The 61,932-nt window shown below is 35.6% G+C and overlaps 1 protein-coding gene across 2 annotated transcripts; it reads left to right on the forward strand.

The window, feature by feature from the left end:
- The first annotated feature begins 15,330 nt into the window (after positions 1 to 15,330).
- On the forward strand, positions 15,331 to 60,453 carry LOC138693725 (uncharacterized). 2 transcript variants are annotated; one of them, XM_069817549.1, is made up of 3 exons: positions 15,331 to 15,695; positions 17,929 to 18,108; positions 59,692 to 60,453. In XM_069817549.1, the coding sequence occupies exons 1-3, from the start codon at positions 15,449 to 15,451 to the stop codon at positions 59,826 to 59,828; spliced, it is 564 nt and encodes a 187-aa protein (XP_069673650.1). In that variant the 5' UTR covers positions 15,331 to 15,448; the 3' UTR covers positions 59,829 to 60,453. The 2 variants fall into 2 exon arrangements, with proteins under 2 accessions (XP_069673650.1, XP_069673651.1); XM_069817550.1 differs by lacking the exon at positions 59,692 to 60,453 and adding an exon at positions 31,789 to 33,376 and having other exon boundaries at positions 15,333 to 15,695.
- The last annotated feature ends 1,479 nt before the right edge of the window (positions 60,454 to 61,932 follow it).

Below are 61,932 nucleotides of genomic sequence, written 5' to 3' on the forward strand. Positions count from 1 at the left end.
ATTATGATTTCGCAGGGTTTTAAATATACAAGTAAGTGATTTGTTGTATTTTGTAATGGTTTTAGTGTAGAATTTTAAGATCTCCTCCTTTTTGTATCTGCCAGATGAGACTACCCTCGTCTTTTGGATATTTTTATAATTCAATTGTCTTATCTGCAGAAATGTACAGTATTTGTGTTATTGTGTGTAAAACTTTGAGATATGTTCCTACTGTAAAAATATTTAGACACTTTCTTATTTTGTGTCAAATCTATAAATATTAGGCCTATCTTATTTTGTAACTGATCATTAGGCCTACGTGTCTTATTTTATGTCAAAGCTTCATACGTATGTGTTATATTACCCTACGGCTTGTTAGATCTTTAGATATTTGTGTTTATTGTGTGTCAGATCTTTATATATTTTCCTACTGTGTGTAAAATATTTAGATGTTGTTCTATCTTATTTTTGTGTCAAATGTACAAATATTGTTTTATTTTATGTCCGAATCTTTAGGATGTCTTATTATGTGTGAAATGTTTAGATATTTTCTAATTTTGTGTCAAATTTAACATACAGTATCATTGTGTATCAGATCTTTTGTTTATATTTAGCTTATACATGTATAAAGGATAGAAGAAAAATCGAAGTCCTGCCGTGACATAAAAACTGAAAGATGCGTATTCCTAATGGGTACTTTTAAGATAATACACTTTTTTTTTTTTTAAGTACAAACTATCAAATTGTTTTAGTAAAAGGAAATGTTTATTGTAGAAACAAATAGTAAAACCAAGAAAGATATTAAATGCTTTTACTTTGACAATTTTAGATATGAACTTGAATTTTAATCTTCATATTAATTAAGCTTATTGTTTAAATTTAGTTTCAGACCTTGTCAAAATGAATTTCTCTTCCAGTGCCTATTTAAAAATATTTGTCTTATAGTATTGGCAATTAAAGACACATAAGAAAAGGACAACATTTAATCAGTAGTCTCTTTTGTTATCCATATACTATTGTAAACCCCGAATTTAATAATTCACGAGCCGCCACTGTATTATTATTAATCATATTGGTGTCATATCCTATTTTTTCTAGTCAATTAGCTTAAGTGATTTGTGTATTCTAAAAATACAACTTACTCAATAAATAAAATTCACTATTTCAGATTATTGTGTATGTCTTTTACACTTGCGTAGTAAAACAATGTAATAAGGACCGAAGTCCATCACTTATCATCCTATTTATTACCCACACTATTAAATTCAGACGTGAGTGTTCATTATCAGTCAGAGTGGTGCATTATGACCTGCAACTATGCAAATTTTTGTTAGTGTTGGTGTAATGGTTTAGGAGATGTGATGTTTTTTTCGTCTCCTGAAAAATTTACTTCTCTGGACTTCAGTCCTTATTCCACTGACTGATTCAATTATAACATTTTAAGTCTTTTCCTGTGTATAGCATGCTTTGTTAATGGTTACTAACAATCCGCTACTGATGTCCTAGCAATTAAGATAAGCGGACGAGTCCACACCTGTGGAGTAATAGTTAGTGCGTCTGGCCGCAAAACCAGGTGGCACAGGTTCGATTCCTGATCAGGGCAAGTTATCTGGTTGAGGTTTTTTCCGGGATTTCCCCTCAACCCAATATGGGCAAGTGCTGGGTAACTTTTGGTGCTGGACCCGGACTCATTTCACTGGCATTATCACCTTCACCCCATTCAGATGCTAGATAACCTAAGATGATGATAAAGCATCGTAAAATAACCTACTGAAAAAAAAAGATAAGTGGACGCTGGTCGCAGTTTGAATCTTCCTTCCTACTCTGCCCTCCTAGTAAACAAAGTATTGCGTAATATTGTGCCTCACGCAACTGAGAATTCTGCCCATGTATGATTTATTTGTTTCGTGATTGTTCTGTCATCAGTAGATATTAACCCAGCAGATTATTGATTGTTTGGCTATCTGAAGGAAAGGGTGTTCTTGAGGAAACCTACGACAATTGATGAGTTGGATTTCATCGCACACACCGTGGCAGATATTTCAGAACACGAACTCAGCCTGCTGTGTAAAACATTGAAGAGGGGCTGTTACTTGTACAAGAACAACATAGTGAACACACAGCAACTATGATTAAGTTATTACAATGGGTGGTGATGCGAAAAATCCTATTTCTTGTGTAATATGCCAATGCCAGAATTTTTATTCTTGATTAGATATTACTCTTTTCATTCATTCATAGTGTTCTGCCCAAGGGCAGGTCTTTCACTGCAAGACCAGCATTCTCCATTCTTTTCTATTATCCACTCTTTTAACTTTATATATTACTGAAGAACTGTTAAGTTCTTTTTTAAATAAAGAACTACTTAACTGTGTTGATATTAAACTATGTATTTTTGCCTTAATTGATTAGTTACAATGCGACCTATGCAGAATCCCCAACTACAACTACAACAATACAGAAACAAAAAGGGACTGAAATATTGTTATGGACGGCCTCCCAACTTTTGTATCACAACTTGAAATGATTAGTTAACCGCTCATTTAGGAATGAGTTTCTCTCAGATCTTCAAATAAAGAATGATGGCAAGAAATGGGCTGGTCTTGTTGACAAGTCAGAGATACTAGAGAGACTGTAGCTGCCACAGGACACAACTGCCTGGCAGAATATTTATATAAACTGAGTATTTTACCATCATCTCAGTGTGTCATTTGTAATGAGGAAAATTCTATTATGAATTGGGAACATTGAAATGTTTGTAAAAAACTTGTACATTTTAAATCCTCTATGGGAATTTTGTACTGGTCTGCCAGAAACCAAATGATGTTGAATCAATCTGGTTGAGCATTACATACATACATACATACATACATACATACATACATACAATATAGAAACCGACATTCAACCAAAACTCTACAACAGGGATGGGCACTGTTTTCCCATACGCACACTGTGTACATTCATTTCTCTCTCCACAAATATTTTACCTGTCTGTGTGTATACAGTATACTGGGTGTTTCAGACCACCTGTATCAGCCTTTCTTCTCGAAAACTATATGATACTATTTGTTCATATAACAATATTTTGATAACCAAAAGCTATGTAAAGAATCGATTTGTGGTAGTAACTGTAACAAACGGAAGTAGGGGTACCTGCAGTCAGCTTCAAAATTTCAAATGAGAACATGGTTCATTGAAGGTACTATTGGAAATTACTTTTAAAAAGAAACAGCTTTTACTCAAACTTTTTATTGTTTACTCACAAAGCAACAAAAATGGTATCTTCTGAGTAAGGCTGTACTATGTAGGTACATTCGTCATAGTAAGTGTTCAAAATGACCGCCAGCCTGTCTAAACAAGTTCTGATCTCCTCCTAACATCCACGATTGCACTGAGCATTTCAGCACACCTGACGTGAGAGACCCACAGGCTTCTCTAATTCTTTGTTTCATGTCTTCTCTAGTTGTTGGACGCACCTTGTAGATCATGTCTTTAATTCTCTCTCACAAGACGAAGTCATTTGGAGCAAAGTCAGGAGATTGGGCTGGTCCTCAACTGTAGGGGAAATAACCAGTTAATAACTCACTGAGCCCTATGTGAAGAGTGAGCTGGACAGCCATCCTGCTGAAACTGGTGCAAAATGTTTTAGAGGAAGCGTGCGTACATTCTACCATTCGAATTCTCAAAAAAGTATGGTCCTATGACTCAGTGTCTGAGGAGGCCACACGATGTGTTGAGGCTCCACACGTGCTAATAATCCATTTCCCCTTAGCCAGTGTGGATTAACCTGAGACCAATAATGGACATTGTGAAGATTCACCTGACCATTACTTTTGAAAGTTGCCTCACCAGTCAACAGAATTTTGAGCTCGAAATCATAGTCCATTTTTAGAAACTAGTTGCAGAAATCAACACGAGTTTGGAAGTCATGTCCCCCAAGTTCCTGATGGAGATGAATATGGTATGGATGGAATTTGTCTTGGAGAATTCTAAATACTGTACTATGTGTAATTCCTTCTTGTGGAGTCATGCAGATAACTATCACTGCAGTGAGGACATCGGCAGCTTACAGGTCGTCTGATACGCTCACCTTAATTGCACCATGCCGTTTATATGCAAAACATTGTACGAATGATGGGCTCACAATGGATATTTCTCTGCATAAACATGTGCTGATTCTCTGCAATTCCAATGGCATTCTTCCAAGTATCATGAATATGTTCAGTAATTCATACAGTTATGGTATGATATTACTTTATGTAGAATCAATAATTGCTCTAACTTCTGATTGTAACCCTGTTATTCTTATCTTGCACTATTCTTCAGCCTCAACAGCAATAAAAGTTAACAGTGGTGCTGACAATGATTGTAAAACTTACAGTCATTTCTATTCCTGGAATTATAAATCCTACGTGAAATGAAGATTTGGATATTGCAATGGATATGTACTTATATATCAACTATTAAATTTGCAGTCAAAATAGCAACAAAATGATACGACTATTCATTCTAAACAAATCCAGGAATCAAAAGCCAGAAATAGTGGCAAAGGACTAGATCTGAGGCTGACAGAAATGTAGGCTATATGGTAATCTCAAAAACAGACTATGGGAAAACAAATGAGATAAAAATAAACAAATTTGAGGCTCATATTCGATATGCCGGACCCTCTAGTAATATTTGGTGTATCACAAAACATCTTATTAAACCAACTATAAAATAATATATCTTCAGAATTCATTGGAATATCTACTGTCAACTTATGAACAAAACTGAAGCTCTTGGAAAGTACTTAAGGGACTATTTAGAGAACCCTCTATTCATTAATTGAACATTAATGAATAAATTAGTTCATAGAAAATATTAGTATAGGCCTACCTTACGCTACTCCTTCAGAAAAAAGAAGATACTGGTAATTAAAACTCTAAAATTGTTCAAAGCTCTGGGATTTGACAAAATAAATAATCTTGCTTTGAAAATAATGTCCCGTAAGACAGTACCTATACCACATCACTAAGCTGTTTAACACAGTACTCAGGTTGGAATATTGTCAAAAAATGGAAACATACAAAAATAATTACAACTAAAGCCAACAGAATAGAAGACGTATCATTCCACTAGAGCACCTATGACAAATTTTTGGATAAAAAATTATTATGAAAGGAATTGATCAAATAATAGACTTAGGGCTTATTTAATAGAATACTAGTTACTTAGAATATAATGTATTTAATTACTAAGCAAATAACATACTACTAATTCAGTCAGTAATGCATAACACACTAGAATAGTTACTTGTAAATAAGATGTTGAATTTATTTTAAGAGATACATAATTAATTATTTTGTAATCACACTCTAGCTCACTAGATTTTCTTTCTTCTGAGTCTTGATGCTGCCTCTCTTCCAGTAGGGTCTCCAGGCACAAGAGAAAACAGAAGGGCAGTACTCACAAGAATAAATGGTTAAGATTTAAAACTTTATATTTAAATATTCCTTTGTGCACATTGGCATGTGTGTCAGTAATATATTTTTAACAGATTTCTTAAACATACTATTGTTATGTGCCTTGACATGTGGGGGAAATTTATTATATAAATTACTGCCAGTATGTGTCAGAGGCGTATACTGGTTAAAGGGTTTGGGCTACCGCTGACCCTATTATTACACAAAATATATCTAACAATTACTTTAATTTTAATTACTATGGTAAAACTAATAATACAAAATTATTACATTATATTATAAACTTTTTCTTTTGTAATTTCCTTGGGCTACCGCCAGTAGCCCCGGTAGCCCGCAAAATACGCCCCTGGCATGTGTAGGGGTATTGAGAGTTTGGCAAGTCTGTGATAATTCAAATGTATATTATTGATGTCCTAGTGTTGTGCTCGTGATATTCTGAATTTGTTTTAAAAGAATTAAAATTTTTATGAATAAAGCATACCATTTCTAGGATATAAACACAGGGTACCGGTAAAATTTTAAGTTCCTTGAAAAGTCCTTTACTTTCTGTGCGAATGGATACTTGCTTCATAATTTTAACTATTCGTTTTTGTAGTTTAAGTATAAGAGAAGATTTTGATGATTATCCCCAGAATATGATACCATATGATATGACTGAATGTACATACCCAAAATAAACTGACAATAGTAGCTCAATGGGTGATATTTTTTAAAGGACTCGGAATACATAGCATAGTCGAGATATTTTTTCTGTTAAGAACTGAATGTGGCTTTCCCATGTCAGGTCTGTATCAACCCAGATATCTAGAAATTTTGTGTTTTTAACTTCTTTAATTATGGTGCCATTAAGTGTAATCTGTACAGGGTCTTGAACCAGATCAAAAACTTAAGGGACCCAGTAAGCCAAAAAATCTTGAATTTTTCATTTTTTCGTGTTTTATTGATCTATGAAGCTTAATCTTTCAGATGAGCCTTGATTTAAGTGTGTATGTGGTTCCTAAGTATGTTTTTTTTTTTTTAGGTTTAAATGGACAGCGACATTTAAAGTGGGCGTATCTCCTGTTCGTCTGGCATTCTACTATGTTCAAATTTTGCGCCTTATATGCGAAATTTTTTTATTGTAGGGAATTTATATGTATTGGCACACCTGGTTTAGCGTCCTGTGCTTGTTTCGTAGCAACGGTTTGTTTACAATGGTTGTGACGTTATACACGTGCTGTAGGATACAGTTGAGTTGAATTATAGATGTGCATTTTGTGATATTTTCTTACAATATGAGTTATAGAAATAGTTTGAAAGTATTTAAATTAATTGTGAAGCTTGGGCACGCCATTTCGTATTTAAGAAGAGAAGAAATGTTGGTAAACGTAAGAACACTGTTAGTAATGTGAATTCTAACTTACAACCCTCTAGCATGTGGTCATAGTGAATCTGTAAAAGTGGCTGTGCATCAGGAAAGAAACTTGAAGATTCTAAAATGAAACTCTGAAACAAGAACACAGTGTTAGTGATACCAATGAGGTTATAAATGTTCGCATATTATCTAATGTACTGCAAAATAATGTACTCTGTAAAGGCTGTGGCAAAGGTGGGATATCTCTTAAGGTAAAAAAGCACATTTTATTTTGAAATAATTATTCTAACAGCTAGTAAAATAGTTGCAAAAAGATTTGGCTTGTTATGAGACTTAGCAGGACACTTCAGAAGATTCAGAGTGCATTTAGAGGGTCCGGCGTAGAAATTGGTTATCACGATTTTACACTGAAACTTGTTTTGAAATTAAGACTAGTATTGTCTGACAAGAAATCAACCAAAAAAATTGCGGATTATCCAGTAACAAGGAAATTTATAAAGAAACAAAATTGCAATATTTCTCATTGCACTGGAATGGGTCGTAGGTCTTGTGTATAATTCGACTTACCGTTTGTGTGTTCTATGATGCTATCTTATTTCACTGAAGAGCTGGAAAAAAAGTGGTTTAATTGAAAGTGAAAACAAGAAATGTGTTTTACTTACTTTTGTGTTTCTTTGTGACAAAACTGACAGAACGATTTCAATTGAAGACCAACACTGTCTCATAACAAATCAACAAAACAATTGCGAATTATACAGCAAGAAGGAAATTTATAGATCTAGGATAATTCAATCGACTGCTTGTTTGTTCTATGATGCAATCTTCTTTTATTGAAGAGCTGAAAAAAAAAAAGTAGTTTAATTGAAAGTGAGGTAAAGATTATTTAGTCTATGTTCCGGCCACTATAGGAACTTGCTAAAAAATACCTTGAGAATGCATTGAATTTACAGTATTGAATATTATAAATTGACGTGATCACTGGGAGAGCTGTAAGCCCACCCAATCAGCCCTAAATACGGCCATATTTCGTTAATGTAACAGTGGGTTTCAGTGTCGCCAACACCTCTCACTTAATACTACACACCTAATCAAATCTAACCTAACCACTCACATAATAATACACACCTCACCAAACCTAACCTAATGTGCCGCATAATACTACGGACCTAATCAAACCTAACCTAACCTGTAACATAATACACACCTAATCTAACCTAACCTGTCACCTCATCTAACCTAACCTCTCATATAATAATACACACCTAATCAAACCTAACCTAACCTCTCACATAATAATACACACCTAATCTAACCTCTCACATAATACACACCTAACCTAACCTCACCTCTCACATAATACTACACACCTAATCAAACCTAACCTAACCTGTCACATAATACTACACACCTGATCAAACCTAACCTAACCTCTCACATAATACACACCTAATCAAACCTAACCTAACCCCTCACATAATACATACCTAATCTAACCTAACCCCTCACATAATACACACCTAATCTAACCTAACCTCTCACATAGTAACTTAACCTCTCACATAATACTACACACCTGATCGAATCTAACCCAACCTCTCACATAATACTACACACCTGATCAAACCTAACCTAACCTGTCACATAATAATACACACCTAATCAAACCTAACCTAACCTCGCACATAATACACACCTGATCAAACCTAACCTAACCTGTCACATAATACTATACACCTAATCAAACCTAACCTAACCTGTCACATAATACTACACACCTGATCAAACCTAACCTAAACTCTCACATAATACTACACACCTAACCAAACCTAACCTAACCTGTCACATAATACTACACACCTGATCAAACCTAACCTAATCTGTCACATAATAATACACACCTAATCAAACCTAACCTAACCTCTCACATAATACTACACACCTAATCAAACCTAACCTAACCTCTTACTTAATACTACACACCTGATCAAATCTAACCTAACCTCTCACATAATAATACACACCTAATCAAACCTAACCTAACCCCTCACATAATACATACCTAATCTAACCTAACCCCTCACATAATACACATCTAATCTAACCTAACCTCTCACATAGTAACTTAACCTCTCACATAATACTACACACCTGATCAAACCTAACCTAACCTCTCACATAATACTACACATATGATCAACCCTAACCTAACCTGTCACATAATAATACACACCTAATCAAACCTAACCTAACCTCTCACATAATACACACCTGATCAAACCTAACCTAACCTGTCACATAATACTACACACCTAATCAAACTTAACCTAACCTGTCACATAATACTACACACCTGATCAAACCTAACCTAAACTCTCACATAATACTACACACCTAATCAAACCTAACCTAACCTGTCACATAATACTACACATCTGATCAAACCTAACCTAACCTGTCACATAATAATACACACCTAATCAAACCTAACCTAACCTCTCACATAATAATACACACCTAATCAAACCTAACCTAACCTCTCACGTAATACTACACACCTAATTAAACCTAACCTAACCTGTCACATAATACTACACACCTGATCAAACCTAACCTAACCTGTCACATAACACACACCTAATCAAACCTAACCTAACCTTTCACATAATATTACACACCTAATCAAACCTAACCTAACCTCTCACTTAATACTACACATCTGATCAAACCTAACCTAACCTCTCACATAATACACACCAAATCAAACCTAACCTAACCTGTCACATAATACTACACACCTGATCAAACCTAACCTAAACTCTCACATAATACTACACACCTAATCAAACCTAACCTAACCTGTCACATAATACTACACACCTGATCAAACCTAACCTAACCTGTCACATAATAATATACACATAATCTAACCTAATCTGCCACATAATACACACCTAATCAAACTGTCACACAATACTACACCCCTGTAGTAACATTCCTCAAGTTTAGTATCATTTTGTTTGCAAATGTTGCCCGCCTTGGTGTACGTGTCCACAACCATCCAGAAATATAGAAATTCTTATACATTCAGGTGTTCAGACCACTACTTGGAGATGATGAATAACATACTGCACAACAATGCAGAAAAAAGAAGTGTGATCCCGGTATAATGTTTAAACTTAAATACGAGATTAAAGAAAATAATTAGAGTTTACATTTCATATGATATCTTCAGGAAGGTATAAATTTTATCAGGTTGACATGTCACATCATTTCTGGAAAATAGTTAATTACAATATCTCGAAGTTCATCAACAAAGCCTTCCTTCAAGAACAAAGTCAGTCTGCCTCTGAATCTTTTTCCCAGACCTTCCAGCAAGAGTTCTACCAACATGCAGAATTTAATGAAACATTACTTAGCGTAAATTTCCAGAATTCTTCAGAATAAATTATTTTTAGTGCTTTAAATTTAAAAATGAAGTGTTCATGTAAATGACATCTGCATTGGTCACATGGTATATCCTTCAATAAGAGGACATTTTTGAGTTTCAAACTGCAAAACTTTGAAAAGCCTGAACTGTTCCTCTCGAAATATGGCATAAGCCTCTTTCAAAAACATTGTAATGTAATGTTTTTGTAGTGTCACCTTTTTGGCATTTTCCCATGTAACAGTTGAATCTTTCCTGGGCATGTGTATACAATGTCAGGATGAGGTAGGCGAGACCTCATATATAATGAATATGTGATGTATTAACTGTTAGCAGTTGTCACAAACTGATGTTGAATATGGCCATAAAGTCATTTAAATATGCGCTACTGCATGTATGACTTACATTGTCTAAAGTGCAGGTAGTAAGGCCGTAAAACATTACGAGAGGAGTTCGGCCGGCACTGTGGATCGTGTCCCGGCATAGCTCAGTTGGAAAGAGCACTCAGCGCGTAGAGCTGAGAGGTCCCAGGTTCGATTCCCAGTGCCGGAACGAATTTTTCTCGAATTAAATGGTGATAACACACATTGGCTATTTCATAGTAGTTGTGTAATTTTTTTTAGTAATGTAAGCTAGTCTTCAATGACGAAGTAAAATTTCCCAATATAGGAAAACTCGCGAAATTAGTACTGACACTTACTTACTTACTTACTTACTTACTTACTTACTTACTTACTTACTTACTTACTGGCTTTTAAGGAACCCGGAGGTTCATTGCCGCCCTCACATAAGCCCGCCATTGGTCCCTATCCTGAGCAAGATTAATCCAGTCTCTATCATCATATCCCACCTCCCTCAAATCCATTTTAATATTATCCTCCCATCTACGTCTCGGCCTTCCCAAAGGTCTTTTTCCCTCCGGCCTCCCAACTAACACTCTATATGCATTTCTGGATTCGCCCATACATGCTACATGTCCTGCCCATCTCAAACGTCTGGATTTAATGTTCCTAATTATGTCAGGTGAAAAATACAATGCGTGCAGTTCTGTGTTGTGTAACTTTCTCCATTCTCCTGTAACTTCATCCCTCTTAGCCCCAAATATTTTCCTAAGCACCTTATTCTCAAACACCCTTAACCTATGTTCCTCTCTCAAAGTGAGAGTCCAAGTTTCACAACCATAAAGAACAACCGGTAATATAACTGTTTTATAAATTCTAACTTTCAGATTTTTTGACAGCAGACTGGATGATAAAAGCTTCTCAACCGAATAATAACAGGCATTTCCCATATTTATTCTGTGTTTAATTTCCTCCCGAATATCGTTTATATTTGTTACTGTTGCTCCAAGATATTTGAACTTCTCCACCTCTTCAAAAGATAAATTTCCAATTTTTATATTTCCATTTCGTACAATATTCTGGTCACGAGACATAATCATATGCTTTGTCTTTTCAGGATTTACTTCCAAACCTATCTCTTTACTTGCTTCCAGTAAAATTCCCGTGTTTTCCCTAATTGTTTGTGGATTTTCTCCTAACATATTCACGTAATCCGCATAGACAAGCAGCTGATGTAACCCGTTCAATTCCAAGCCCTCTCTGTTATCCTGGACTTTCCTAATGGCATACTCTAGAGCAAAGTTAAAAAGTAAAGGTGATAGTGATCTCCTTGCTTTAGCCCGCAGTGAATTGGAAACACATCTGACAGAAACTGACCTATACGAACTCTGCTGTAAGTTTCACTGAGACACATTTTAATTAATCGAACTAGTTTCTTGGGAATACCAAATTCAATAAGAATATCATATAAAACTTCTCTCTTAACCGAGTCGTATGCCTTTTTGAAATCTATGAATAACTGATGCACTGTACCCTTATATTCCCATTTTTTCTCCATTATCTGTCGAATACAAAATATCTGGTCAATAGTTGATCTATTACGCCTAAAACCACACTGATGATCCCCAATAATTTCATCTACATATGGAGTTAATCTTCTTAAAAGAATATTGGACAAAATTTTGTACGACGTTAACAAAAGTGATATTCCTCGAAAGTTACTACAGTTAGTCTTGTCCCCCTTCTTAAAGATAGGTACGATTATGGACTCCTTCCATTTAGTACTGACACTACCTCATTCAAATGCAGAACTTGGAAGGATTTTTTCGATAGTCATGTCAAAAGGGAGAAGAGACTAGAATAGCACATGAAGCTCTCAGCTAAGTTGTACGCTTTGCTTCCAAATAAAAGAATTGAACTAGAGTACCTTTGAAGTCACCAGCATCCATTTTAGTTTCCACTATTGGGATACACTGTGCTAGATGTGGAGGAGATTTGGTAGCTCAACGTTTAATTATGACCTAATTAATTATTTTATTGTAGCTCACACTGTAGGTTGTGGGAAAATTTATGTTCGTGTGGGAAATTTTTATACTTTTGTATGGGAATACCATAGTAGACAGTCTGAAGAGCTGTTAATTTAAGGTAGTATTTTGACTACTTATGTATAGGATTGTTTGTTTTTAGGTCTGTTTTTTCAGCATTTTAGGTCATTATTAGAGCCCAGAATTTTATGTGCTAAAAGTTAAGAATGTCACTGAGTGTAGATGAATAGAAGTAGGCCTAGTGCCCGTGAGGAGAGTTTTAAGCTTAGCTCACAAGAGTCCGATATGTAATAATAGACAACAGAGTCAGAAGGACTGAGCAATGGACCTTGTAAACCGTGTGCTAACTTGTAAGTGAGGTTAAGAGGATTAAAGACCTTTAATGATACCAAAGGGGAAATACTGAATGACAAGAATGGCATTTCAATGAAGTGGAGGTATGGCAATGATCTTGTAAATCGTGCGCTAGTTTGTAAGTGATGGTTAAGAGGATTAGAGACCTTTAGCAGACCGAAGGGAAAATACTGAATGACAAGAATGGCATCTCAAAGAAGTGGGGGCATGGCTTTTATATTAAACTATAGTGAGGAACAATATTAACTTTTAGCACCTAAAATTCCGGGTTCTAGTCATTATAATATAACTTTTTGGGTCTTTTATAGATAATTTTTTAAGTAATCAAAATCCTCACCCTGGCTGGGGATCGTCCCATACATCAGGGGCGTTGTGGTAGCTGTACAGGCTGGTCAGAGAGAAGCTGTGTCATATGACGCCTATCCCCCACAACACACGTGATAGACGTGAGCTTACACTCACCTTTGGCACGGAGTACGTGTGTGCAATGCCCAGACTGAAGACTGACACAATCCCCATGACCCTGCAATCGGGAAAACTTGTAAAACTTCCTATAGCTTTGCCAGTTTTCAATTCCATTACAGCAGTTTCTTGATTTCATCAATTTATCTTATTTATCGAAATAGAAACATCAATTTTGAGGCATACTTATGACATTTCACTAGTTTCTGTGGCATCTCACAAACATTTCAAGACATATTCCAACATTAATAAGGAAAATTTTAATATTTCTGCTGATGCCCTGTTCACTCTCTCGTTGTACAATTTAAGGTCTCTGCATTGATTAATGATTCAGTAATATAACTGTATAAAATGTAGATATAAACAAATTATATTATTAATTAAAGTTTTACAATTTAGAATATTATGCATTTATTGTTTACAATAAATTATATTGTTTGAATGTAACTTAAACATCCTTCAAGAGCTTACTTGTATATTTTTGTGAATGTAAACACATATCCCTTGAAAATGATCTGATGAAGAGAATTGAGAAAATGCATTGGGTTGTAACAAAGGGCCACAGACAGTCCATGGCTTTATAGTGTAGGGAGAAAAGACTGATGTCCACGATTTTGAATGAAGTCGGACAGAAATCTGGAAAAATGCAGTAATTTGTAAGATAGTGTTCAAATGATACTCAAATGGGTGCAAGATAATACATCTTACGAACTCAGTAAGAGCCTTCTGTCTGACTAGGTGATAAAATTTAATTTTTTCCTACTGCACAACAAAGAGGAAATTTCTAAAAATATGATTTCACACGAAATCTCGGTAAATTTTTGTCGCAGTTGTATTTCCATGGTGCAGTAGCCTACTTAGAACTGCTGCAAATGGTAGAATTGTTATTTCTGTCTGCGTGGATATAATACCAACGTTCAAAGATCATTTTCTTTGATGAATGGCCAGTGGATACAAGAAAGAAACAAATTATCACTTAAGTTAGTAAACGCATCTGCAGATAGAGTATAATGTGAACTGCAGTTAGCTTCACAACTCATCCTTCCTTCTCTTCACAGTTCTGAGAAGTATGAAAGGTTCTGTGACTGTGATCTACAGACATGAATGGTGTGGTGCTAAAATAAATGGTAATAATGTAAATTGCATGCCAAATAGTGTGCTAGATAAGGTAAAGTGTATCACTGAAGTGGCCAGTCTCATCCACATTAAGTAAACAAGTGATATTAATGTGAAAAATAAATTATATATACAAGTTTCTTATAAATTCCTGCGTTTTTTCCTGTCGATCAAATTGACTTTTGAATCATGTACTGATTTCTTTGTTTCTTCATTATGGCAACCCTAGTTTTAACAAGTTTCTATTGTTATGACATTCGTAATGAGAAATAAGATCAATTAGTATTATTTTCATTTAAAACGCCCCTGTATTCGACTGCATGATATTTAGAGTGCAAGTTCCCTATGAGCTTGAAATTTCCAAGATAGTAATTTATCTTCCGTGACTGTACCATATTATTATTCTGTGAGCCCAACTTGAGTGGTAATATTGAATTTCTTTAATCTCTTCTTGACACAAAGTCGGACATTATCTAGTGAGATTACTGTCGATAAAAATCAAGTAACCTAACAATAATGTAATACATAACTGCTTCATAAAATGTACGTTATATCAATTTCTTTAGAAAAATTAAAAATACGTTTTAAATATAAAATATGAAAACGACAATATTTAAATTTCCTTGCGGTCGGTTGACTACATTTTAAAATAAGAAGACCAGCTTTCTTGGTGTCATGCTCGATAAGTATCTTAGTTATCTTTTCACATTGATAACCTTTGTAATGTTTTAGACTCAATAAGGGGGGCAAAGACTAATTGGGATTTCCCAGTCTCTGATTGGGTTAAAAACCCTGATGGAACTGATATTTAACCCTAGTGGTAAATTTCGGTGAAGTCCGGAGGGCCTAATTAGTCAAATCCACTCTCCTCACCTCCACGCTGGGGCCCCCTGGGATCTTTCAAGATGCGAAAGAGAGAGTGGTGTGCGGAAAGCAATGGGAAGCTACCGCATTTATATATCCCAAGAAGATATGTTGAAAATGCCATGATGAGTCTTTCCCTGGTAAAAAACGCCGGACGTAAACTATCCCCCCAATCAGATGTCCGGGTGGGGGATACTGGGGAAGGACATGTCATGACACAAGACACAGAAGAGAAGAAAAGAAGATCAACGACTGCAACGAGGGATGAGAAGACACCAGTTCTACCGGGTGAGTTGGAAAACATGAAGGAAGCAATGAGAAGAAACAGAGTGGATGTGATGGGAATGTCAGAAGTGAGGTGGGAAAAAGTGATGAGTTGATGAGTGATGAATAGGGCTCGGAAGTTGATGAAATATCATATTTTTTCTTATACTTCAGAGACAATGCAGGATACAATATAAACTCTTTACACTTCAATAGAGACCAATATAGCCTACTTTTATTTTGCATTTATTTGCACTATTTGGTATTTTATTGTTTTTAGGAAATGTTCTACTTTCTGTTGCATTATTGCCCTATTGTTTAGAAAGGACCTTTTTTACGGTGTAATCATAGTCTACATTCCAGAACCTACTGCAGATAGCGTCATGCAGGAATTTGCCTTATGGTTGCAACAACCTTAACTTCTGATCACGTGTGTGATGTGATTGTCCCCCATTCAATGCAACAGAACAAATACTGCAGCCGCAGTGCTCGCAGTTAGCATATTGTATTGCACAAGTAAAGACAGAGAAAGTGCTGCTTCTATAGCAGTTTCTCAAGGCTTGCTGGCTGATCCTCAAATTAAGGAATGTCAATGTTGAGGTTTTCTCTGCAGTTTTCCCTTAACCCATATAGAGCAAATGTGTCTTTATCACGCTTGTTTTTGCACTTAATTATTTTATTCAGATGCTAGATAATAATAGCATTTGATAAAGAGTCGTAAATTAACGCATGAGAAAAGATTACTAGCACACGGGTTCAAAAAAGTGAAAAATTACTTCATTATTATTGATTTACTGCATTTGTTAAAAGATTTCAGTATTATATTAGCGTATAAAATGGACAGTTTCTAATAACATTGCAGGAGGAAGATGACTGTTTGTACAACAAAGATGCACTTATAATACATCACATAAGTATTTTGGCATTATATTTAATGTGTTTGAAATTTGTTCCAATAAACATAATACTTCGAATACTTCCTACAATAAAGCATTATACTTAAGTAAACATACAAACGTGGCCAACATGCTGTCGTGTTAACACTAAACATCATTACACCGTAATAATTATTATAATTTACGTACTTCAGAAGAATGCTCTCCAATTGAGACCACATTTCTAATTTCATGTGTGCACTTACCAACTCTGTGATGCAATGAATATCATTTTGATTATTTACACACAATTGCACTGATAAATTGTCATATATTTTAATACATCAATATATTTGTGACACACCCTCAAAATTAACCAACAAAAAGTACAGAAACACTGGATTGAGATTAATGATCCACCTGCTATCTTTTTTAAAGTATCTATGTTACATAGGTCATCAAACGAATTAATTTTGTCCATTTGCAAGCACTTAATTTGTTGCTGCTCAAATCTCTGAATGCACTTGTTAGCAGGGTCCATTCTTGTTGAGGAATAAGATTATCTATTTGTTCCCGTAAACCTGGAAATAGTTATAAGAGATCTGCTTTAGGACTATTCTTGCACATTTCCTTCTCTGTCTCTAGAAACATGTACTAGATACAAATCGTTTACTTCAAAGTGTTTAATACACACAACTGAATGCTTTGTTGGCGTGAAAATATTTCATAGTATACGAGTAGCTTCCAGCCACATAACTTATCTTTTCAGTTGGAAATTTGAGAACTGTAATGTAACACACTCACTTAAAGCACTCTAGTAATTTTTGGTACACACAGAAACATAACATTTAGGAGCCATCTGTAAATAAAAGAATATGGATGATTTAATTTCATTTTTTAATAAAAGTCTAAACTTCTTCATTTCAGTTCTCTGAATTTATTTTTCTTAGAGGTTATGCCATTACTACTTGCTTCATCTTTTGATTCCTTTTCAGATTTTACTTTTATGATTCACTTATAGTTAATAGTTTAATTTGGTGATGTACATGTTGTCATGCTACTCTCCGTCCAAGTGGTTATGTCACACAGTCGTCAAAACAGGGGAAATGATATGACAATTACTTACTTAATGGGGCCCTTTTCTTTAAATTATTTTAAACAGTTGTATAATATTATGTAAACTTCCAATTCCGTACAGCAAATATTTGCAGAGAAGAACTTAACAGCTCAGCCACTAGCCCTTACAGAGAGGACAGGAGAAACGAGTGGGACGAACTGGGATGAGACATAACCTTTCAGCTGGACAGTACCTATTTATTCTCTTCATAGTTAGCAATCAGTGTATTACGAAGATTTCAGTTCAGAATTACACTGCCTTTTAGCTCGACATGATACAACTGGCAAGCTGATGATGCTAGACACTGCCACCCAGACCTCGAGCAGCGACCACTTCGAGGAATCCAGCAGACGGTACGCCGAGTGGGAGGAGGAAGTCAGGCTGGAGGAGCTGCAGCATCTGCAGAGAGTGGCGATTCGTCTTTTCGACTTCTCTATGTACTCAGGTACAGTAACTGTTTACATCCTGAAGTAGATGCTCTTTCAGCTATGCACAAGCAGAATCCCAGAGCAGTGCAATCAACTAGTCGGCCACTATTGTTATTCCATTTCAACATGCTTGGGATGGGAACATTTAAAGTAAAACTCAATTTAGGCCATGGCCCTTAAAATTAAAAATATTTGATTCTGATTTAGGCTACATTCATTCCCTTTACAAATGTGTACGGCAAATAGCAAGCGCTGTAATAAAAATGGCTGATTTGTCGGCATTTCCAGCGCAAAGGATTGCGGTACTCTGGATATCCACATACTCTGTGAACAAGTTCAGGAGACTTGGATTCTTACTGGTAGGGAATAGGGCATTTATCCAGTGGATTCACTTGTTCAATTTGCCTTAGTTCATAGAACCTGTTCTTAAATGTTTGTAGTTAAAACAAATTAGGTTCTTGACATAAAAGGAAGAATATTAATTTAACATTTTAACACGAAATTATCTAGTTTTTTAATTTGACATTAAATATAATCGTGTCATATTATTAAATTATTGTTCCTTATCCAAGTGTGCAGGCAGTCAAAACAGAAATACAAAATCGACGGCCCAGCTTGAAAGGGAAACAACTCAAAATTTAAAGTTTAAAGAAAGCTGCATTTTGAAGCTTTATGTTGCTGTGAAGAATCAGAGGATCGTTTAACTTAATCCAAATTCAATTAATCATGTTTTATGTATGGTTGAAGCTTTAAACTTCATTTTTCTCACAACTTTAAATTTTGAGTTGTTTCTCTTTAGAACTGGCCTGTCGATATTACTAAGCTTGCAGGCTTGAGACTGATCTGCAATTACTTTGGCAGCCGTCTACCAATATCCCTTTCTCTTTGAGTGCTAATATCGCATACACAATTATGAACCATAATTCATTATTCAAAAACATAATTTAAATAAATAAATATATTTTCAGCTACAAAATACATTATTAAGCACATTAATAAGATAGGGTAAAGGTTGGTAAAATCGTGATATGAGTAATATCGTAATAGTTGGTATGAGAATTTATTACAATTTTACTTATCGAGACAAAAATCTGTTTTTTTTTGACAATGTATTAAGGACAAGTTCATGGACAAGTTGCTGCATCAAATCGGTCCTTCTCTCGCTCTGTAAAAGCATGATAAGCTATCAAACACAGTAGCACGATATTACTCCTATCACAATATTAACAAGATTTACCCTACTTCGTTTTCCTCTCTCCTACAATTTGTTATTCCATTTGAATGAAATATATTATTTCCTTCTTTTAAAGTATTGACAATTCATAGGGAATGGAATATTTCTCGAATTTTGGAAAAAAATATTTCTCAACATCTAATTACAGTAAATATACATTATTCAATTCATTTATGCCTGATTTGAATTCGTGAAACATCGCGAAATCCGTATCAAGTCGGGAATGCGATTTTTTAAGCAATTAGCGAATTATGTGCGCGAATTTTCAATTTTTAATTTTTTTTACTACAATCGATAATCGATAGCTGTCGCACAGATAAGGTCGATATTTATGGTCGCTAGTATTGCACATTCGATACTGAATCTGTTTTAGTCAACGGTCAACGAGCTAGAAGGTTTTAATTCAAATACCTGGTCTAAACACACTCCTGACATCATATCTGATATATGTAGCGATGTGCGAGAATCGTATTGTGAGCATTGTGAGCCTGCTGAATGCCATATTATTTTGGACGTGTTGAGTGTGTTTGTTTTATTTGTTTATAGTGTCACACATAGGCGAAATAACATTATTGTGTTCCCGTGCAAGTGAGGCTACAAGAATGCTTAATAATAAAATAGCTCCAATAGAGCTTTCCAGTATATAAGGCATAGGTTTTATTGCACAGACAAAAGTACAGTCATGTGTAAATTTTGTAATTGTGAGGTCTCGTGGGAAAGAAGAGATACTGTTGAGAAAGATTTGAAGTTGGTAAAACATGCATCGGCAATTAATTTTCGCAAGGAAGACAAACAATCTCTTGTGCTGACTTCTATTGCCACTTGTTTTTGCAGTGTGCAAAACAAAAAGAAAAATTGCGAATATCTGGGAAAAAGTGTTGGAAAGACTTTATAAAAACGAACATACCAATTTCCAAGCTCGAAAACGAACAATGTGAAAATACTGAAAAATTTAATTGAAAGCACCGATTTTCCCATTTGAAAATCCCACATTTTGCACTTTGAACTCAACAAAAAATTCCAGTCTCTAACGATTCAGAATGCTTTATGGTTGCTGGGTCGTTAGTAGTCAATAACATTTAAGCTGTGCTCATGTTTGAATCTAAATCCACACAGCAATCAAGTCTTCAAAAGGCTTGTTTTTTAAGATCTGATGCATGCGAGGTGAGAGACCACACTATACGAGCAATAGTGAGTGGTTTGTAAAGCTAAGAGGTGCGCGGTCAGAAGTGCGTTCCACCATGATTGTCTCAAATTCGGCAATCCTGAGTATGAGGCTTTTACATGAGGTGGGTCCTTCATCTTTCCATGCAAGAAATGTTTATCATCAGAAAGATTGTCAAGGGGTGACAGTACAAAAGTTCATGTCAGTTCACATCATGTTTCAACCAAGCTATCACTGGTGAGAGAACAACAGGATGGAGTCTGCAATAGATCGCCTACCAAGAAAATTTTATCTTCTGAGAGAACACTAAGTCTGCCAGAGATACGTACATGATACCGAATCTCTTACAGTCCAACTAGAAACAGTAAGATTAAACATGCAAAATACATTTGATACTCTCAGTCAAGTACTTAGTTATGTCAATATTCTAGAATCTGACATAAGAGATCTAAAAGAGAACTCTTCACTTAAAAATTACATGTGTTTGCTAGTAGCTAACAGAAATTCCTCCAGTGTCTTGACATGGTAGTGTGATCCAAAAAACCGAACTTTCAAAAATTCAAATTCCCACAAGGCTAATATTATGCATTAATGTGTAAAGCAAGCACAAAAAATTTCATTAAAATATTACCATTTACAAGTTGCTCCAGAGGTGAGAAGTTTATAATGTGTAACATAGTGAAAGAAAAAAGTCAGAGCAGCTTTTGAAGGAGTAGAAAACTCTTATCAGTGTTTGGATAAAAGTTATAGAAGAAACTGTTTCTATTCATCTTCGTCAATGTCTCATTGTACTTTTGGAACAGGTTGATAGTGCGTTCTGTCGTGTCATTTACTACTTTCGTCTAAGAGGAGCAATCACGAAGTTCCATGAAAACCACTCTGTAGGAAGTCTGTGCAGGAAAGATTGAGATTTGTCTCTTCCTATTTCAGTCTTCAAATAAATAACTGGTTCTCAATGTTATAGGATTCTCCAATTTCAGGTTTTCCAATTTAGCCATGTTCTGTAGTCATTGAGGAGTATCAGGTTTCTGTGGAGGCTGCAAGTTTGTTACTATATTTTCCTTTTTTGCTGGTTAAACGAATTGAGTCCGCAACAGACCACATTATTTAAAGCCTGTTTAGTAAATGATGATGGTGATGATGATGATGATGATTGTGATGATTTTTCTTTTTCTCTGTGGTCACTTGGTCATCAAAAAGCAACTAGATGCTCAGAGAGAAACCAAAGATGTTGGCAAAATGCCATAATAGCCTATAATTGTGCTTTCTTATCTACAGTTTGGTTGGGATATTTCTTATGGACAGTAAGAAGCTTGATATCATTATATGGACTTTGAATACCAACAAATACTCTCTAACATTAATACTAGAAAGCTTTCCTGTTTAGCATTGCAAGCGGCGGCGAAAAGTAACAGTGCTGCCATCTAGCGGCTTGAAACGTTCGCACACTCCGTGCGTCGTGCTGGATTACGTGAGGAAAAGAGGAGAGGTGTGCATTTGATTTCAATAAGAAGCTGCAAAGCAATAAATAGTATACTTTAGAGTCACTTTGTTCATAACATTTTTAATTAATAACAAATTACAAAGTTATTAGAATAGAAATGAATTGATAAATTCTCATATTTTCAAATTTGATGAAATTTAGTTGTGCATGACTTTAGCAGCTTTCATACATCGCTTGTTTTCTTTTTTAGCTGTTTGGTTGTCCATTTTATTTTTGATGTAACAATTTATTAACACATTGAAATATTTGTCAATGAAGACATTGGCACAGTCACTGCAAATGGACATGTTAACAGGGAGCACTACCATTTTAACTAGTTCTTTTTTTACACCAATTCTAGTTTTATAAATAACATGATCAGTTTCTTTGAAAACATCAGAACACAATTGGCTGAGCATTAGAGAAACATCATTAGGAAAAAATTTTTGAATCTTTACAGTATTTTTTATTTGCGATGTGCGTTGTTACGTCATTGTTGGGGTTTTCTTTACAAGATAAATTTCTTCGACAAATTTCGTGATTTATTCTGCTACACACCCAACCTGCAACATAAGCTCTTGCATTTTCTTGCAACACGGTTTCTTCATTTGTATGCTGTACATTTTTGTCATCAACAGTTACATCCAAATCGGAGACATCTGTAATGCCTGGACTGCAAAAATTCAATTTAGCTGCCTCGATATCTCCTTTCTTGAGTAAGAAAGAACAAACGTCAGCTTCACAGTTGCTTGTTTCAGGAGGACTTAGGAATTGATTCATCATGATTGCCCGAATTGTAGCTCTAAACTTCGAGCAGTCTGGAGTTACGTTGTTTCCACCTTTAGATCGAATAATAGAAAAGAGATTTTCTATGCAGTCTTGTGTTAATCTTCTTGTTATTAAAAATTTAAATCCATAATTATAATGCAATTCTTTCCATAGCAGTTTTAAAGATTGTAAATTTTCTAGCCAGCCATTTATACATTTTGGGTTCATTTTCCTGTTGTTTATTACCTGGATATTTCTAAATGTTTTTTTCTATTTCATTAAAAAAATTCCAGTGTGTGGAATTTTCACTTAGTGGCCTATTTAAGGCTTTACTAGTTTGGAAACTAGAAGAGTTAAAACAATCAAAAGCTTTATCCATGAACAGGATGAAGTCTGCAGTAGGTTGAGCCTCCTCTGGTAACTGTTTGAATTTTATGAGTGTTGCCATAGCTTTTCCTACAGAATGACTTAATAACTGTGTAGCAAGGCACACTCGCATCAGTGTGAATGGCGGTAGATTCAAGTGATTAAGTTTTACTTTAGGACAAAGTCGGGGATTCATATCTTTATCTATAAAATAAAGTTTTTCTAGGTATTCCCACTTAATTAATTTATCAAATAGCTTAAAATTATAATGTTTTAAATTATTCCTTACGCTCTTAATCAAATGTGGTGTATCATGAAACAAATAAATTTTTTTCACCATCGTGTTCAAAATAAGGCTGTACTTCATTACATCCAAGCAGTCTTCTCAATTTAGTGTTGTTTGATCCTTGGTCTGAAACAATCGCTTTAGGGATAAATCCCGTATCTTTTATTTCATTTCAAGCAGATGTGATTTTAAAATCTCTGCAGGCATGGCATCTTTCGATAGAAAATAACCAATGGTTTGCTTAAAATTTTTACACATTCCTCGAATCATAAAAACCATTGCTTGGTTTGCAAGTGGTACCTCTGAATCTTTTACGTTAGATGGAGATTGTTGGTTAGGGCTGTGTATACCCAATTCAATGAATCCCTCAAAAATGTCCACTTTAGCATTGTACGTTATATTTTCCTTCAAATACATTTCATCTACAGCAAGTGTTACTACCTTTTCATTTAGTGGCAGCATTCCAGACTTTACTTTTAATAATTGTAAAATGGTGGGATTTATACCGGGGCCTTTACCAAATCCATGAAGCCAATTTCGGAGAGATCTGACTGTTAGCAAACACAATTTTCTCCTTAAAAATCTGTAGCCCTGAGGTGAGCAATAATGGAGTGCCAATGCAAAACTTTTATCGTAACTGGAATACCGCCTTCCCAATTTTTTCTTTCTTTTTAAGCGCACTTGCGACATAATGATTTCATCATTAGAAACAATTTTGATTAAATCAGTATTTGAACTGGTTGTCTTCAGAGCTCTCACTTCCACCCGAAGGGATGAAATAATTTTTTTGTGTTTAGATACCAACTTTTGAGCTGCAATCAATTTCTTAGAAAGTGTCTTTATCAGAAGATTTTGAGCCATCTTTGACCTTTTAGGATTTCTTGCATCTTAAAAAATAAACAGGGACTTAATTTAGTGAAATATTAATAACGTCTTGAAAGTCTAGGGCTAGGTAAATAATATTTTGCGAATAACTAACTGAATCAGTTTTTATGAGAAAACATGAGTTCACACACTTTCTTCACAAAATCAATAATTCGTATTTTTATGTTACGTATACAATATGCGTCTATTTAGTTTGAAAAAGTCATGACTTTCTATATTTTATATGGAGAAACTATAAAGAAATTGTGTTTGGTATGATGGAAGTAAAGTAGTTTTATGCAGTTTAATAACTGATTCACTTAGCACAGAGAACATGTTATTGCTAATGTACTATCTGATTATGAGGTACCTGGTAGAGGACTATCGTCATTTCTGTCTGGAATCGGAGAACCTGTCACCTCCTCGATGGAAGGTCTAATGCGTTTCTTTGGGGACCTTCGTGGTTCTTTCATTGTACTTTGACCCATATTTTCGGAAGAAGGAGTTGTTAAATTCACTGAAGGAATAGCTGTTCTCTTCAGACTGTTATTAAAAAAAATATATGAAAAATTAACAGGTCTATGACTCATTTGAAACTTCGGTACTTTTCCAATTACACCTTATTTTTACTTACTCCTGACTTTTCAAATTAGAGTTATTGAAGTCCGATAATCTAAAGTGATCTGAACATATTCTGTGATTTTTGTACAGATACTCTGTTCCTCTAGTTTTAAACGTTTCGTCTAGGTCCTGTCTTTTACATTTATTTACCCATATGGCACATCTATAAGACGAAAACAAATAACAGTAATAATAATAATAATAATAATAATAATATGATGATGATGATGATGGTGAGGACACGAGACCTGTCATGTGAATCGTGCGAGTGGGGAAAGAATGAGCTAACAGAAAGAGAGTTTGTTTCATGATTAAAATTATACGAATCTACTGACACGAAAGTTCATCTCAGACTAATTATCTTCCTTCTCCATACCTATTGGTGAGAGCCGCAACACATGATAAGGTCACAGAACAAGTTATCTTCTGACTCTACTGTAATAATCATCATCATCCTGTGGCAGAAAAGTAATAGACTACTTGTATTTACATGACCACTCACTCACCTACTCACTTCGGAAATCTGAAGAACGATCTAGCATCTTTTTGCCAAGCGTAGTTTTTACAGAAGAACACAGAACAAACAATTCCACTTTTCTCTGACATTTTGTGGAACAGCCATGAGAATAATCCTTACGACTTACACCACGTGTTGAAGTACAAAACTCTTGTTAGATGCAGTTTACCGCTCTACGTGCCACGTTATCCTCACTGTCAACATTCCCTGCCACTAGATAGCACTGATGAGTCATTCGCCTCTCTTATCGTGAACTTTCCAGTATTAATGTTAGAGAGTATTTGATACCAATAGATGCTTTGTTCCACTCTCTAATGTTATCTAGTGTCTCAGTAATGGCTCCAGCTACAAATACTGCTGCACAATCTGGAAGACTGACTCTATTCAAGGCACTGACTACTTTAGGTGACTGGAATATGGTTTTAGGGACACTAGGTGGTGAGGAGGAACATCTGAAGCGGGTAATAATGTTGAAAATCAAGATAATGGTTCAGACAGTCGATATGCATTCTCGCTATCAGATGCACTAGGTGATTAATAGACATCGGATTTTTAGGCACTAAAAATTGCAGTTTTAGGCGCCTAAAATAAGCTCAAAATTTGTAAAATTAGGCTCTATATTAATGAAAATAGGCATTTTAGGCACATCAAGGTATCATACTTTTTCTTTCACTGAAATTTTTAGTTATACACTAAAATACGCACAAAAAAGTATGTTTAAACATTAAAAAAGAATACTATATTATATTTATAAACAGAGCTGTACAAATTTAATATATTGAAACTAATGAAATAATGATTATGGATATCAAGATTACTCATTTTAAGTTATTGAAATTCAGTTCCATGCTCAGACTTTATTATAATTATCTGCACAGAATTTTTTCTAAATTCCCCACAGTTAACCTTTGCCTTTTGTCACTGAGAATCATTTTGAAAGCAGAAAAACTTCTTTCAACCGAAACTGATGTGAGAGGCGCAAATTTTTAATTAGGTACAATAGAAACATCAATACTTACTGGAACATTTACACTTTCCCCCGATATCACTCTTGATACTTCTTCCAACAATGAAAATCCTACATTCTTATTTAATACGTTGTCCCACTTATTTTTAACTTTTTTTCCCAGTTTCGCCCAAAACAGAATGTATGTTCACTTGAGCTTCCTTTACTATTGCTATTTGGCTACAAAGAGATTGTTTTCCACGTTCTAATTGTTCAATGCTTGCAGGTATGAAAGAAAAGTTTGATGTTATGTAGGCAATATCGTTTTTCACTCGTGAGTCATTCAGACAATCTTTCACTGCTTTCACACACGCTGCACTATCAGTTTCAGGTAATTTATCAATAACTGTGACCACTTCTTTAAAATACTTAGAATAATACACCACTGACTGAATCCAGGTTCCCTATCGTGTAACAACCGGCTGAGGTGGGAGTGGGATATCTGGAAAGTTTTCTCTGAATATTGAAATCCTGGATGGGGCTTTACAAAAACATTTTTTTTTTTTGTGTTAGAAATAAACGAATTGACAAGAGGAAATTCATTCCGGATTGTTTCAGAAACCCTGTGAAGGCCATGTGCTAGACAGGTTACATGCGTGAGGTTAGGATAAAATGTTTTAAGAAGTGGAGCTGCAGCAACCATGTATGAGGCAGCATCAGTACAAAACAACAGAACTTTAGAATCGTCTATATTACCTGAGTATAAAGACTGTAGGCCTTTATTTACAAAATAAGCAATGGCTTGGCTATTCACTTTCGAAAGTTCCTTAACACATACGAGGTGTGGAATCGAAGGTCCATCAGGACTAAGTTTTCCTACTACCATATTTGCTATATACCTATTCATAGGATCTGAGGTTTCATCCACAGAGACCCATATGTAAGAATCACCTATATCCTCCCGAATGGAAGCTAAAGTTTCATTGTATATTCTGTCTAAGTAATTTTTTCTTAGGGTCGACTCAGATGGGATATTTTGTTTGCAGTATTTTTGTAAAAACTGTCTTAAAACCGGATTTTCAATTGCATTCCAGGGAATGTTAGCAGCAACAAACGCTCTGGTTAAATCAGCATAGAAATTGCTGCTGAGATTGGATGAAGTAGGCTGTGTTAGTAAAGTTTGTTGCATTTGATTTTTCTGCTGAGCTTTAGCCTTATGAGCCGCTCCTTGCACATGCTGCTTTAGGTGACACTTCTTTTCTTGCGAAATCTAAAAATGTAAAGTAAACTGAATTAAAATAAAATCCTAATTGTTGCATTGCCGTATTTCTATCACAAAGTTAGTGGGTTCGAACAATCAAAATTTTAATGACCTACAAATACTTTAACTATCGGAATTTAAAAGGTTAAAGTGTAGTGGTCTTAAAAAGAATTATACCTCAGGATAGCTCAGTCAATGTATAAATATTATAGGCCTACTCATTAAAATTAATAGAATTTATATATTTCAACTATTGTTACATACCTGTTTGCTACAAATCTTACAGAATATTATTTTTCCATCATAAGTGAATTCTGAATATTCTGTTAGCCATTGCCGGATCAATGTAGATTTTGCACTTGTATTTTTCGGCATTATCGCGTTAAACTTCACAGGAAAACGTCCTACCGCTCAAAACTTCTCAACACAAATAAGTTGAGGGAAAGAGCAACTGTTAACGAGCATTCAAATGAACCGTTGTTATTGAGATTCAATTGGACAAAAATACAAAGTTCCACTTATTGTTGCATTTCCTGGTAGTGTTAACACTAGGAGGGCCATTCTTTTAAATATTTTGTAACGGTTTACCCTACTAATTCGCAGTTTTACGACTTTTCATAAATATTTCAAAAACACTCTTTCTCCAAAAATTGTGATTTTATGACACTCTGAAGGGCAGTACAGCTAATCGGTTTCAGACCGAAAACAGTCATTTTTATAGTATAGTATATCTCTGAATCGGTAGCAGCACATATTGTGATTGTTGCCTGCTTCAAAACTAAGATTGGTTCTTTGTCGGCATTTATGCCTCCAAACATGTTAAATTCGGTGAAATCTATTGCGAGTGTAGTGAGATTCAAAACATTTTGTTTCCTTTATCAGTGGTTTCATGGCCGGTGTGAAGCAAACTTTCCACTTTTTAAATGCCTTAAATTTCGCAGTGAATGCATGTATAAATTATAAAAAGTAAGAGTAAAATGCGAAACTTTACAGTGAGTTAGGCATTTTTAGGCGAATATTAACCAATTAGGCTCTAATAACCGTTTTAGGGCATTTTAGGGCACTATAAAACTCTTTGAATACCTTTCAATTTCCATGAAACACAAATATTAATAATTATTTTTACTTTTCTCCTAAAGAAACAAAATAGGCATTTGCCCTAGAATCCGATGTCTGGTGATTAACATGATGAAGAGGGTCGGTTGCTCTTCCTTTCATGGATATAAATTCACTTCTTCATGTCCACCGAGTTAGCGCTGTGATAATGCGTCTGCCTTCAGACTAGCCGGCTCAGGTTCGATTCTCGACAGGGTCAGAAATTTTCATGTAAGATTTCTACCTCGGGACTACGAGAGATGGTGGTGCACAACTTTTACTCACTAAATTGTGCACCAGTATGCTTGAATTAAATCCCAAATCTGTCCACGTGCATATGAAAAGAAGGCATATGTCACTGTTGATAGTGATTCATCCATAGGATGGGGACATTAAGCCTGGTGGTCCCCTGGGTGCTATTCAACAGGAGTAGGCTACGTGCCAGCACCGGGTTTCTCCCTTTCTTTCTTCCTCACCTTTGTCATCGTCCTCATCATTTCCTACACTACACTTACACATATACTCACTCTAATACACGACATAACTCTTAACAGATACACATTATGCATAACGTGGCCTGCCGAGTGGTGTGCAGCTTGAAAATGGGTCACAGTCCTGCCATCTATCCGCGGTATGCAGAATCACGCAAGTGAAGTGGGTAGGCATTAGACACACACAGACTTCACTTCTTCGTACCGAGCTCTCTTCATTCATTCTTGGTTTCTTTTGCAGCTGTTTGACATCACTACCTTCCATGCTACTTCAAAATACTTTTCTCTTTGCTTTTCAAGAAACATCTGGTCCTCCTCATTTCTAATCTCTTTCATTGCACGTGTCAAACTACTTGCCCAGATCTCTTTAATGTGTTTTGTTTCATTACATTACTTCCTTGCGGTCTGCTCTTTTTTTTAGATCCAGATATTTATCATAGTTTGGGAAGTTTCTTAACACACAAATCTATTCACAGAGTTGGAATCCTTGCATGCTCCCTTAGGTCAATTTGTAAGTATGTTGGAGGGGCTTGTCTTTGTCCAAGAGATGAACCTGTACACTTGGAGCATGTCTAATCCACGTGGTAATCTTGCTGTCGACAATTTAGAGATTGGCTTCCCAAGCAGCCAGTTCATTGGGGAAGATCTCAAACTATTAGACATATTCATTTACTCATACCCGATAAAATTGACATAAATTACACTAGCCTGCGAATTTCGACTTTGTGTTTGTTGCTAACTAAGTAATGTGATTTTATAATATAATGTTGATGTGCTGAATCCGAATTTTCAATCCGTTTGCTTCTATCACATCAGGTGTGTTTGCAAAATCACTTTAAATGTATTTTATAATTACGTGAATTTCATCACAAACTTTTTCATTTCACTTTTTTATTTCAAATTCAAAAGCAATATTTAAAACATACAACTTGCTGAAATTATGTGTATGGCTGTTCGTACATGTCACTAGAGTGTTTTTGCTTTGTTTTATCTTGTTTACTTCACTATTGGATGTATAAATTAGCACAATGTATCACACAAAAAATTACACCACTTGCTTCTTAGTTGAGAAAGTCCTCCTGTTCCTCTTTCTTTTATGTTTCTCTTCAGGTATTTCACGCTTTAACATCCAACAATAATCACCAAGCATACTGATGCTCCCGCGTCCCTGGTACCTTCTTTCGAACTCCTGCAGATCCTTGTGAAATCGTTCATCTTACTTTTAGCTGAAAAATTCTAGATTTCCGGCAAAATAATCTAGCTGAGAAAACAGAAAATTTTGATACTCATCTTACAACCAAATTCCTTGTATGCTTCAAGCATGTTAGCCACAATGTTTCGGTAATTAGGATCCTTGTTGCCAAGAAATTTTAAAACAACATCCATGCTGATTTCTCCTTTTCATCCATACTGTTTTTAAATGCTGCACCAGACATGTTTTCTTATGTCAAGACCATTAAATATGTATCTTCTTTCAATTTGCTTCAGATAGTAGTGGAAATTTGTCACATATGTACTTAAAACAGCCTCCTTCCTTATTTAAAGCTTTTACAAGCTGTTTCATTAAGCCAAGCTTGATGTGGAGAAATGGCAGCACAACTTTAGAAGAACTCACAAGGCTTTGGCGCACAACATTCTTACAACCGACTTCCAGATTTTGTCGAGGTGGCCAGTCTTTCATAGTCCAGTGATCAACTCGTACCCTACTATCCTATAGGCAAAGAAGCATGGAAATTTGGTAAAATCATATTGTTGACCCAGCAACTTAGTAAGAACTTTGAAATCATCACAAACTTGCCAGTTGTATTCCTATAGTCTAGTCGCAATGACAGGAGTTGCAAATTTGTGTATGATTTTTTGAGGATCACTGAATAGGCAATGGGCACTGAACCAAAAACGTTTCCGTTATGAAGGAGGAAATCCTTTAAACTTCGCTTGGAAGCATCAGTGAACAGTCTCCATTCACTTAGGTCATAGTTTGGAAGTCCAAGTTTTAGCATAAATTCTTTCACATTACTGCAATATACAAAATTATCATCTTTGGAGAAAAAGTATTTAAAACCTATTTTATGTTGTCAGTACCATTAGAATGACGTTTGTTTAAGATTTTCTGGTCGCACAGGGATTGGTATACGTTAGGCACAGGTAAAATGGCTGACCGAATAACTGAATACACGATTTGATTTTTATGTTTAGAATCGTACCCCTTCACATCACACGAACAGAAGTAGCAGTCATTACTATGGTTCGACTGCTCTCTCCAAACCATAGGCACTCCAAAAGATAGCAACGGTCTTCTCCAATTGATCAAATGACGAAGTTCTTCAGTGCATACTCTACATACTTTGTGTGGTACCCAAGCTTTACTTTGGTTTCCAAGTTTGATTCCAAAATAGGCATGGTATGACTTTTTCACAAAATGTGTAATATTACACCTCTGCTTAGGCGATGTGTATATCCTACATAAGTTATATAACAAAAGTGGTCTGGATTATTTAGACATCCTCGATGCAACATGGTAAATACTTTCTTACTGAACTAAAAACTTTCAACATTCTACTCCACAATAAAGCTTCAAACTGATTTCGTTTCGTTTCCAGATGAAATGCAGACTAATGAAATGTGAGAGAAACTAGACGAGTTGAGTTGAGTCTCTCACCAAGGAGTGGCTGACATTTCTATCTTTCACAAATAAAAATAATGACAAGGCTGCACGTTATTTCGCCCTAACTTCCTTATGTGCTTGCACCCCCTATCTGCTAAGAAACATCCAGTGTCCTTGGTTTTCAAAATAAACACCTTAAAAATATGTTGAATACATTTGGTTTTCATATCCTAACATACTAAACCTACATATGTTAAAGTATTACAGTTTAAATGATTATGCTATAAATTGTCGTAATATATTATAAGAAAATAAAAATAACAAAAAAATGGTACGTGGTAGGAACTTTTTGGCTTTGAATTTGATTTCAGCATGCTAAAAATACCCTAAAAACATTAAAACTTTGGAGGCAGGAATTTCATCGCTGACTAGTGTTATTAGAATGGAGCGACCTCTGATATCACTTCATTAACTTAAAATTTAACTACAAAACAGCAGTTTGACTGTCAAGAGACAAAAGTGAAGTATGTGGAGCTAAGATTAGAAAAACTTCAGTTTTTGCCATAGTATCATGGACAACCCCAGTCCATGCTTATCTTCTTCTTTCATATTGTTGGACAGGGAACTGTAAATGTGTAGAAAATAGTGTAAAAAAACTCTTTTGTAACTTGTTTTAGAATCACTCTACCTATTTTTGTCTCAGACTGCCAAAAATGAATTATGTGGGAAGACTTTTTTAATGTTTTATATCGATAGGGATGTAAGTTCGTAATTATGCGAGTCCAAGGAACAAATCTGTGATAAAAATTAATAATAAAATAGGAAAATAAAACAATTAGATACTTGGAGTATTGACAGTCTACTGAAGATATCACTCTCTTCTCCACCAAAGTGTGCAGGATGATTTCTTCTTCATCCTTAACTTCCTTTCCCAAAAGTGGCAAACAGGCAGAGAGATTCATTGGACACAACTGATCCACTAAATCCTCAGCGTGAGGAACCACAAGCCTCGCACCTCATTGCAAAGATGGCACACAGCACCGGCCTGCACCTCACATGCCAAGCCTGTAGTAGTGGTGGTAGAGGTTGCTATCAATGGGCCGGCTCGATTTCTCCATAGGTATTGACAATAGGTACACTCTGGTGGCTGTTTAGTATACTTGGGGTTTGCCAAAGTGTCGCCATATTAGTTGTGAGTTGCTTGACGCAGACACAAAGCAAAAGTGAAATAAGGTAAGATTTTCACGTTTTTCTTTTAATTTACTAGTGTAATGAAGGAAGCATTTCTGTCAAATATTAATCCTGTATAAATTTCTGCAGACACTGTCTGAAAGTACGATGAATTCTCGTTATTTAGTCATATTTCCATTAAAAATTTAGTTACCTTGGACGGATACAGAGTCATGTTAAACGATGCACTGCTAGTTGCCTTCAATGAGTCGGTCTGCATTGCTATGAATGGGCTAGTGGCCCAATGATGGAAACCATAACTACTGTTTCGAATTAGTTAACAAAGAGCCGTGCTAGCTGATTTAATACGTGTATAATGTAAACTAATGATTAGTTATACATGCATATATTATAAATATGTATGTTTTCTTTCCTAGATACCGTCAAAAATGAAATATGATTGGTGGCAGGAAGATGGTATGAGTCGTGCTTTAGCTGCAGTACGAAATGGTGACATGGGTGTCAATGAGGCTGCCAGAACATATAGTGAGCCTAGGGTAGCATTACAAAGACATTTAGTGGGCAAGAATTGTTTTGCTATTGAACATAAAAAAAAAGTATAGGTATCAAGCTGATCTTCCCACAGAAGTGGAAAATGAATTTATTGCTAATGTTCTCAAACTTGAGGAAATTAGGCCTATTGTGGTTTTACGCCAAGGGAATTGCGCTTGCTATCTTTTGATATAACCAAAAGGAACGAAATCCCTCGTATATTCAGTAAAGAAAAGAGAATCGTCGGAAAGAAATTGTATTATACATCCCGAACTTAACTTGCGTCAACCAGAGTCGACCTCTTTTGCTCGAGCTAAGGGGTTTAATAAAGAAAACATAAGTCATTTTTTTGATACCTTGCAGAAAATTGTTGACGAAAACCAGCTCAATTCAATGGGAGTATTCAAGGTTGATGAGACTGGTTTATAAACTGTGTAAAACAAACCTAGAAAGATGCTTGCCTTCAAGTTAAAAGAGCAGTAGGTTTGACAGCCAGTGGCAACAGAGGTTTCTCTACTAATCCAGTTTGCTGCACAAGTGTTGCGTGTCAGTATGTTCCACCACTGATCATCTACAAACGTGCGCGTTCTGCAAAAGGATTAGAAGATGGAGCTTCATTGGGAACAATTTTTGCTTATTATCCTGAAAGTGGATACATTAACAAATATGTATTTGTGAGGTGCTTAAGGCATTTCATCGGCACTGTCCGTTCTTCAAAGGAAGGAGAAGTCTTGCTTCTTCTTGATGGACATTCAACTCACACCAGAAATCTCATCAAGCTGGCACACACTACTCTTAGGCTGCAGCCATTGGACGTGTCGTTTGTTAAGCATTTGAGTAAGCAAACCTGAAGTTCTTACCCAATTTCATATACCACGACTGTTTGGTAAAACATGTGGACTGGTGGCAACAATAGGGACTGCAGTAAATGGATTTGCAAAAACTGGAGTTTGGCCAGTCAACAGGGCCATGTTCCAAGATTGCCATTTTGTGGCAACGATGCAGTTTGAAACAGATGATGTTCCCATTAATGAAGCTTCTACAATTGGACTTTTCAATGAGTAAATTCCAGAACCAAATTGGCCTAATACCGTGAATCTAGAAAAAGGAGCAATAGCATCTGGAAGTCAAGATAGTTTAGAATGTCTTCCAGCTGATGCAACAACGTTGGCACCAAAATTGCAAGTTTCCTTGGGTGAAATCTTCTCCTATACCAAACAAAATTTCTTTCGGAAGAAGTGCAAATAAAGCTCAGAGAATGATAGTGATCATGAGCAGTCCGTACAAGCAGAGGCTGGAAGAGGTAAAAAGCGAACAACTAAAAGGAGACGTCTTGAAAATTCTGCACCAGAGAAGTCAGCTCAAACCAAACTCTCGTTTTCTTCAAATAGTTCAACGAGGTGTAATTATAAGAAGAAGTCATGGTATTGTGGCCTCTGTTGCAATGGCATAAAAGGAGATATGATTCACTGTCTGTCATGCAACGAGTGGGTTCATGAGAATTGTGCTGCTGTTCCAAAGAAGCCAAAGTGTTCTATTGCGAAAACTGTGACTAAAGTTTGACAACGTTTTATAAAAGTTTCGTTTTTTTCTCATGTTAGCTGCTATAAAGAAAACTGAATTCATGGTTTCCATTGCACGTTCTTTTTTAAGTTTTTCAGTTTTTTATTTGGTCAGCCAAAGAGAGAAGAAGGATAGAGTTTAATTGGCTTAACAATAAGTAATGGTATTTATAGTCTAATACTTCAATTGTCTTGATATGTTTTGTTTTTAGGTATATAAATTGCTGTTTTGTTTGATTAGCCCTTAAACTTTCAACTTTCGTTATTTTTTAAATGTTTTAGTTCTGTTTAATCACGCTATAGAACAAATAGGGCCTAAAGTCTTTTCTTTTTATTTCTTTAAGATCGTAAATAATTTGAGATATAAATGCTGCAGGTCGAAGCCTGATTACCAACTGACAATGATGTATTTCATTTTCTTGTGTTAATGAAATGTCTGAAGATTTTTGTAAGTGCCCTAGTGGTCTTGCTTGTGTTCGAATACACATTCTGTGGTTCCACATGCCAACACACTACTCATATTAATGCCGAAGATATTGTGTATAGGCATTTATTTAGATGCGGGTTGTTATTTAACAATATTATTCTGCAGCCCATTCATGGAAACTACCTGGCCCAATGAAGGAAACAAGCTTCTTTCATTGGGCTGATGATGCTTACTTTTATTTTCCAAATATTTCATTAACATCGGATATTTATAACCTCTGTTTGTAGCATAGTGAAATACAGAAGATAATGTTTAAGTTTGCTTGAAAAAGGAAATAAATATTACTTTATCCGAGGATATTATATCAGATTTATTTTAAGTGGCCCATTGATAGCAACCTTACCCTATGTCTGAGAAAAGTAAAATTGGTTATGGAAAGACTCAATCCTGCCACTTTTTGCAACAACATATTGTATTTTCCCTGGACCAAATATACAATATGGCGTTGCTAGAAGTGGCAGTGATATGCTGAACATGTTAAATTACCTTGGTGTAACAGTGTGTGGTATAAGTGTGTATGCAGATGCATCTTGGGATAGTATAGTATTTCCTTATGTGGAGCACAACAAACAAGCACCACATTATCTTATTCCTGGCTGGTGCATCTTGGCATAATCCAAACAATACGTTGGTGTGAGCAGATATTGAAAGTTAGTTAGTTGGTGTTGTTCTGTGGATTTCTCACACTTTATCTGCCGTTATTGTGTTGGAGATACGAACGTTGGGAGAAAGTAAAAAAGATTTTGTGGATGCATAGAACAGCACTTGACCCATGCTGCCTCATTTCCAGGAAACATTTATTTATTTATTTATTTACTCTGGTGGAATTAAGGCCATCAGGCCTTCTCTTCCACATCACCAGAAATACAATACAACTACAAGAAAATTATACATCAATGCAATTAATCTACAGTAATGTTTCTGAGTAAAGAACACACAAACACATGTATTTCCTGCTTCTATTGTTTTTATTTAATTTGTGTATATAGTATAATGCTGTATATTTGTGCATATAATAGCATAGTAGGTAGGACAGTGTATGTGATATGATGTGAGGCAATCCTCTGCTGCAGAGCGCACAGATGAAGTGTCAGAAGTCTACTCCCCTTCTTTGCGACACGAGACAGCATTTTAAATTATGCACACATACAAGAGAATGTTGAATTGCACTTTTCCTTTATTTGTAGCTGTTTATTATTACGTCATTTAATATTTTTAAATTTGCGATTATTAGCAGAGAGAACCAGTTGTTAAAAAATTAGAATGACATCACAGGATATATCAATGGATTTGCACATACGATTACTGGAATTGCGATGTGTTAACCTTACGACCAGAGATTTCAACATTGACTATGAAGCCGAACAAGCATGTACATAAGCGAAAATTTTAATATTATAATTTCAAGTTATCATAATACATACTTATTGTTAGGAATTTTATACAATACAGGTCATTATGCAATGCAGAAAGAAAGAAGGGCTGACTATTATTTGGAAATAGGCCTATGTAGATACGACCTCAAGTGAAGTATTCATATCATGAAATAATGTTATTTAATTATTCTCTCTATTTACAATCCCCTAGTTACTTTCTTCTCACTATGTATGGGAGGTAACTCGGGCATGAAGTTCTACCTTGTTGACCCCAAAACGCCTTCATTGCATGTAAAGACGACACCTTCACACTTACAACTCTGCTCAAAAACATGACGGCTTTCCCTCACATTCTTCACTATGAGCAAGAAATAAACACTTAGCTCAGTTGCCAATTCTTGAAGTCATTGTCATATTTATTTCTACCATGCGCCTAAGAGCTGAGGAGAAAATGGGAGTTTATGAGGGTTTACCAATTCTAGGAAAAAAGGCCGTCATGTTTTGGAGCAAGGCATGCCCTCACCATTATTACAATCTAAAAAGCGCCCACATTCCAGTACAGTGTCCTGAAATTTTCGCATGGTTTACATTGTGTGAATACTGGGTGAAGAACTTTTAATTGCACAACTGAACAACACTGCACAACACAGCATGTCTTAGTAGTCTACTGTTGTGTAACGTTTATTGTTCTAATTGCAACTAACAAACAATAAAATTACAAAAATTGGATAAGCAATAAAAAAATCGAGCGAGTCGGGTCAAATGGTAGTCTTTGAGCCTCGTATTTGGAAGGTCCTGGGTTCAAACCCCTTGGTCAGCCAATCTGATTGAGATTTTTTATGGTTTCACTCAATCACAAAGGCACATGCTGGATTGGAAATTTACATACCAAGATTCATGATCTCCTTAATCATCAATATAATAAACATTAAAACAAAATCTAAATCAGTTACATGAACATAAGCCATCTATAACACACAATAAAAACAGAGTCAGAACAAAAGTCCACGACCTATTGATATACCCTACACACGTGATATGACCACAGATGTTAAAGTGTGTATAAATAAACTTCATAAAAAAAGTTACCAACTGAGAATAAGTAAAACAGAGAAAATGTGATTATGGGATTTTTAGGTTAGGTAGGACAAATTTAATTTCAGGTAAAATTAATAATAGGACCTCAGAATGGCTCGAAATTAACATAGAAGTAAAACAGCAGTCTCTCCCTCCTTCTGTTTATAATGCACATGAATTACATTCTTCAGGAATTGAGACAAATGCGACATGGTCAGTTTCAGGTAAACAGAAATTTGAAAACAGTTTCATTGATATTTGCAGATAACCTACTTTTAATATCATCTGCAGAAAACTATTTACAATACTCAGTATATAATTTAAACATCATTGCAAAAAAAATATAACGTGGAAATAAATACAGGAAGGCCTTCTGGTGAAAATAACCTGTCCCTAGTAAAATATGTGTAGATGGCAAAATTTTAGAATGAGTCAATGATTTTACATATCTTGGCTACAAATTAATATTTGATCATTATTTGGATATAATAAGCAAAATTGTAAAGTACTCCAAAACTATGAAATAATAAACAGGATAATGAAACCTTCCCTGGTACAGAAAAGCACTAGAATACGCCTTTAACAAACGTTGTATTCTGTTATGGTAGTGAGGCATGGACTTTAAGGTGGATGGAAGAATGCATGAGATTTATGCAAAGAACAGCATGATATACAAAATGAGATCATAAACGCAAAGACGAAGTAATGGAAGAACTCGGTCTGGAATCAGTATTCTATTTCATACAGAAATATTAGAACTGGATGAGCCATTTGCAATGTGTGAGATCCCACAGAATTCCAAAAGCTATGCTTCACTATCAACCCCATGGGAAAAGATCTGTGGGACATCCGATAAAGAGTTGAGGAGAAAATTCCTGGTTATTATGAGATTGTAATAGTTGACATGGCCTAACACTTGTATAGATGATGATGATGATGAAGTCAGGTAGGTAGAGGTGTTTGTTGTGCAGCAGCATGGTGTGCTGGTTTTGGTTTTTCCACACCCATACTGCATATGCAAGGAATTTCCCACCATCGATTACAGTTAAGGGAAAATTATTACGTGCTGAAAATAAATTCTAAATATTATTGTTTTTACAAAATATACTAATTTGGGGCTTTATGCCACAAAATACTGGAATATGCTACAGTGCATGCTCAATAGTCCATTATAGGGGAATGTCTTGTGGTATCGGACAGCAGCTGGTATCGGACAAACTCAGTTGCCAAACAGGTGCTGCCATAAGCGGGAATAGGAAGTAACTAACAGATCCGGCTGCATGCTGTTCGCCACATTTAGTCCAGCTGTAGTGTTGTTTGTGTGTGGTTAATTCTTTTGTTGTTGGTGTTGTGTGTAGCCCTGCAAGGAGTTAAATTTGCCAGCAAGTTTCTGGAGTAAAAGTAAGTCGAGTTAGATTTTAAGCACACTGATTAAAACAACATATTTTACTCTATAAACTGCAGTGTTAAAATCCCTTGAACTTCAAAGCTGCTCCTTCAGACATTTATTTGTTACTGCGCGTCATTCAGGTGGTATCGGACAATAAAGTGGCGGGCAGTATCGGACAGTGAAGGTCGTGATCCATGCATTGATAATAATGGCTCTGCATTTTATTTCAGGAAAAAAAAAAAGGGAAAAATAACAGGAAAATGGGAGGAAGAAAACATGGTATTGGCTGTACATAAAATACGTAACAAAGAAATGACAATAAGAGAAGCAAGTGTTCGTTTTAATGTACCCAGAAGTACTTTAGGAGATCGAATTAAAGCTCTTGAAGATGGTAAGGTAATCCCTTTGAAATCATGTATGGCCAATAGTGGGACTTTTCGGAGAACTTTTACTGACGAGCAAGATGCCGACTTGTACAATCATATAAAGACAGCCACTCATGCCACTAAATAAAAATGAGTTTTTAAAACTCGCTTACCAGTTTGCAGAGAAACTAAAAGTTGTTCATCGTTTCAATACTACAAAAATGATGACCGGGAAGGAATTTTATTACGAATTCATGAAGAAACATAAAGATCTGAGCTTAAGGATGGCAGAATCAACCAGTTTACAGAGGGCAGCAGGTTTCAATAGAGAGCAAACAGACAGAATTTTTGATCAGCTAAGTGATCTGATGGGGAAATATTCGTACAGACCATCAAGAATATTCAAAGCAGATGAGACTGGTGTGTCTTGTGTCCACAACAATCACCTCAAAGGAAAAAAACAAGTGGGAAAACTAACATCTGGAGAGAGGGGTAAGAATGTTACTGTCCTTTCAATAAATGCTTCTGGTGATCAGTACAGTCCACCAATGTTTATCTTTCCACGCGTGAGAGTTGATAATGACTTAACAAAAGATGCACCAGTGGGAAGTGTTTTTGATGGCCAGCCAAGTGGGTGGATTACGAAAGAAGGCTTCCTCAAATGGATGAAAAGTTTTGTAGACAAAGTGAATCCATGCGAAAAAAAGCCCTGTTCTTTTGATTGTGGATGGGCATGCCAGCCATAAGGGTCTGGATGTGGTTTTGTACGCAAAACAGCATCATGCTCACATGCTTAGCCTACCACCCCATACTACCCACAAATTGCAACCGCTTGATAGAGTTGTGATGAAACCTTTCAAGAATGCTTATACTGAAGCATGCTCTTTATGGATGAGAAAATATCCTAATCTGAAAATTGGTCTCAAGGACATAGCTGGATTGGTAAACCCTGCACTGCATTTCGATCTTTGGCACCTCATCTCAGTGGCGTATACTGGTTAAAGGGTTTGGACTACCACTGCCCCCATTATTACACAAAATATATTTTAAAATCCCTATAATAAAATTCCTTACATATTTATGTGAATTCCAGACGTCTTGATTGGGACGAAAATACGTTCATGACTTCGTCATTGAAATTACAGTTGGGCCACTTGCAAAGTTTCTGTAGAAATGACTTTTCAATGGATATTAGTGCCAAGCCGGATAAACGTTCTTGTGTATGAGTTGATCTACAGTAGGATTTTATTCTCTTCAACGCAGAAAATGTTCTTTCTACCGATGCTGACGTAGCTGGTATTGTCACAATTAATGTTGCCAATTTAAGGACTTCAGGAATAACTTGGTTCAGCTGGTTTTCATATATGGCAGATAATATTTCGTGGATAGGTTAGGTTTGTTCGAAAAATCAAAGACTTCTGCTGAATATATTACACTTAATTAATTTTTCAAACATACTTGATCAAAGTGACTGTTATAGGACTGAAATAATTTGTTTAGTGCCTCATTCGGGAAGTTTTCTCTATAAGCAAAAAATTTTTGAGAATCTAGAAGATGTGTGAACTGAAGCTTTCCATAATCAGAAAATCTGTCAGTAATTTCCATTTGCATACGATCTAGTATGCTGTAGTACAGCTGCCTGTATTTCAATTCATCATCTCCTTTTCTTCGCTTTAATGGTGGTTCCATTGTATTGGCTGAAGAATTTTCATTTTCCATATTACTCCATGTGGACGGAAACCCATTACATCTGAACTCGGATATAGTATTTTTTTAACTTTGATACCTCTTGCAAGTAGTATGCTATGTCTAGACTTTTTGTCTGAAGAATATTGTAGAGCACATCTGTATGTGCGAACACTGTAGCATAGACTTCAAGAAGAAATATATTCTGAAACTGTGTGAAAAAATTAAAATATCCTTGAGCCTGCACAATTACATCATCATCATAGTTTTCTTCAGAGTCATTACAAATTATATTTTGAAAGAAAGCAGTCCGTTTTTCTCTGTATTCCTTTACTGTATTTACAAGCCGAGATGTAAAATTCAATCTAGTTGGTGCTACTTTTGGGAGTTTCTTGTTCATAAATTCCTTGAGTTTTCTGATCTTTTAGGAGATGATGAGAAAAATGCAGCTAAACCCGACGGTGTTTTGAAAAAAATGCGGCATTCTGGAATGGATGAAGTAGTTTTTTGCAAAACTAAATTGAGAACATGGCTGTAACAATGGACAAATAGTGCTTGAGGATACTTTTCTTGAACTTTTGTTTTTAAGCCATTAATATTTCCCGCCATAACTGAAGCACCATCGTATGTCTGTGCAATTAAGTTATTGCCGACATTGTATTCTGCTGTAACACCTTCCACATGCTGAAACAAAGCAGCAGCAGTTTTGTCCGATCTGACATTTGTGAATCCTATAATCCGTTCTTGAACATTGGCAGTACTGTCGACGTATCTTAAAACAGTGGGCAATTGACTCTGATTAGAGCAGTAACTTGTTTCATCAACAACAATGGCCACAAAAGGTTTTATGTTCTTTATCATAACCCCACTTATAGCAAATATTAAGTCATTCTGAATTGCGGGAGAAGTACTGCGAAATACTGTTGAACTCTTAAGATGATTGGCCAGTAAATGGTCAAATTCACTTAAGGAACTTAAATATTCAATATAATTTCCTATATTGTCTGATTCCACACTCTCGTTATGACCCCGAAAAGCCAATTCTTGTTTTCCTAGAAAGCAGACTGCGTTAATAAGACGCAGTAAAATCTCCCGATTTTTTTTTTTCACAAGAGCATTGTGTTGGTTGATGTGTAGAGCTTTTTGCTTATCTAGCTGTAAATCAATTCTTGTCTTCCCAAAGTTTGCAAAGTTCATGCTACTACAAATATGAGCTTTTGATTTGTCGTATTCTAGGACTGCCGCTCGAAGGGAGTTCATATAAGAAAACCCCTCTTTTGACCACACATTAGTTTCGTGGCTAAATAACAAACATGGCCAGCAAAATAGTTTAGACAGTTTAGAAGTACCACACAACCAATTCCACTTACCATATGATGTTGAAGTGAAATGGCGTGTGTACTCACGCTGTTTTTCTTTTACATCCATGGACAAATTTAACTCAGGAGTTGGTCCTTCCATTTTCACAATTTCAACTTTCTCGTTGTTATGTACGACGGTTAAAAGGCACTTTTAATAAACCTTCTATTACACAGTCATTTTCAACACAAACCTCTCCAGAAACTTGTTCTGCCATATTTTTCACAATATCACTTAATTGGGAAATTAAAATTAATAATTTACAATTAATATAACTCTTAGACACTCGAACAAATCACAGATTTAAAATAATGCACTGCAAGAACACAATCACATTCATGAGCTAGCATGCTAAGCGTATTGTTGCTTCGAGCCTGCGAAGAAACCGATCACGAGAGCGGCAACTCGCCCGGCCTACACTGCACGATGGAAACAGAAGGGAGCGGGGGACAGGCAGTTGTGCGACAGGACAGCATGCGCGGAACGATCACAGGCTACCTCACGTAGCAAGCGGTTTCTCCAGCGATGCCGCCTTGACAACTTGTTTCTTTTTGTGAGCAGAGAGCGCATATAAATCTAACAATTACTTTAATTTTAATTACTATGGTAAAACTAATAATACAAAATTATTACATTATGTTATATTATAAACTTTTTCTTTTGTAATTTCCTTGGGCTACCGCCGGTAGCCCCGGTAGTCCGCAAAATACGCCCCTGCCTCATCTCATCATATTGTACTGGTGTGTTGTAAAATCTGCCTCCAGGAAAAGCGCCAATGCTTCTTCTTCATCATAGCATCATGTAACAGAGCTGCTAGTTGATGCCAATGTCCAGCTTTTTCTAATTTTGAAAGCTCTAGTAGATGTTTTATTCATCTCCTCTTAAAGCCTAGCATGGTGTTCACTGCCAGACTCGCAATACTTCATTTTTGCAGCAAATGTTAAACTTTCCGCACTTTCTGCAGATTTTCTTACATTTTCAATTTTTCTACGCTTAGGGTACGGCCACACGAGCTACATTTGTCGCAGGTTTTCTGCTACAAATGAAGCTGCCGTAATTGTCGCAAAATGGGTGGCCACACGGGCGCTACAATTACTGCCAGTTTCTGCGTTAAATGTCGCTACGTGTGGCCACATGACATGCCACACGTAGCGACATTTGTAGCAACTTTCTGCGACAAATGTAGCTGGAATTATAGACCGCATTGAGTTAAATGGAAGCGGCCACACGGAGCAGTAAGTGTAGCAAGTTTGGCGCCGTCTGACATGTTAGATCTATTCGTGACCAATAATTTCCCACCTTAAACGAATTAACATTGTTGTTAGTTACTGGGAATTTCTTATTATAAAATACATATTTTTAAACTTTAAATTTATATTAATATTTATTTCCGCTTTACTAATTCCCAGAGGAGACTCAGCGAGTCAAAGAATATACATGTCAAAAGACTTTTATCTACTAACTGACAATAAATAAAGAATAAATATCATGCAAAAGAAAACAAAAAAATTGTAATAAAAGTACAAACAACCGTGTAAAATGAATGGTTATGCTTTAATATTTTAGGAATGAGATAGAAAGCGAAAATCAAATGTCATGTAAAGAACACACAGATTAAGACTTTAAAAAGAGTGAAATAACAAATCAAAGTTATTCATTTTACAGTAGAGAATTACAATAATTTAGCGCAATGTAAATTTACAAATGCGTATGGATACACGCGTAAGCTAATTTTAATTACTATTTTCTTAATCTTATTTCTGTTTTTTAGTTACTTCACCAGAAGTTACAGATTAGACATGCTCTTCCCTTTCCAATACATGAATTTCTGAAGCATCTCCAAGTAAAAAGGAGTTTTAAACATGACCCAAAACACAACTCAAAGAGGCAATCTGTTTGTAACATATGTGAGAGATGTCTTGTAAAAGAATTGTCTTTTTTTTTACCAAATGAAGTCGCTGTGAAGGGTTTACTGGTACGCTATTGTATAGATTTTATTATCGAAGGAAACCTTTGGTCGAAAATGAAAGAAAAAAAAATGTGTACTCTCAAAGAACGGTATTTTGAAAAGGGTCTAAGTAAATACATCTATCATAAAAGTTCTCTTTTTCTTGGTTTTGCAGAATTCTTATTGGACGTTGCGACAATTTAACCTTGACCCTTATATCCCAAAATACAACTCAAAGTGAAAATGTCTTTATAACACAATAATATTTATAAACAATACTGATTTGTGATGTCTGTCCTGCAAAAGAATTGTACGTTTTTTTTTCCGAACAAATTGCTGTGAACGGCTTGCTAGAACGCTTTTGTATACATTTTATTATTGAAGAATTCTTTAGGTCGAAATTGAAAGAAGAAAAATGTATGTACTTTTTAAAGAAAGATATTTTGAAGAGAGTTAAAAAATAGGGAACTTAGCCTGGACTATACATAAGCGAAGCAATATTTATTGGCACCGTATTGTTAGTAACAAAATTTGTTATATATATTGGCATCGTATTGTTATAAATCTGTCATGATAATAATTTTCCATCTAAAAGTCAATCTCCCTCCCTACTTCACTCCCTCATAAACACAAGTTAATTCTGTTGATATGATTACATATACATACTGAGAATTTCAACCATTAAAAAAACGGGGTTTCCTTCAAATTTGAGAATGCCTTTCTCCCATTGTAGACCTACATCTTAGCCTATAGAAAATAGAGTTTACGTCCTCTTAAACATGATAGATCACGTTTTTCAGATTATTAAATTTCGGGGGAGGGGGAAACTGAAATGTGAATCTTAGGGTATGTTACAGTTTCATGTCTCATAAAGTTTTTTTACCAACAAAAGAAGATTTTAACGCTAAAAGATAAGCTGGGTGGTACAAATTGCGATATCTTATAGCTAATTCGAGAGACAAATTTCACTGCACTCATCAATGTCACTTGTTTTATTTTTAAATACATTAAGCCTGAATAAAATGCCAAGCTGTTGTATGCCTGGCTGCAAATTCAATTACCAGAAAGGAACTTAGTGGCGATATTTACTTTCCTTCTGGTGAAGTAACAAAAAAACAGGAGTAAGATTAAGAAAATAGTATTTAAAATTAGCTTACGCGTGTATCCATACGCATTTGTAAATTTACATTGCGCTAAATTATTGTAATTCTCTACTGTAAAATGAATAACTTTGATTTGTTATTTCACTCTTTTTAAAGTCTTAATCTGTGTGTCCTTTACATGACATTTGATTTTCGCTTTCTATCTCATTCCTAAAAAATTAAAGCATAAACATTCATTTTACACGGTTGTTTGTACTTTTATTACAATTTTTTTGTTTTCTTTTGCATGATATTTATTCTTTATTTATTGTCAGTTAGTAGATAAAAGTCTTTTGACATGTATATTCTTTGACTCACTGAGTCTCCTCTGGGAATTAGTAAAGCGGAAATAAATATTAATATTAAAGTTTAAAAAATATGGATTTCATAATAAGAAATTCCCAGTAACTAACAACAAAGTTAATTCGTTTAGGCTGGAAAATTATTGGTCACGAATAGACCTCATGTCAGACGGCGCCAAACTTGCTACACTTACTGTTCCGTGTGGCCGCTTCCATTTAACTCAATGCGGTCTATAATTCCAGCTACATTTGTCGCAGAAAGTTGCTACAAATGTAGCTGCACGTGTAGCCACCCATGTCGCTACGTGTGGCCACCCAACAGCAGTAAATGTCGCAGAAAAAATGGACCCGGACCCATTCGAGTTGCGACACGACCTTGGGATGCGCCAAACTTGCTACATTTACTGCTCCATGTGGCCGCTTCCATTTAACTCAATGCTGCCTATAATGCCAGCTACATTTGTCGCAGAAAACTTGCTACAAATGTAGCTCGTGTGGCCGTACCCTTAGACTTACTACTGTTCACCCCAAACTCTGCCTGTGGTCTTCTTTTCTGTAGAGTAGGTTTCACAACATTTAAACCACATACAAACCACATACAAACAAACATACTGGCACATGACTGCATCCTCATCACCGATTGGCTCTTTTGTTGATAGAGAATTTTGAATCTAACAATTATGTAAATTTTACGCTCTTCAGGGGATTTTGAAACTAAACCCAATTTTCATCGCTCTATTTCAGCCGGAATGGGTTGGCTTTCAACTTCAATATTTATACCATGGTATAAAAACATGAAAATGTGCAAAAATTGCGTTTAGAGGGTTTTGAATCTAGACGACTCTTATATTCACTCTGCCTTTCTCTTTCATTATTACGTACGCCTGGTCTTCTTCCTCCATATAATCCAGCTCCATTGTTACGATTACGACTATTATCAGAGTCTAGTATATACAGTCACGAAGCTCAATACATAGTAAATATGCATCCATAGATAGTTGCTAACCACTAGGATCGCTACTATCGCCTCATTACAGACAATGCGAAATAGTACCTGCACAGTCTATTTTTCCTACTACCCTCTTAAACTCAAGCTTCGTGACTGTGCTATTATTATCAAACTGTCACAGTGACAAATTTATCTTATTTTGCCACTAATTAATATCTCGACAAAAAGTCTACACATGTTCTAAAATTATTATAAAAACTAGCCGTACCCGTGCGCTCCGCTGCACCCGTTAGAAATAAATATAAAGTAATTACATAATTAAAATAGGACATTTGATCCAGGGAACATTCGTGTTTGATAGAAGGATAAATCGTTTAATATGTTACTTAATTTAAATTGCAACCAAATAATTAAAATGCGGTCATTTTCGTCCAGAGACCACTCATTGGTGCAATGATAATTCCTTTAACATGTTTCTAATTTTTATTACATGCAACCATAATTTAATGAACATTAACATCATTTAGATTTAATGTGTATACTTTATTTTACTTGCAAATCAAGATTTTCAGGTATAACTCCCTGTAAAGTTGATTTGAATAATTTCGAGGGAAAAATTGTTCCGGAGCCGGGTATCGAACCCGGGACCTTTGGTTTAACGTACCAACGCTCTACCACTGAGCTACTCGGGAACTCTAACCGACACCGATCCAATTTCTCCCTCTACATCCACAGACCTCAAAGTGGGCTGACAACCGTCAAGCAACCAACTTCGAGTGCACACTAACTCCGTGTGACTTAAATTGTGGTTTTCTGTTAACGAACAGTGACGTGTATTATGCAAATCAAGAGGAAGAAATTGGATCGGTGTCGGTTAGAGTTCCCGAGTAGCTCAGTGGTAGAGCGTTGGTACGTTAAACCAAAGGTCCCGGGTTCGATACCCGGCTCCGGAACAATTTTTCCCTCGAAATTATTCAAATCAACATCTTGATTTGCATAATACACGTCACTGTTCGTGTATATTGGGGGGAGATAATTAAGCCTCGACTGGACAAGCATATTATTTTAAAACACTACGGAAAAAATGACAAAATTTAGAAATTACTGAGGACAACGAGGTTTACGATTTTAATACAGTACATCGTTTTATGACCATCCTTCCTTATCCATAAATACAAACAAAATAAATCGTGTAATACAGCGCTTCTGAAAGTTTGGAATTCTGTGAATCATAAATTGTATTTAAATAGTATTTTAAAATTGGAGAATACTGCAAAATGTATATAAAGTCACAGAAATACGAATCAATAAAAACATAAAACATCACCAATAATAATGTTATTATGACATAATCGTAATATTACAAAATAAATAATAATTATATTTCATTATTATTAATATCATTAATACTATCAAAGATCTAAAAGGAAATATAATATTTATCAGTTTCATATCAGGATATTCTGCTTATGTATTCATGAACATAAATTGCCTAAGAAGGCTAAATGCAGAAACAGAAATGAGACTATAGCTTTCCGCCCTAAAACCATATAATTGTAGAAAAAAAGTGTGTATCCTTTAAAAAGGAACATATTCATCCCACTCAACAAAACAATTTAGTACGGGATTTTATTCAGGTTTAACCGTAAGTAATGTCATTAATTTCAAGGGGTTAGTATTTGAAACAAAATAGTTTAATAGCATTTTGGTCGTTTTTGCTTCCTTTTTGAGAGAAAAAAATACTGTATATGAACGATTTCATAGCGTATTTTGTAAAAACTGTTGAATTACTTCGCAATATTATCGGTCATTTAACAGAGCGGTGTATTATGGTAATAAATGATTTAAATTATTTTATTTTAGTTTTGTCCTTTAAATGTGCAGAAATTTCATCCGAACAAATGTAAGTTTTCGTTCTGCAAAGGAATTTTAAAACGCAGTGCACAGTGACAACGATGTAAAGGTTAATATTGCCTGCAGAGAGGCACAGACACGTTGTCGTAGGCCAAGTACCTGAACAGCTGGGGTGTTCGAGACGACGCACAGTGGTCTAGAATGCAAATTTAGCGGGACATGTTAATAACTTTTCAGCTACCTGACAGATTTTTATGAAATTTTACACAGTAGTTACAGGTAGCATATATGTTTTGTATGCAACCTCTCGTTACGTTGTTTTGTATGCAAGCTCTCGTTACGTTGGTATAAGGGGAACTACCCCTTATAGGGGGGCGCATTTAGACAAAATTAGAAACTTTTCTCCTATCTGACAGATTTTTATGACATTTTACAAAGCAGTTACAAGTAGCATATATGTTTTGTATACAAGCTCTGATTATGTTCGTATAAGCGGAACTACCCCTTATAGGCGGCGCAATTAGACAAAATTAGTAACTTTTCTCCTATTTAACAGATTTTTATGAAATTTTACAGAGCAGTTACAAGTAGCATATATGTTTTGTATACAAGCTCTGATTACGTTCGTATAAGCGGAACTATCCCTTATAGGCGGCGCAATTAGACAAAATTAGTAAATTTTCTCCTATTTAACAGATTTTTATGAAATTTTACAGAGCAGTTACAAGTAGCATATATGTTTTGTATACAAGCTCTGATTACGTTCGTATAAGCGGAACTATCCCTTATAGGCGGCGCAATTAGACAAAATTAGTCAATTTTCTCCTATTTAACAGATTTTTATGAAATTTTACAGAGCAGTTACAAGTAGCATATATGTTTTGTATACAAGCTCTGATTACGTTCGTATAAGCGGAACTATCCCTTATAGGCGGCGCAATTAGACAAAATTAGTAACTTTTCTCCTATTTAACAGATTTTTATGAAATTTTACAGAGCAGTTACAAGTAGCATATATGTTTTGTATACAAGCTCTGATTACGTTTGTATAAGCGGAACTACCCCTTATAGGCGGCGCAATTAGACAAAATTAGTAACTTTTCTCCAATTTAACAGATTTTTATGAAATTTTACAGAGCAGTTACAAGTAGCATATATGTTTTGTATACAAGCTCTGATTACGTTCGTATAAGCGGAACTACCCCTTATAGGTGGCGCAATTAGACAAAATTAGTAACTTTTCTCATATTTAACAGATTTTTATGAAATTTTACACAGCAGTTACAGGTAGCATATATGTTTTGTATACAAGTTCTCGTTACGTTGATATAAGGGGAACCACCCCTTATAGTGGGTGCGCAATTAACAAAATTAGTAACTTTTCTCCTATCCCATTAGCGCCCACAGATACCATTTTGTATCAGCTTGCACTATAAGTGTAACGTTGTCAGTTCTGACCCCTGGTATTTTAGGGGTTGAATCTGAGGGTCATATTTTCTTCAGCGTGAAGTAGCAGATGCACTCCAGTAACAATTTCACAGATGTGAGTTGTTAGTGAGCTGGGTCAGTCTCAAGAGTGTGGACGTGGTTGTGAGAAGTGAAAATCATGGACGTTCAATACGTGTAAGCACAATATCATCCTTTTAACCTTGATTATCTTTCTAACGAATATGTAATATGTATTAACAATGAGTCAAAGAAGAGGCATGCAAATTTTAAATGTAAAAAATATAAATAACTTTTATGCAACAATATCTTAAAGACCACGATACCATATGGTATCACTGGGCGTTTATAACATCGAGGCATGTATACGTGTATCATATTTTCTAAATGTTATGTTGTGCCTAATTACACAGCATAACCGTAAATTATATAGACTCTACAATCATAGACATAAAAGTATGGTATATTTATATATAATTTAATTGTTTACTTACATATATTTATTTATTTATTCCAGTGATGGGTTGACACTATCCGAGTTTTTAGATATAATAGAAGCAAATGATGACGTAGCAAATAAAACTGAGGATATATTTATTGTGCCACCAGACGTCCATGTTGACACTCTTGAAGATTCAGCAAATGAAGATGACGGAGGAATGATATATAATCTAACAGGACGTCAGTTACTTGCTGCAGCTGAAATACGCTTGGAGGAGATTATGAACCATCTGAAATGTCTTGTAGTGGCGCCTCACTATCTGTACAACCTACACAATAACGACGACGACCTCAACAACAAACATGTAATTTGATTGAACAAAGTTTAGCCACTTCTAGTGTCATCTTACCATCTTTGCGGTCTACAGAACAACAGCAGCAGCTACAACAACAACAACAACAACAACAACGACGACGACGACGACGACCTGAACAACAAGCGCCTGATTTGATTCAACAAAAAGTAACTGCTTCTAGTGTATTTCCACCATCCATACAGCCTACATAGCAACAGCAGCAGCAGCAGCAACAACAACAAAAACAACAACGTAAGCAACAAGCACCTGATTGGATTCAACAAAGAAAAACTAACCCAACTACATATGACTGGATCGAAGGTGATTTGAAACATTGTAATTTTTCATTTCCTCCTGCTGACTATACACGCTTTTCAAATATGTTATGTGTTGACTTATTTGAAGAGTTCTTTGATGATGAGACACTAAAATATCTTGTCAAAGAGACTCAGCACTATACACATTTTCTAACTGAAACGGATCCTCAAATTACCATGTCAGATTTGCGGTGTTTCTTCGGTATTTTGATTCTAAGTGGGTATAATACTTTGTCTTCTAAAATGCTGTATTGGGAAACTCATGAAGATGTAAAAAATACCATGGTCAGCAATTCAATGAGAAGAAATCGGTTTCTCCAGATACAGAGATTTTTACACTTTGCTGATAACACAGCACCGAATAGTGAAGATAAAGTGTGGAAAATTCTCCCACTTATGGACAGACTAAAAAAAAAATGCCTGGCTAATTTTGTACCTACTGAATCATTATCTTACGTAGCAAACCCGTAAGGTTTGGGTATAAAGTGTGGTGTCTAAATACTAGTGATGGATATTTGGTTGATTTTGACTTGCATCAGGGCAAGAGCGAGCGTGGTGACAGTGATTATGACAGTTTATTTGGCAAAGCTGCGTCTCCATTAGTGCTCATGCTGGATGAACTACCAACCAAACGTGTACCCTTCACCATTTACATGGACAACTTGTTTACAGGAGTGAATTTATTCGCTTACCTGAAACATTTAGGATATGGTGCAGTTGGTACCGTAAGACAGAACAGAGTACCAAAGTCATGTCCATTAGCTGATAAGAAAGTTTTCTCCAAGGAAATCAGGGTCAAGTTTCAGCATATTATTGAACACAACAATGGTATAATTTTTGTGAGATGGATGGATAATTCTATTGTTACAATTGCATCAAACAGCACTGGACTTGCCCCAGTAGGAAATGTGAAGAGATACTCACTGAAAGACAAGAAGAATATTATGGTACCTCGTCCAGACTGCATTGCAAAATACAATTCCAATATGGGAGGAACAGATATCATGGACAAAAGGATTGCGCAATACCGTATCGGTATTCGATCCAAAAAGTGGTATTGGTCCATTGTCACTTGGCTCTTAGATATGGCCGTAATGAACTCATGGTTTCTCTACAAGAAAATCCACAAGGGAACATCGCAGCTTGACTTCCGAAGAGAAATTGTCCAAGTGTATCTAACGCGCAATAGTGTCCCACAGAAATCTCCTGGAAGAGTAAATCTTTCCCGACAAAATTTATCAGATTTGCGATTTGATGGACTCAATCATTTTGTTGCTCACTGCAATAGAAGATGTGCTGGAGAAGAATGCAAGTAATTTGGCCGGACAATGTGTCAGAAATGCAATGTAGGCTTGTGTCTGACCTGTTTCGCTAAATACCATACACAATGAACTGAATGTAGAATTTCAAGCCTCATTATTGTAGCATAGGCTATCTTTGTATTTTTTGTGTAATGATAGTAGTGTAAGCGCCCAGTGATACCATATGGTATCAGCTAATATCTAATAGATTATATTATCTTTTTTTCAGAAATGTGGCTTTTCCTTAATTCTTACATCCTAAATACGATAATTTCATAAATATAACAAAAAAATTGAATAACTTTTTTTCTGGGTGCTAACGGGTTAACAGATTTTTATGAAATTTTACATACAAGTAGCATATATGTTTTGTATACAAGCTCTGATTACGTTCGTATAAGGGGAACTACCCCTTACAGGGGGCGCAATTAAACAAAATTAGTAACTTTTCTCCTGTTTAACAGATTTTTATGAAATTTTAAAAAGTAGTTACAGGTAGCATGTATGTTTTGTATACAAGCTCTCGCTACGTTGGTATAAGGGGAACTATCCCTTATAGGGGGGCGCAATTAAACAAAATTAGTAACTTTTCTCCTATTTGATAGATTTGCATGAAATTTTACAAAACAGTTACAAGGAACATATATGTTTTGTATACAAGCTCTGATTACGTTGGTATAAGGAGAACTACCCCTTTTAGGGGGCACAATTAGACAAAATTAGTAACTTTTCTCCTATTTAACAGATTTTTGCGAAATTTTACAAAGTAGTTACAGGTAGCATGTATGTTTTGTATACAAGCTCTCATTACGTTGGTCTAAGTGTAACTACCCCTTATAGGGGGGCGCAATTGGACAAAATTAGTAACTTTTGTCCTATCTAACAGATTTTTATGAAATTTTATACAGTAGTTACACTTAATACATTTGTTTTGTGTACAAACTCTGTTTACGTTGGTATGAACAGAAGTGCCCCTTACAGGGGGATGCATTTAGACAAAATATTATGGGGGGGGGGGGAATATAACATTTTAGGTACTATTGCACCTTTTGGACACTCCGAAAGCTTATTTGGTACATAATTAACAAGCTGTCATCTTGAATTCCCTGAATTATACTGCGGAAGCAGATTCGGTTCACAGGTATTGAAATAACTGCAACCGAGAAAAATTGCACTACTGCACCTCGAAAGAATAGTGCTAATAAATTATTACTTCCGCAAATCTGCGCAGCTTAAGACTAGATTTTAAATAGAGGTAAATAGTGGATGAAGTGAAAAAAAATCATTTTTGGACGAACCAAAGGGGGTTTTTTTTTTCTCTACCTTAGCAAAGTCTGCACTCAATGGTTGTATTTATATTTTGTCCCGTGTCCATTCATGCTAATTTGACATGCTATAATAACATTAAATGTAACAAAAACAAACAGTGTTACATACCCAAAGAACTACTTGACATGTTGATACCAAATATGAATGGAATCGACCACTTACAACAGAGTTACAGCACAAGGAAAACGGCAGACTCGCGGCGCTTGCTGAGTAAGAATGCTGGGTGGCGAAATGTGGCATGTTACCGGCTTCTTATCTCGCTATGCAGCCACCTCCGCTGATTAAGATTATCAATTCAGTGTTACTCAGCTATATAGGAAAAATAATTTAAGGGTTTAATTTCATTTTTTTACATGTCATTTTTCTCCATTTGTCCTCCTAAATATGGATTTTAGACCACTGCGCGACGGTTGAGAAATGTAAACATAACGCACACGACTGATTTTGAAGACGTCTCGGGAAGTTTGATTCCTTGGATGTAAGTTTACCGGTTACCTCTTTAAAATATTAAGGTGGGAGGGAAATATTTCTATTTGCCTGAATAAAATGCTTGTAGCACGACAAATAGAGTTTTTTTATATAATTAAGTTGATTTGTGTGACGTAAAATAAGTTAATAATTTTTTTCGCATTGCTTATGTTCACCGAATATTTAATTGAAATTAAATTGAAAGATATATATTATTTTAATGTGCCGAAGTACATATGATATTTCCATGCAGGTATTCTGCGTCATCATACGATGAAAGAGTAATGGAACGGAGAAAAATTCTCTCCGGCGCCGGGATTTCAACCCGGGTTTTCAGCTCTACGTGCTGATGCTTTATCCACTAAGCCACACAGGATACCCACCCCGGCGCCGGACAGAATCGTCTCAGATTAAGTTCCAACTCTTGGGTTCCCTCTAGTGGCCGCCCTCTGCACTACGTCATAGATGTCTATGAACGTAGGACTGAAGTCCACACATGTGATGAGGTGCACTCATTATGAGTGACTAGTTGGCCGGGATCCGACGGAATAAGCGCCGTCGTAAATTGAAAGAGTTTAAAAATCTTATTATTTGTAATTTTGTTCGTTTAACATAAAATAACAAATCATATTTTTATTTTTGCCTGTAGAGTTTTAAATGTTGTAAAATCTTGTTTTTACAACGTGAACTAAGTATCATTATTGTGTTAGTTCTGAGAATATTCAATTGAAATGGGAGTGTACAAATATTTCTTAATCTTTTAATTTTATTCTGAAATAAGCGCACGTTATTGTCTGTGCGCTCTGAATATTTAATTAAAATTAGGTTTTAGAGTTTACTTTCAATTTTTTTTTTATTTTGTTTAACGTGAAGTGAGCAGTGTTCATTCCCCTTTCTTTAAGACAGTATAATACAAAATTTAGACTCTATATCATCAGTATTTTTCTTATAGGTTTAAAACAATGTACGTGGCAATAACCTGCAACTTCCCTGTTCGTAACAAGCCAGGTGAAGGGATTGTTCAGAGCAAGAGAGAATTACGTGTACTTCCTATTGATTACACAGCGTTGCACTATCTCGTAATTCTTGTATTTTAATATTCACATTTTTATGGTAAACTATTCAAAAGACAGAAAAATTGTATTTGACTTCTTTTGTTGCTCTTTACTAAAGGAATTATCCACCAGAATTAATGACATTACTTACGGTTCATATTGTACAGGGTGATTCAGACCACCCGTAACAGTCTTTTATTTCGGAAACTAGTGCATTAAAATTTTCCAGAAAAAAATATTTATCACTAAACCACATGTGAACTATCACTTGAGCTTAATTTCATGAGTCAACTCTAATAGGAAGTAGGGTCAGTGGCGTATCAATTTAAAATTTCAAATGGGAGTCTGGGTCAAATAGGGTACCATTTGATAGAGCGCTTCAAAACAAACAACTTTCATAGGAAACGTTTTTATTAATTCATACTCTTTCAATGAGAAAACGTACGAAAACAAAATGGGTGATTCGAACCACAAGTAAGTCGTTTACTTCGGAATCTAGTGCATTAAAACTTTCGAGAAAAAATATTTATAACTAAGCCACATGTGAACTTTCACTTGAGCTTAATTTCATCAGTCAGCTTTAAAAGGAAGTAGGGTCAGTGGCGTATCACTTTCAAATTTCAAATGGGAGTCCAGGTCGAATAAGGTTCCATTTGATAGAGCTCTTCAAAACAAACAACTTTCATAGGAAACGTTTTTACCAATTCCTACTCTTTCAATGAGAAAACGTACAAAAAGATAATGTCATCAAAATAGAGAAATGTTGCAAGACAAAAATGTAAACAAGACAATTATTAATGTTGATATTTTACTGAAAGACTGGACAATTCCATTAATTTTTATAAATGTTCAAACTGTCTGCCGTTCTGAGCAGCACACACCTGTACTCTTCCTCTAACACTGTCAGTGACTCCTAACACTTGGCGTGGTCAAGTGACTGGCAGGTCTCCCGGATTCGCTGTTTTATGTCATCTCTTATTGTGGGACAGTCTTGATAAACGATGTTTTTTTAATCGTCCCTAAAAATAGAATATTGTCAGGTAAAATCTGATGGTTTCATCGCTGTATTCTTTACACAGATGAAGCTATATTCAAGAGCAATGGTGATGTCAATATCCATAATGGTCACTACTGGTCTCAAGTCAGTCCTCTCTGACTGAGAGAAATGGACAACCAGCACCGGTGGAGTGTCAGTGTGACATCTTCGGACACTGAATGATTGGACCTTATTTCTTTGAAGGTGCTCTGAATAGTGTCATGTATGCTGACTTCCTGAAGAACATCCTCAACCAACTTTGGAGGACGTACCGCTGGCAACACGAGTAGTAATGTGGCTTCAGCAGGATGGTTACCCAGCTCATTTCTCTTTGGTGGCACGTGATATAGCCAATCAGCTCTTCGCTGGGTGATGGATTGGGAGATGCGGTTCTGTGGCATGGCCAGCACTATCTCCTGACTTCAATCCTTTGGATTTCTATTCTTGGGGACGGTTAAGAAATATCGTCTATCAAGATTGTCCCACGTGACAGTTATTTACTTAACAAGGCCCTTTCATTTAAATTACTTTAAACAGGTGTATAACATTAGATAAACTTCTAACTCCATACAGAAAATATGTGCGGGTCATTCCATAGTGACACACGTAACATTTTTTAAGTACCTAACTATGATCTTCACAGGATATTTAATTAAATACTTAGTAATTCATGAAAAAAACATTACTGTCTTTTAACATAAGTATTCCTAAATATAAACACAAATTCTTAATGAAAAGGAATAATTAATAGTGCAAAAAATATTAAATATTGTATGGTGTGACACACGAACATTTTCTTGCCACTAGATTTATTACCAAAATGGAAAATGTTCATATTATTGTGCCAAATGACATAAATGCATTCAGTTGTTTTCCAAACAATTAAGACACTTGTGTAGTACATGTAACTGCTAAATCACGAAATTAAAAAAAAAACTAACAGTGCCATTAAGAAACAAAATATTGCAAATGTGTTGTGACACACCAACATTTCTGTCATGTTGGTTACTAATTGTTTTAAATGCACTATAAATACATCACTTCTTGTGGAAGACTTATACACTATGCCTACGGTTCTTATTATACAAAACAACACTATATTGCACTAAAATACACTTTTAAATTGAAATATCCATGGTTGTTTACAGCCATATGTGGTGATATTTCCTGTGTAATGTCATGTGACGAATATACCAATATGTCAACCATTTGTAGTACTTCCCTTCCTTGGACATCACAGACACTTTCAATTCTTCGCCACCACAAGATTTTGTAACTTCATATGTAGCCTATTTTTGACGTCTTTTTTTTACTTGGTCATTTAACGACACTGTATCAACCAGTAGGTTATTTAGTGTCAATGGGATTGGTGATAGCAAAATGGTATTTGGCGAGATGAAGCCGAGAATTCGCCATAGATTACCTGACATTCGCCTTATGGTTGGAGAAAACCTCGGAAAAAACCCCAACCAAGTAATCAGCCCAACTCAAATTCCTGGAAATACTATCAAAAAATGTTCAAAATGTATTAATATGTATATCAATAGAAAAACTAATATAGATTTAAAAAGGCCTAACTTTTAGATTTGCTAAATGATACTTAGGGTAAAATAATTAATGTTATTAAATAAAACGATTTTAAATTAGTATCAGAAATTTAGTACCATTTACCTAATCTGCAAATAATTACACCAATTTATTTATACACAGGCTTAGTATGGTGGCTACCTATTTACGATATAAATGTACTGCATAAGCTTGTTTTTAATATGAAATAAATTAACATAAACCAATTTTTTAAGTTTTTAATTCAAGGAATTAAAAAAATAATACATATTTTATACGAACTTTAGGCATAAATTGTCTTATGCTAATTTTAGGCCTACACACTATATTTTTACAACAGTTGTTGTTTAGTCTGTCCAAAGACAGGTGTGAACCTCACAAGTGATACCAAGAAGGCACCACTTATGAGGCAACTAGGTCAGGAGATAATGGGATAGCATGGCCAGTTCCTTTCCCCCTTACAACAGTTATGGAACACATATTTTCAAGAGTGTTTAACTTACAGTTTATGTACTTTGAAAAAAAAACGCACACACAATTATCTAAATCAACAATAAATATTTGAAATTCCACTGCTAATTATGTTTAGACGTAAAGACTTCCAATAACAACAAAACTTGTAACTGGATTTTAGGATAAACTTTAGTAACACACGAACATAACATTTTTGTTCGTGTGTCACAGTCATTGTGTTACGTGTGTCACGTGTTTTTCTTGTAGAATACGTACATAAATCAAAATGTTGTCCATATAAGAAGTTGATTGTTATGTGATGTTTCTCACTTTTATATTTATGAAACATGAAAAAATGAAATGGTTTTGAAGAAATATAAACAAATGTCCATTTGAGCGTGACACACGAACTCTCAACATTTCTTTGTAATAATTGCAATAAAGCACGAAATAATCATTGTATTACGGATTCTATGCATTGTAATTATTAACGAAGGTCCGCACTTCATTATTCACTGCATTTAACATACAGGAGTAATGATTTATTTGCCTTAAATGTGCATTCAAATATGTGATTCTAGTAGATAATTTCGCGCTCTTAAACCACAGACTTCTTGGCGCTTTTCCTCCCATATACGTGTTGTTACACAATGAGTGTTATCAGATTCAAAAAATTCGGATCATAACGAAAAAAATGACATATAACAAGCAGAGATTCGTGAGATTTTTATTTTTCGTGAAAATGTGGCATTTTCGTGGAATGGCCCATGCAGAGAAGAGCCTAACAGCTCAGCCACTAAATCTTACAGAGAGGACTGGAGAAACGGGATGCGATATAACCATTCGGCTGGACAGTAGCTAGCAATCAGTGTATTACGGAGATTTTAACTCAGAATTACACTGCCTTTTAGATGAAGAAGAAACAACTGGCCCGATGATGGTTTATGCTGCCTCTCAGACCTCAAGCAGCGACTACTTGGAGGAGATCGACAGGCAGGAGATGATGATCAGGAAGGAGGGGCTGATGAAGCTGGAGGTGCATCTGTAAAAAATATGAAGGTACAGGAACTGTTTACAAGCAGAATCCTTGGATACGCAGAGTAGCGCAATCAGCTTGTTGGCCGCCATTGTTATTCCATTTCAACACGCTTGGGACAGAAACATTTAAAGCAGGGCCGGGCATGAGAGCGGCTCCATTTAGTCGGCCAGAGCTGCTCTCGCTCCACAAGGCACTTCAATTCCAAGCCAGAGCAGAACGCTCACGCAGTGGCGGACTCGCATTACAGCTACCTTCCCTGCATTAATATAACAAGAGCCACGGTTGTTCTAGTCATTCAGTCTGTCAGTACATAATAGTTTATATGGATATTACATCAATCCATTGTACAGTACAAACTTTATAACACTCTTATTAATGAAATAAACTTCGCTCTATGCACACACACACACAAATCATTAGGCTTATTTACATAACCCATACGCACATACTGCAATCTCCTCACCACGGTTCTACGAGACAGGCGTATGGCTTCCACTTTCCCTACTTGCTGTGGATAGAGTTCACCTGCCAATATAATTAAACATCGCTTGCTGAATTTACCTTCGTTGAATGTTTTCAATTCCCTTGCAATTTCGTGGCAAATTTTGTAGCTAATTCTCATAGCCGATTCAATAAGTGCATTATTATCCTGTTAATACATAATATAATATAATATAGTATAATATAATATAATATAATATAATATAATATAATATAATATGATATAATGTAATACAATATATGATATGATATGATATGATATGATATGATATGATATGATATGATATGATATGATATGATATGATATGATATGATACAATATAATATAATATGACATGACATATGATATGATGTGATATGATATATCAAACTGTAACATACTATACTGTGATATAACATAATACTTGTATAATTTAAAATTATATTTTACTACATGTATAATAACTTATAATGCAATATAAATATCAATAGATACTCTGATATAAAGTACCTGAGAAACATTTTCTTTAAGTTGTTGTATTAATTTATGGCGTTCATTACCAACATATTTGTCATATTCAGTAGCATGCTGTAAAGAATAATGCCGTTGGATATTGAACTTCTTAATCGGTTACATTAAAAAAAATACTGCATTACTAATGTCATTTCGGAATATTCTGTGATACTGTAATTATCATCATCATTATCATGTTCATCAGCCGCTTTAATGTATGAGCGGAAGCTCCGTCTTCAAAGTTCGCCTTCACATTGCAGAGTCACCACTGCACCGACACTGAATGACGTACAGTATGCATACGTCACCACGCCCGCAAGAACCGCTCTTTAAGCACACAGCGCTCATTTCTCAGAATCACGTAATGTGCCCAGCCCTGATTTAAAGTAAAACTCAATTTAGGCCATTGTCCGTGGCCCTTATATTTGATTCTGATTTAAGTTACATTTATTCCCTATACACTGTATACGACAAATAGTGTGCGCTGGAATAAAAGTGGCTGATTTGTCGGAATTTCCGGCCCAAATGATTGTGGTACTCACGGACTCCGTGCACAAGTTCAGCACACCTGAATTTTTATTGGTAGCGACTAGGGCATTTATCCTGGGGTGTCATTCAGCCAGCTCACACCAATCGCCCGATTCACTTGTTTGAAGTTAAAACAAATTAGGTTCTCGACAGAAATGAAGAACATTAATATGTTTAACATTTTGTAAGGAGCAGTGATGCGCCTCCTACAGCCTCTCCTACTCAATTCCCAACCTCAACCTGCCCGTGATACACCCTGCTTTTAACAGATGAGGATCTGGGGACCGAGTCACAGCGGTATAACTGTTTCATCTAAAATGGAGGAAATGCCATTTACATATGTGCTGGCCTATCACAGCACAACAGCGTCCCTCAGCGGCACATGAGGGAAAGGTCGGTGGAGCTAAATAACATCTATTTAGTCCTCCCGGCTAGGTCCGAAGGACCCGTTGACGAACGACAGGAGCGGTCCCCCTTGCATAATGGGGGTTTACGTCGGGTGATGTAACTGCCACATTGTAAAAACTGGTGCCCGTTAAGGGAACAGTTACATGAAAGCCACAGATCCAGCAGAAATGAATGAAGACCACC

The sequence above is a fragment of the Periplaneta americana genome, unplaced genomic scaffold (assembly GCF_040183065.1).
Source record: "Periplaneta americana isolate PAMFEO1 unplaced genomic scaffold, P.americana_PAMFEO1_priV1 scaffold_19, whole genome shotgun sequence".
Taxonomy (NCBI): Eukaryota; Metazoa; Arthropoda; class Insecta; order Blattodea; family Blattidae; genus Periplaneta; species Periplaneta americana.

Coding starts and splice junctions, on each gene's coding strand:
- LOC138693725 (XM_069817549.1), top strand. CDS start 15,449: ATGCGAAAGAGAGAGTGGTGTGCGGAAAGCAATGGGAAGCTACCGCAT. Junction 15,696..17,928: donor GAAGACACCAGTTCTACCGG/GTGAGTTGGAAA, acceptor ACTGCCTTTTAG/CTCGACATGATACAACTGGC. Junction 18,109..59,691: donor CGACTTCTCTATGTACTCAG/GTACAGTAACTG, acceptor ACTGCCTTTTAG/ATGAAGAAGAAACAACTGGC.